Below are 72,089 nucleotides of genomic sequence, written 5' to 3' on the forward strand. Positions count from 1 at the left end.
GGATTTAAGCAAAATGGTCTAGAGCCAAATTGGCTTACTTGTTTATCATCTCAAGGGAAAAAGCTTTTAGGAATAACATAGGCTATAGCTTGTGTTGAGTTTTGACTCCATTGACAAGAAACACTTTGAAATGTGCTAAATGAGACCAATTCAGATCCCTGCACTGATGCCTGTAGGAATTCTGTACTTTAGTATCAAAACAAGGCATATAGAAACTGTCATCTATCAGGTAAGAATTTCTAGTATAGGTTCATAAGAATATAGTCTTATAGCCATTCGCATTTGTTAGTGACTTGAAACCACTTTTAGATGAACCAGATACAAGTCCTCCACTGTATAGGGGTAGGAATAGTTGAATTCTCCTCCATGCACATAACATGATTTCATTGCCATTAATAGACAACTGGCCCTATACCCCAATCAGCTATTGCAAATTCTGCCCCCATAACTTGGCTATATCCCCATACTTTTATTAACTGGGGTGACATTTTGAAGACATGTCTTTCTTGAAGGATGCAGGAAACTACTTTGCTCAAAGTTAATTGAGCATCTTATAGTGATTTCAGAAATGTGTCTCTAGGCTAAGGGGGCAACAGGTTACAACTGTTCAGAATGATTCAAGCCAGACGAAAAAGCACAGTCAACAAATGTGAATAAACACGTATTGTGTTTGGTTTGGTGGAATCAAAAATTAAAACCTAAGATTGAAATTTAACTACATGTCACAGCTTCAAAAATAGATCAAAGCTTTAGAAATATATGATTTTTAATTGCACGAATTTCCACACTAAAAACACTGGCATGGGTTCATAATCGTTATGTTTTGTTCCTAAATGGTAAGAGAGAATGGTCATGCACATTCCACATTTCCACGTATAACACGTTACGGCAAAAGAAGGCTTTTCTTCCCACCTCCCTGAAGTGCATGTTCATTTTCCTCTTGAACACCGGTTTTTGAGGTACCTCTTGATGTAAGCGTACTTCAGAATGTTCTCCAAACTAAGGATTTTGATGAGATGAAGGCAACCTAGACATCTGACAAGGGTTATCCTGCAGCACATCTGTAGAACTATTTTCATGCTTACGCTCTGCATTGACTTGTAATTCAACATCAGGTTTCCCTTTTCTTCCCAATTTAAACTAGCAAGTCCATTCTGGGTCTAAAACAAATACCAGAGGACTAAGGTAAAAGAGTTAAAACTCTTCGTTGGTCAGAAAGCAACTTGGCAGCTGGCAGTGATCAAGTGAGAGCTCAGCCCCTCAACCACTAGAGTCCTGAAGATGCTCAGAGTCTCCCTGAACTTCCTCTATATGCAGCCAACACATGCACAGAGCGTCCACACTTTGCCTTAAAGGGGAATTGTTTAAAAATACGTATAGATTTTTTTTTTAATTAGACACTTACCTCCTTTAATTCCTCCACATGCCTCTCAGAGTTCATGAACAAACATTTGGGAAACGTCTTCTAGGACACCTGATGGAAAGACACAATGACTAGGACTCTGAAAAGTTTCAAGTGATTGTTTAGGGGTGCTTTTGTCACTTGGCTCGTTTGGAGGGTGACATTGTTCCTACAGGCCTGTGTGTGCTTTCTCAACCCCATGCTCTTCCAACCCATGGACTTGTTAGGATTCTCAGCTTTCCCAGAAGATCTCAAACCCACTCCGATTGTACTGCATGTTAACCAGCATTGTGAAGTACTCACACACGTGGGATTCATCAGGGATGATATACCATCCAGTTGAGAAAAGGAGGGAGACTATCCTGAAATATAGACCAGTACATTTGGCACTCCAGAACTGCCTTGTTCAAACCCGGTCCTCATTTTAATAAACCCCCAAACCGCATGCTGTCCTTTTAAGTTATCTGAAGTTTCAAAATAAATTCAACCCTATAACTTGAAAAGTCAACCCTCAAGACAACAAGAGAGCATGCCAACTTGTTTTCAAACTCTATAATAGAAAGGAAGATCCAAAATGTTTGATATATCTGTAGACTACAGTATGATATGCACCAAGATAATAGAAGAGCATCACCTGGAAAATTCTTAGTATTAATAAGGTATTAAGGAAGTGGTAAGATACAAGATAAATATACAAAAATCTCCCAAATTGATACCTTTTCTATATTCCAACAACTGGCAGAATATATAGGGGGGAAATTGCACTCATAAGAATATTGAAAAAATGTATAAACAACACTAATGAGAAATGTCTAAGACATATTAAAAACAAACTTTTGACAGAGATTAATAAAAGAGAAAAGTTCATTGAAAGACATGAACTGGGATTCAAACACTGGCTATATTGATGCCGTTAATCCTTACCAAAGTAATTTTTAGGTGAAATACAATCCTAATTAAATCCCAGTGGGATTTTTTTTTAACTTGATGAAAGATTATAAGCTCATCTGGAAGAAAAAAAAAGAAAAAATGAGAATAGCTAAGAATTGTTTAAAGAGTATCAAGAGATCAGGGAAGTACTTTCCCTAAGAGATAGATTTAACTATATTATTATAATTAAAGTAATTAAAATAGTGTGGTGCTGGTGTAAGACTATGCAAACCAATCAATGAAGTAGAACCAGACAATCCTGAAATCTATTATATATTTTTTAAAAACTTAAATCTGAGAAAGGAATCACCAAAAAGCAATAGTTGGGGGGAGGGGGACAAATTAGGAGTTTGGAATTAACAGATACTACTGTATATAAAATAAACAACAAGGACCTACTGAATAGCGCAGGGAACTAGAGTCAATATCTTGTAATAACCTATTATCGAAAAGAATCTGAAAAGGAATGGATATCTATGTAAGTGAACTAACTTGCTGTACACCAGGAACTGACACAACGTTGTAAATTAACTATACTTCAACTTTTTAAAAAAGCAATAGTTAATGGTTGAATTATCTAAAAGCGAAATTAGAAAATGCGGCTTTTGGGGGGGAAAATCAAATTTTATCCCTCATACCACACTCCAAAATAAAATCCCAGTGTGTTAGTATAAAAAAAATAAAGAATCCAAAAACATCTAGAAGAAAATAGTGGAGTATATTTACCTAAAGCCAGGATGAGCGAAAGCTTTCTGAGCACGAAGCAAACAAAAGTGGAGATCGTAACTGAAGAATCAGTTATTTAAAAACAGTATCAACAGCCCGGTGCTTTGTGACCACCTAGAGGGGTGAGATAGGGAGGGTGGGAGGGAGACACAAGAGGGAAGAGATATGGGGTTATATGTGTATGTATAGCTGATTCACTTTGTTGTACAGCAGAAACTAACACACCATTGTAAAGCAATTATACTCCAATAAAGATGTTAAAATAAATAAATAAATAAAATAAAGTTTAAAAAAACAGTATCAAAAACATCCTACATAAAACATAAAGAGAAAAGATTAAGTGGTTAAACATTTTGGGGGGAAATGAACAATAGGCTTAATCCAGCAAATACTTGTATACATTAATAAGGAAAACAACCATGGGCAAACTGAGAAGCCAGGCATATGATTGTTAGAAGAAACACGTGTGTAGCTAAATTCATGATAAATGTTTGATCTCAAGGTTAATCAGAAAAAAGGCATACCAGCAAAATGAGACCACGTTTGCAGTTAATCATTACGTATTTTGACTATATTCACAGTTGATCGGGTGAAATGGGGCAGTCTTGGGTGGGGGAGGGGTGCTGCTCAGTCACCTCCAAGAGAACCTGCCCCAGGGAAGCAGAGCTGACTGACAGCTCCAGCTGCCCGCCCCCTCCTCACCATGGAGGCCCCTAACCAAAGCTGGAGAGTGAGGAATGTCCTTGTACCAGCCCATTCCTGCCGGACTCTCGGAAATCCACCTGCTAGAAACTTGGGTGGGGATTTTCCGTCCCTGTCCAAAACTTTCTTAAAATCATGCAGCGATCCAAGAGTCTCCTACCCAATCCTGTCCTCTATCGCCTCCACAGACATCAGACCTGAAGGCTGTCCTGCCTGTCCTGTTCCCTCCACCCTTTCCACTCCCCTGGCATCCTCCTCCCCAGATCCATCTGGGTGTGTGTCTCTCAGACACCAAACTGGCAAATGAAGTGACACAAGCACCTTCACACTGATGGGAGTGTAAATGAGCACTTTTTGGAAACTTCTGCATAATGGAATTATGATACTCCCTCATTCAGTAGACTCTTGTGTGGTCAGTAAATGTCAGGTTTGGGAAGAGCCCTGACTGGGAAAATACTCGTGTTATAATCTTAGCCAGGTAGAGTGAGAAACTACTTTGACGGCATGGTATCAATTTTACAAACCATAACGTATAATGGATACATACAGGGAAAAAAGGAAGCAAATCCACCCAGATGTACAGGGTGACTATCTCCAAGGATGCAATGATGAATTATTTTTCCCTTTATACTTTTCTGCCTTTTTCATATCTTCTGCCAAAAGTATAAATTCTTTCGTAACCAGAAGATGTTGCTTTAAAAAAAATCATATTCAAACGTTAAGCCCAAACAAGAGGGTTCAGTAGATCCAGAGCCTGGTGTAATGTCCAGAAACTGCTTTGAAAGGCAAGAGGACCTCTGCCTGGGCTGGATGGAAAGGGTGACATTGAGACAAGTGGAGTGGCCATGGCCATAGGGAAGAAATGATATGCACAGAGCATGATCTGAACCACCAGTGGGAATGAGGGCTTCAGAAAAAAGGAACAGGAAATAGTAAGAGAGAGGTCCAAGTCAGACCAGCAAAGAGTCTTCAAGTGTTACACTAACTAGCAGTGGACACACCTGAATGTTGTTGGCATGGCCAGTTGACTAACACCGCTTTCTCTTCAACCTTCCTCGAAATCCCCCAACTAAACTGTTCACCCAGAGAAAGCACTGACACCCCTCAGTAGCCGGAAGGAGTTCAAGTCTTAATGGTCATGTGTGCTCCTACCTGACTTGACAGAACCCATCTGGAAGAGAGCCTGGGCAGCCGCAGCCCCTGGGGCAAACAGAAACGGTGGTGGTACCATCCCCACCTTCCGATCCAGGGTCTCGGGGCTTCCCTTGAAGAAGCTTTTTCTTGGAACTTGTTTTTCTTCTCTTGTACTTAGTCTGTGTTTCAGATTTGAAAGCGGACATTTGGGAAGGAGTTTGTGAGTGTAGTCGTGGTCACACACTCCAAGAATGTGACTCTGAACATCCTCATGTTCTAGGATGCGGGCATGTTGTTGTACTCTGGGATGTGTAGAAACCTCAAGAAACACTGTGAAGGTGGGAGGTCATGATAAACAGAGCCAGTACAGATGCTAATCTCTGGGAGAGCTCTTCCCGGTAGAAGCACGCCTCACTGTCCCTCACATGGACAGTCTCTCTACTCCCACCCAAATTCAGTCCCTGTTTCCAAGGTTACTACATATACGACTGCCCATCTATTACCCTGTTTCCCAGTCACGCTGTTAGGTGTGGCCAGGTGGCAACGTTCTCTCCAAAGTGAGCGGAAGGGTGTGTGCCACTTCCAGGCAGCCCATGACACCTCCCAGGCGTTCTCCTCTACGTTTTCCCATGTCACATGCCTGGAATGATGCTGACAATGATAGCAACCTTGGAAGCCACTATCAGCCTGGGCGACTCAGGGAATCTTACAGCAGAACTCCCTCCTCCAGTCCCAAGAATGTGGAACTATTGCCCTGGACTATTATGTGAGAAAGAAAGAAACATCTATTGCGTTCGAGCCATTGTATTTTGGGTCTATTTGTTTTAGCAGTTTGGCCTACCCTAACGTAATCTCAAAGACCTGAGTTTTCCTTTATCAGTCCACTAAGTGACTAGATACAAAATTACTTACAAATAAATATGGGTGTTGACAACCTAGGGAAAGAGGCAACTAGGTGGTGATTTCAATGAAGGGTTACACATTCATAAACTTTCTCTAACATCTTTCAGAGGTGTCAGCCTTTGTTTGGTGTATCTGCATCTGAATTTGAAGGCAGACTTGGAAAACGGTTCTGAGGAGGCATCTAATTGGGGATTGTTTTCCAATTCCACAAACATCTCCTGAGAGCCTCCCAGGTAGACCAACTCCTGCAAAGGGAACTGTATACAGAACAGAGGAAACAGCCAGCCCTTGCCCCAGCTATTATAAGCAGCTACCGTATAATATATAAGTATCAACAGTTTATTTTTGGACTCTGCCCTTTCTTCCTGCTTGACCCAGCTGCTTCCCGGCTCGGGGCACACCTTGTCTGATTCTGCCTGAAGCAGTTGACAGGAGTTTGCTGAGCTTGGGGGTGTAGGGGCCAGAGCAGGGGTTCGGGATGCCCTTCCTCACGCCAGTCCTGACATTGTGAGTTGTATGTATGTTTCAAGTGACCTCCTAGAAACAATGGTGTCCTTTATTGGGCTCCAAGAAAGCAATCAGATAAAGAGACCCAACGGATTCCTGCCTGCCAAGCTCCTTCTGTAAGCCCTGGAGATACTGACACGGTGCTAATGTGGCACATATAAAAGAGAGACACTAAGAAGTTTTGGAAGGATGGGCTGGTGCTTTCTCTCCACCCTTAGAATGCTCCTTTGGAGGAGAATTGTGTCTTAGGAAGAAAACTACAGTTGTCAGCACAGTATCATCCATGACCAGGAGGAAAGCAAGGGGGTACCTGGACTGGGAAGAGACACTCGCCCTTGGACAGATGCTAAAACGCCCTCATGAGCCCTCTGTGATGCTCGCAGAGCTTACATTTTTAAAACACATGTAAAGTATGTGCTTGCATGGTGCACACCATAGAAACTGATGGATAGCCTCTCCCCAGGCCCCATTAAAATATCCCAAAATATGTCCATACCTGCGGTAGGGGACGGACCCTCCCTAAGTGCTTTATTTATTCATGGTGGCAGATGGAGAAGACACACCAACTGCCCTCTTATCTAGAAGAGGACATCTTGCCTCCAGGGAGGCACGAAACCACGCTGGCCTCACCTGTCTGCCCCTAACTCTGGGACTCAAGAGCTTCACCAGACCTGAGGCAGCTCCTCTGTACTCCCAGGAAGCTAGCTTCTGAGGGGGAAAGGATGGAGCACCAGCCCTGCCCTCGTCAGAGCCGTGTCTCCATGTCAATTCAGACAGAACTGACACTCTGTCTGAGCCCCAGTGCCGGTGGGGCTCACAGCCAGATTTAGCAGGTGACTAGGCACAGGTGTATTGCATCCCGGAAAAGATACTGTGCTGTGAACACACCAGCTGTCGTCTCCCTTCCCACCTCCAAAAGTTCTGTCATCACCTCCATTACCTCCTGCGGGCTTGGGCAGCTCAGTGAATGGACAGCCCTTTACCTGGCTGAGTGCAATTAAGGGGTTGGCACATGCAAGCTTAGCCCTACAGGGGAGGACTTCCCCTCCTCACAGGACAGGACTGGGGGAGGAGAAGCAGCTATTGGTGGGAGGGGCCCTGCTGGTGGCATCTCTGAGGACTGGATGTGGCTCAGCATGCCACCCCCGCCTCCCTGCCTCGTTGAAGCAGCCAAGTCTGCAGAAAGGACCAAGAAATGTCTGGTTGCCCTTCCTCACGCCAGTCTTGACATTGTGAGCTGTATGTATGTTTCAAGTGACCTCCTAGAATTGGTCTGTCTGCGGAGAATGGTGAAGGAGCTGTATTTCACATTTGCTAATTCAAGCAGAAGTCTGAGGCCAGGGGACAGTGAGAAGCCCCCTTCCAGAAAGGGGCAGGAAAAACGCAGGCGTGCTTTGGCTTTCTGTTGACCTGTCCCCTGGAGCACTGGTGATCATGGGATCCCACAGGCCGCAGATGATGCGGTGGCGCCCCCGCCCAAGACAGCCAGGAGGGGCCCATCCAGCAGACCACCCTCCAGTCTTGCACAGCAGCCCTGCTGGTCTTAAGGGAGCTCAGTCATTGACACATTTTGAGAAGTGCTAAATTGCAATCATGCAAATATGTGATCCATCCCATTTCTTAATCCGTGTAATGGAAAGAAAATGCAAATGAATGCATCCAGAAGACATTTAGGACTGGATCAAGTCTTTTTTTTCAACCGCTGCAGCCTTCTGAAGATAGACGTTTAAACCCCAGCCATGTCACGATCTCGGGTCCTAACATTGGGCTGAATGAACTTCTCCTGTAGCTCTCTTAGCTGACATCTGGGCCACCCAGGGAGTATGCCACATGCTGCATCTGACTGGACCCCAGCCCACCCCCTAGCCTCCCGAGCCCCGCATTCCTCCCTGCGATGAAAGCCTGCTGGTGCCAACACTGCGCTCTGGTTTCCCTGCAACTTGCCCCACCCCACGGGTCTTACACTTAATAAAGGGATCTGCTCAGCCCACAGAGGCTAGTGATAGAAAGTAAAGAAATTCCATGCACCCTAAGCTGCTGGCAAATACAAGCTCTGGAGGGAGCCGTCCTCGTTCAGGAACAGGTCAACCTGGGGGCGGAGGGGGGAATTGTGTAGCACAGGGAGAGGGAAGTCCTACTCCGAGGGCTTAAAAGAGTGAAAGACTCCTAACGTTATCCTCATGCAGGAAAACGTTCCTAAGAATATGAAATCTAGACGGGCAGGGCTTTTTTGACCTGCTTTGTAGGCTGGAGTGTCCCCCGAGCTCAAAATAGGGCATGACGCACAGTAGGTTCTCAGTAAATATTTGTGAAATGAATGAATGAATGAATGAATGAATCAAGTCCTGTGCAGTTACGAAGTTGAGGAGGGTCCCTGCCAGCCGAGCTGCCGAAGGCGCGGTTACCGGAAATGCCGGTTACTGATAGCTGGCTCGCTACCAAAGGGCATCCTTCTCCCTAGAGGCTATAGGAGAACCAGGGGAGTCAGGAGGACCTCCACCCTGGCTTTGCAAGCTCAGAAGCCTGGTTTTCCTTGGTATCCAAAACTGATCACCTCCAAGGCCAAGGTGATCATTAAGAAAAAGAGAAAGACTCCATCCCAGGGACCCTCCTCTCTGATCTTCTGAGGTCTGCAAACCCCTCCAACAATCCCAGCTCCTCTCTCCTCCTGGGGTGTCTCCAGGACACACGTGGAGTTGACAATGTAGGAAGTATGGAATCAGGACAAGGCACATTAACAGGGGAGCCTGGGTGAGACTCATGTTATCTGAGGCTTCTTGGCTCGCAAGCTGGTACAAACTCTGTAGAAAAAATAAAAGCAATCGTATATAATATACCAAAAACTTTTGCCCTGAGATCCCATTTTCAGGAATCTATCCTGAGAAAGGATAAGAGAAGGCAATCATAAGATGCTCATAAAAGGTTTTTCAAAGCATTAATTATAACAACGAAAACTTGGAAGCCACATAGGGGTCCCAGGATAGGAGAAGGTTCAGATAAATGACAGCACGTTCCTCAGGAAACCCATCCGTGCCCTCAGCTACGCTGTAGGACTAAGAGATGGCAGGAACCTCAAATGCAACCAAACCAACCCTGCAAAGGACTCTGTAAATTTGCGGGAAATGTGGGGTTTTGTGGAGAAGACTTACATTGCAGAGTGTGCAGCATTTGACTCAAAAGAGAAAAAATTCCTGTCTTCGGCTTTTGTCCCAGAGTCTCCCGGGCTCACCTCCAGCCTCCCGAGCGCCCGGCCACCATCTAGACCCTCTGGACTCAGCATCCTCATTGCTTCTCTCTTCCTCCTTATTTGATATTATAACAAGAAAGACCTAAATACAATGTATCCTCTGCCGAAGAAGGGAACATTGGCACAGTTGTCCTTGAGACGTGGCAGAAGAAGGCCATAGGTCAGAAGGCACAAGCTGACCACAATAACATAGATGATAGATAGATAGATAGATAGATAGGTAGATAAAATACATATATAAGTATACGGGAAAATAATTGGAGTGAATTTGAAGAAATGTAAATGTAATTTGATTTCCACTTGAGCCTCTCTTTTTATAACACTGCCTAAGTTCAGGGAAAAAAAAAAAAAACAGAATACCCTACGTAAATGCTTAGGTGGGAGTCCCCTAAAAATATGTGAGCTCTTTATCTCTGCAGGCAATGTGATCCCTCCTCTCTGACCCTTTGAGGTCTGCAGGCGCCTCCAGCACTCCTGACTCCTTTCCTTCCGGGCTGTTCCTATCCCCAAAGTTCCTGAGGGAAACATGGACTCAACAGCTGGTGAATGAAGACGCCAGTTCTAGAGGCTTCCTTGGGTGGCCCAGAGGCCCAGATGAGGCAGCCTCCACCCCTGCCCCAGGGCCCAGCTCGCCTCCCTCTGCCCTTCCCCTACACCAGCTCTGCTGGATGCTGTTTTCTCACAGTGGGCATCTCTGAAGCTGGTAAGAAGTCCCATGTCAAGGAGGTACCAAGAGAAGTAACTAAGACTTCCCTTGGTGGAAATGGCCCACTAGGCCATTGAAACCATCCCCTGAAGACAGTTTTTTTTTTTTAAAGGTAGAATATTATAAAATGAACAATCTTCTTAAAGGCATCAAAGAGATAACAAGATAGTGGGGAATTACTGGGCAGAGTTATAGAGAAGAGGACCCAGAAGAGTAAACCCAGCTCTCGAAGCTTCTTTTGCCTTGAGGATTCAGCTAAATCTGCTTAGAAACCGATCTGTGCTTCCAATGGGTTTGTATACAAAAGCCACGGCATAGTACCCACCAAAGTTGGGGACCCTACCGAGCCCTCCCCTACCTCCCTTACCCTAACCCTGAAGGGCTATGCTCTCAGAGTAAAGGTGAATGAGCCAGTCCTCCGTGGACTTGCAGCTCAGCTTCCTGTCATCGAGTTGATTCAGGGGACCTCAAGCTGTGAACTTGGATTATGGTAGTGCCGTCTGGTACTGCCAGCAGTCATGCGTCAGAAGCAGAGAAAAGTCTTGTCCGGAAAACGATAACATCATCCTAGGCTTCTAACTTTTCCTACAAAGAAAGAGCCATCCTGTAACTCCTTTCTCACCAGGAACTCCTGGCGGGTCTCCATCCCTAAAAAGACTCATGGGAGTCACCTCGCAGGGATGCTGAAATGTCTGAGCCAGGGGGCAGTCCCAAACCTCACCCCTCCCCACGCTGCAAGGAGGGGTGAGGTTTCCCTTTTCTGAGGTGAAACTAGATCCAGATGCAGGTTCTCTATGAAATCAACCGTCTTGTTGCTAGAGGCCTCTTCTTGCCAAGTGAAATTTAAGAATCCAAACTAGAACAATTAAAACCCATCACCCTCTTCTTCCACATTTTTCTTTGCAAGGAGTCACGAGGCTCTCTTAGGAATCAGGTAGCCCTGCCCTGGAGAGGGCGTCTGACTCTGGGAAACCAGCTCCAGTCTCTTCAATAGGAAAGTAGGTGGGGGTCTCAGGACACAGCCCACCTGGTAGCCATTTCTCCTGAGCCTCACTCCGGGTCCTCCCTCATCCAGCCCTGTCCCTTCAAATTCAATTCAGGGCTGACCACTGCCTGTGCTCCATCATCCCTTAGAGCTCTCAGCAGGATGGCAGGATTTTTATTTGCTCCATGTCTGTCTTTTGCTTAGTATAAATTCCACGGAAACCGAAGCTAAGTCTGTTTTGTCCACTAGGGTGTTCCCAGTTCCTAGAACAGTACCTGGCACAGAGTAGGGTGAATGAATGAAATCACAGCGTTTCCTATGAAGCCCAGAGACTCAGGACAGTCAGCTTCGGGGATTCACCCCTGCTTTTGCTGCAGTGATGGACTCCCCCTTCCTCTACAAATACTGGGAGTCCCTCCCCTTACCTCACTTCATTCTCTTCTTTTGTCTCCTCCTTTTGTACGAGACTTTTCAGGATCAACGAGGGCTTTCAGAGTACTCTTATAGTAAAGTGCTGGTTGACTCGATTTGTCACTCTAAAAACACTTCCAAAGTCGCTCACTGCCGGGTCTTCCTACTACTGTTATTGTCACTGTCAAAAGGGATTACTGTCCCTCCACCCAAGTGCCCAGACTTGGCACAAAAAAAAAAAAAAGAATTAACAGTCCATGGCCTCCTGGAAGCTGGAGCATCATGGGGAAGGCTGGACCAGTGAGTGCTCTGATGACCTTGCAGTCATGTCAACAAGTACCTGGGGTACGTCTGAATAATGGCACCTTCTGAGAGAAAGAGTGTTGTTTGCTTCGGGCAGGGCAGTGGGGGAGAGTGTGATCGGGGCTTAGGGCAGGAGGGGCGGTCCCGAAAGCCTGAAATGGACCATCCCAAGGCTCAGAGAAGAGGGTGAACTAACTGCAAGCAACAAGCAGGGGGATTTGGAATTTTTTTTGGTTATGCGGGAAGGGATGGGAAGAGTACGCAGAGGCAAGAGAGGATGGGCGGAAAGAGCAGTGTTGGCAAGAGTATGAGGCTGGACGTTGGGAACAAGGGGACATTCCAGCGGCAAGAGGATGGAAAGCACGTTTACAAGCAGGAACATGCAAAGCCCCTTTCTAAAAGTGTGTGCACTTGTGCCTGCGGTTCACACGGTTAGCCCTCCCCCGGAACACCCCCTGTTCCTCCAGAAAGTCAAAACACCGCCCCCAGACATTTTATGTGATTGAGTTTTGATTTGAGTTTTTCACCTGTAGGTTGCTGAGAAGGAAAGGAAACTCTGTAGTACTTTTTTAAGTTTTTTTCCCGCTCACCAGGAAGAGTCAAATATCCATGTGGGTTGATAACCAACCCTCCTCTCGGACTAGCTGACCCTTCCTCAGACATGAGGGCCATCTTCCCAGGTTCCCAAGATCTCGGAAACCCTGATCCTCCAAGCAGGGTGGTTCTCTTGGGCATGGGAAGGAAACTGTCACCCCACCACGTCCCTGCTCTCTTCTAGGACATAAGTGACATCCTCAGCCTTGCTTTCTGGCCTCCAGTATCTGGGACGAGTTGGCACAGGTGACCCTTCAACTAGGACTTCCAGGAGCCATAACAGTAACTAGGGCTCTTGCAGGAGAGGGGGCAGGTCCGGGACGATGCTGGGCCTGTGGCCTAAACCTCCAGGGTCAGAACTCAGAAAGCCATGAGTGGTGGCGAAGCAGGGTGCAGGAAAAAGGCAACCTACCATCTTGCTCTTCAAGTTGTGGCCTCTCCTGGGAGCTTGTTGGAAATGCAGAGTCTCAGGCCACAGGCCTGCTGACTCTGGGCTCCCGTGGTGAGCTCGCGTGCATCCTCACGTTGCCTTGGCCTCCGTGGACCTCACACTGGGCCCCACTGGGACCCGTGCCCCTCCTCCTGCCCCCAGTTGGGCGTGCCCTGGCGGGGCCTCCAGACCAGGAAACATGCAGCTGAAGCCCCAGCAGGAGCAGCCCCAGTTGGTTATGGCCAACATTCTGGGGTTGCCACTCTCGTCCCCCTTGGTGAAGTTCAAGGCTTTCAGACTCCATAGTCACTGAGCTCACTGCTTTTGGGAAACACCTGACGGTGGTCTCCCCCGGCAGCACGGCACTGTGGATCTGAGGTTTTTTTATAGGTGGGTCCAAATCCACTCTCTGCCCCGCGGGCAGTCACCACACCCTCTCCAGTCTGGACGTGGGGGAGGGGTGCCCCCAACACACCCCTCAGCAACCCACCATCCCCCCGCCAGGTGGGGCGGGAAAGCCATGAGGCACAGGTGTAGAAGGGAGAACCGGAGGAAGAGGAGGACAGCGGCCTCCGCCTGAGTACTGCTTAGGGTTCTAGCTACAGACGCTCCAGGCTCAGAGGGAATTTACCCTCCTGTGGAGGAAACAGTTGGAGTTCCCATAAACTCTGGGAGCCCGAGTTTCCTCAAGCGTAGAATGACGATGCTGGACTCCATGACCCCCCAGTGCCCTTCCAGCCGGCACACCCACCCTACACATCCCGGCGTCCTCCTGCTTGGCAGTGCTCCGTGCTGGGGTGCAGGCTTTGGGTTGGCTCTTTCCAGGCCCTAGGACCTCAACCCAAGGATGATCATTAATACCGTAGGGCTAAGATGCAAAAGCTTTGAACGTGAAAGTCTGATATAGAACTTAGTGCCTGACCAAGGCAGCAGCCCAAGTCAGTGGTGTGGGGACAATCGGATAGACACCTGAGAACAACCAAAATTGAATCCAAACCTCACACGATGGCCACTTCAAGGACAGGACTCGGGGAGACCAGTGCTTCTGAACCGTCTCTGCACATCAGGACCACTGGGGGCTCGTGCTGAGGCGACACCCACAGCGGTTCTGGGAAGGCTTGGTGGGGCTCTGATGGGTCTGCCGCGGGGTCAGGAGCCCCAGCGTACGCTGCCCTCCCTGGACAGGCTCCACACGGGCAGCAGCTGCCCTTTGTGGGCTCCACTCAGTGACACAAGGACAGTCACTGAGCTGCTCAGCAAGGGTGGGGACAGCCGAGGGTCAGAACTGCACACAGCTGGGTGGTGATGGCCAGGCCTGGCCGCGAGCAGAGATGATGCTGGACCATGGTGAGCCGAGCTCTGCGCTCAGGCAGACATCATCCTTCCCCAGGCTTCAGGCTGAAATATCGAAAGAGGAGGAAAGGGAAGGAGGAAAGGAAACCAACTGTCGTCTGAGTTCTCCTTGGGGTCCAGTTCAGACCCCAGGGACCTCACTCCTTGTCCTCGGCATGGGGCCCCTCTTGTTCTTTGCTTTTGCCAGTAGAGATCAGAGATGGGGTCCCTCGTCGTGCAATTCTACAAAACACAATGCTAAGGCTCTTTTTAAAACCGTTTTAAATATTTGTGGACACCAGGAAATACTCATAATGGTAAGTGAAAAAATCAGGTTGTAGGACCCAAATGTGGAGAGAAAAACACGAAAAGGCGCTCACACAGAAGCCCAGAGGCCACTCGTAGCGTCAAGCAGAGCGGGCCCCTCCCTTGTCAAGTCTTCTGAGGCCCTCGCATCCCTGTCACAGCCCTTTATGATCCGTCATCCCTCTAGGTCACGTGTCTGGTCTTCTCCCGAGACTCAACTTCTCGAGCCTTCCAATTAACACAGAGCCCAGAGTAAGTGGGCATTCAATAAAGGTTTGCAAATGATAAATACAGATAAATGACAGAAGGAAGGAAGGAAGGGGAGGGGGACGTCAAAATGCTGTTAAGGGTATTGTTATCTGGATAACTTGTTTTATCTTCTTTATAATTAACTATCTGTCTTCCAAAATGTCACCCATGAAAACATCGCTTTTATAATAAATCCATTTTTAATCAAAATTCTGCTCCTTAAATCAGTCTGAAATGTTTTCTTATAACTTCCAGTCCTATTTTTAAGTGAATCCAGAAGACACCGACTAGATCATGTCTCTATAATGGTCACACCTTCCAGAGCCGATACTGGACACGTGATCTGACAAGTCCCCAAATGCTCGCAAAAGAACGGGAACCGGGTCTTTGGAATCGGGGTGCCCCCAGCTAAGGAACATCTAATCTTTCACCGAGGGAGGACGGCAGGAACACTGGGGGGTGTGGGATCCATTTGGACACTGTTGTCCCTTTGGACCCCAAAGTTGGCCCCTCTGAAGCGCCCATGAAAAGAACAAAAAGAAGGCGGCATTAGAGAAAGGAAGTCATCCCACCCAGGTCCGATATTCCTTCCAGCCCAACTTTGCTTCCCCGAGACCCAACTCACTCTGCTTTTAAGAAACGGAACTTGTCTTCGCAGAGGAAGAGCTGGTTACGCAGGTAAAGGAAGGCCCCCTGCAGCCTCCTGTCCCCATCCCACCCTCCTTTCTCCCCTCTGCCTGGGACCCCACTCTCCCCAGCACTGGTCACCACAAATGCCTTGCCCACAACAGGGGACCTCTAGCCTCCCTACCACCACCAGCTGTCTCTGCACCTCTGGAATCCCACAGAACTTTGTCACTCTGGCAGGACTTAGAGGCAGAGGGGCCTGGGTGGGACCTGACCCCTGAGCTCGATCCAAGCCCCAGCACTGAGGCACCCAGGGCTTCAAACCCAGGCCTAGTACCTCCTCCTGGGCACCCCTTCTGCCCTCCTCTGAGCCTCAGGCCCACATCCCTCATCAAAAGAAGGCACCTTGCTGGCCTCCATCTCAGAAAGCCTCCAAACTGATGCATACACAGTTCACGCCAGAAGCGTTTTTTATTTAAGAGCCTCTAGTGCCAAAGCTGTGGCGTCTGGAAGGTCATTCTCGGTGGCCGCCTCTGCCAGGCCCTGTGACGAGCACCTGGCATACAGAGGCCGGCGTTCGTGCGTCAGGCAGAAGAATCCAGCTTCTCCGCAGATGGCTCAGACGCGGTCGTCGGAAAGGCAAGTGTGAGCCACGGTTCCAGTTCAAAGGTCCGGACAGCGCACAGCTGCTAGGCAGCCCATCCCGTTTAGTCACCACCCTGGCCCATGAGGACACGGTGGAGGGTAGAGATAAAGCAGCCCCCCGCCCCCCTCTGGCAAACAGGGCGGAGAAAGGGAGAAGGAAAGTCAACAAAAGAAGCCAAATCCCAGGAGGGAGCCGAGGACCAGCAGGCTGCTGTCCTCAGAGTGGCCGCCCTTCTCTTCTGCAGAGGCTAAAGTGCCACCCTGATGGGCCAGGGCTGCAGAGCACCCATGCCCAGAGGGCCTTGGGGACCAGGGGACCCCAAAGCAGGGCAGCCCCTTCCCAGGAAACTGAAAAATCTGAAAATAGGGGCGAGTAGGGAAAGGCCAGAGTTTTCATCCCAAGCAGCGGAGCAGACAATAAACAGGCAAATTTGCAAACCCTGCAGAATGCCAGAAAAGAGGAGATAAAAAAAATTACAAAACACCTTTCCAGAGAGAACTGAGTAGCCCACCCCCAAAGGCACTGCTAGGAGACTTTTGCAGAAGGATATCCGTTGCAGCAAATAACCCTGGGGAAATAGTGAAATGGGAGGCCTCTCTCATCCTGAGGAGTCAGCCCGAGGCCCTGCTTCCAGCAAGGGGCGGGCACTCGAGCTGCAAGACAAGCTACCACCCAAACCCGCCTGTGCAAGGGGCCTTCCTGCAGTAACCTCCTGGGTCCAGGTGGGTTCCTAGGCCAGTCTGGCCTGGACCAACTGCAAACGTAGTCCCTGGCAGTGGGCTTTTTTCAGCCAACCAAACCACCATTCATTTAAATTATCACAGTGATTTTTTTAAAATTCCATGCCTAATTCTGCTGAACCCTTTCGGAAACGGAAAAGAAAAGGAGCCACAGGACGTGTTTACATCTGCTACAAGCTGAGCAGCTCCGAGCCCTTGCACTCTGAACTTTCACGCGGCCACCACCAACGAAAGGCCAGAACTCGACCGAGCCCAGAAAGGCCACAGAGGGTCAGACATATAGAAGTGCGTAGATCCAGGAGAGCAGACTGTCAGAAACCCTAAACATGCCGCTGAATATCCTTTAGGCTTTTCTCAGGTTCCTGATAACTTCTGATCTCTTTTACTTTTGTCGGCAGTTGCTTTAAAATTATTTTTTAAATCAGCATGTTTCCCCTTGCCCCTTAGCAAGGCAAAAGCCCTCTTGAGGGAATAAAGGGTGACATTTTAAAGGAGCGTCCAGAGGGTGGTGTCTCCTGCAGTGACATTCGGAGCCGACGTTCTACACACAACTGTGCCAGGGTTTCATAAATAATGTTTGTTACGGTTTCAACGCCTCGGACGGGACAGCTTCCAGATCCTTCACACCCCCCAGCTTCAGCCGACCAGCCACAGGATGCCAACACGCTGGAGAACAGGTTTTACCTAAAAGAAGAAGAAGAAGTCAGTGGCCTCTGGCAGAGGCGCACACCCATTGTGACCCCCTCCGTAACCACGACCATCCTCCAGGCCACGCCGCCGTCCTAGCAGGGCAGTTGATACCCCTCCCCATGCCCCTCCAGCAGTGCCTCCATCTCTCTCGCCCCCCATCTCTATTCCTGCCACACAAGCTGCCTTTTCAGCCCTTGAAAACGCCACCCTCCTCAACCCCAGGACCTTTGAAAGTGCTGCCTGGAACGCACACCCACTCCTCCAGGTAACGCCTTCCCTTCCCTCAGCTCCCACCTCAGGATGCTTTCCTAGGTCCCCACACAGACCCCTAGAACACCACCTCTCTTATCCTTGTAATCCTCCTTCCTAGCACTTCTGTGGGAGTTTACACCGGGGCTCGGCAAACCTCCCCTGTAAAAGTCCAGAGGGTACTAAATATTTTTGACTTTGCAGGTCCTCTAGTTTTCTCAACCCTGCTGCTGGAAATGCTTGGCATGGCTGTGTTCCAATAAAACTTTATTTGTGGACACTGAGGTTTGAATTGCATTTAATTTTTACATGTTATTCTTCTTTTGCTTCTTTTTCAACCATCAAAAATGTAAAAATCATTCTTGGCTCAGGAGCCATACAAAAATAGGCAGTGGGCTGATCTGGCCCAGGGCCCTTAGCCTGCTGGCCCCTGGTTTATGGTTTATGTAATTATCTGATTTGTGTCTGTCTCTTGCCTAGACTGGGAGCTCCCTGAGGGTGAGACCCTTGTCGGAGCTTGTTCACGTTTAAACCCCAGCACCAAGCACAGTGTCAGACAATTGAAGGGGGTGCAAGAAATATTTGTACAATGGGTGAAAGTTGAAAAACTGAATCTATTCAAGACATCATCCAAAGGGACTTAGAAAAGGAGGGAAAATTTGAGAGGTCCCCAGCACCTATTAATGTTTGAACGTGGGCATTACATAATCACATGGAAAAACAGTGGAGACTTAATAGAACTTATCAAATAATAAACTGCTTTTCATAACGTTACATGATCCCAAATATAAATATCAGGTAACTAATTACTGAAAGATATGGACATCATATTTTTAGGAAATACACACTTAAGTACTGGGGGGAAAGGGACATGAGAGACGTAACGCGTTCAGAAAATGGTTCAGAAAAAAAAAATCTGAACACACACACAGAGCCATCATAAGACAAGTGAGGCAAAATTTTAAAATAGGAAAATCTAGGTAAAGGGTATCTGGGTGTTCTCTCTACTGTTTTTGTCTTGCAACTTTTAAGTTTGAAATTATTTCCAAATTTAAAAAAAACAGACATGGGTATCCTCGTATTGACCACTAGGGTCCCCTGTTCAACAGATTAGAGGAAGAAAAAGATAAATCCCCACGGCCATGTCCACGCTGTGAAGGCTGGTTTTCTTGCGTCACCCACATGCCCCCTCCTCTGGGCTAGGAAGAGGGGGGCTCACCCCCGCTTACTGACATCCACGGAGCCCAGACACCCCCACTCTACAGATGCAGCCTGAGGACCTCAAATGTTAAGACTCCCAGCGGCCTTGACCCCACAGTCAGGTCTTCCCCTGCATCCTGCTGCAAGTTCAATGTTGAGCGTGACGGGTCGGGGCCAGGGGACTGGAGACGGAGCAGCAAAGCTTTCAAAAACCAAGAATCGGACCAGAGTAAAGGGACCCGATTCCCAAGAGCTACCCAGAGCAGGTGTGCATATGAACAAAAGCAGACTACGGAGTCAGGTAGATTCAGCCTGCTGAATCTGGAAACAGCAGACCGTCAGAATTCGCAGAGATGTGAACTTTATATACCGCCAACGCATTGAAAATTCACCTTCGCAGGTGTCCCAAGATCGCTATTTCGTTGAACTGCATCTTCCGGATGCCCCAAGGGCACACCCCGGGATGCTCTGCCAGCTTCCCTGCCTGCACCCCAACCCCCTGTGGGCAGCTGTTGACTCCTTGTGCTTATAGGAAGAAACGCGCGCACGCGCGCACACACACACACACGCACACAGCGGGTAGAGACGGAGCAGTAGGGGAGCCACCACGAACCATCAAGCACATCTGATTCTGCAGGCTCCCTCCTCAGCAGAACTAAATCTCCAGGGCTGCTCCTGGAAAAAGAAAACAGATGTGCTCGCCTGCCCCACGGGGAGCAGCTTCCCTGGGCGCGTGCCAACACCTCAGAGGCCACCAGCTCTGGACCTCAAGTCCGAGCAGTGTGCTTCGCTGCCCTTCAGACTCTCTGGTGTGACTGTGACTCGGGCAGCTCTGGGGAAAACCGACAGAGGGACTGGGGTGAGGAGGAAGGTTGTAAAGTCCCGGCCCTCTTCTTTTCATCCCGCTGTTCCCCTGAGGCCATGAAGCTTTGGGGCTCTCCCCAGGGGAGGGTCCTGGGGGGACAGGCTCACAGATGCAGCTCACCCGGTTGGCCCTACACCCGCTCAAACTCGCACCTGTCGACATGCTATTACTTCTTCCTCGGATGCCCTCACTCCTCCCTGCCCGTCAATGTGCTCCAGGCTCACTCCCTTGTCCTTCCAAACCCCCTCTAAGCTTCATCTCCTCTGGGAAGAGGTGCCTGGGAGATGTGCCCCTGGTGGCTGCCCACACACCCTGTTCTTTCCTCCCTGTGGCGTTTACCAGGTCCTCTTATAACAGTCCATGTTCCTGGACCCCCCACCTCAGCACAAGCTCCCAGAGGGCAGGGCCAGGCTTACCCATCCTACACTTGCAGTGAGCCGGGTGCACGTAGAAGATGACAAGCAGAGATTTCTAAGAGGGATCTCTGGGCCCTTTCCCTCCTCCAGAAAAGCCAAACTGCTATTGACATCCCTGCTTTGTCACTAAGATTAACCAGAAAGGTGGTCCATGCAGACCCCGCTCCCACACTCCCTGGAAACTCCAGGTGAAGTAAAGGCACGTTTAGGTGCCATGACCCATGCTTATTCTCTTCCGACTTGCAACCGTCCTGTACAGCGACATTGGGTTACAGCCATCCCAGAGAAGGAGAGGGGCATGCCCCAACCTGTCCCTGTCCCATGTTTTACAAGAAGTTTGTCTGTTGGCAGAAAGAGCCCTCCACACAGGAGCGCCTGTCTCAGCACCTGTCCTGCACACTGGCAGCTGACCCCTCGGTGCAGCAGACAAGGACACCTCAGGAAGACGGCACAGCAGCCACGGAATGGAGAAGCCGAGGGAGGAAACCGGGCCACGTGTGTGAGTTCTCCTGAGACAGACAGACATGAGGACCACACCACCAGGTGCCGGGGGGCCCTCGGCAGTCTTCCCACTTTCATCCCAGGACATCGAACACAAAAAAGAACAACTGAATAACGTGGCTAGCTTTTACAAAAGCACTGCTAGTTAGGATTATTTGTGTGTTTTCCTTTTTTTCCCCCTTTTCTTTGCCTGAGCCTTACACAGCTCTATAAACTGTGTGTGCATGTAGGCGGGAAACTAAGTCAGATTCACTTAAACATGGATGGACCTAGAGCTTATCATACTAAGTGAAGTAAGTCAGAAAGAGAAAGACAAATACCATGTGATATCACTTATATGTGGAATCTAAAAAATGATACAAATGAATTTATTTACAAAACAGAAATAGACCCACAGACATAGAAAACAAACTTATGGTTACCAAAGGGGAAAGGGGGGAGGGGGAGGGATAAATTAGGAGTTTGGGATTAACAATATACACACTTCTATATATCAATATAAAATAGTTAGCCAACAAGGACCTACTGTATAGCACAGGGAACTATACTCAATATTTCGTAATAACCTATAAGGGAAAAGAATCTTTAAAAGAACAGATATATGTATCTGTGTAACTGAATCACTTTGCTGTACACCTGAAACTAACACAACATTGTAAATCAACTATACTTCAATGAAAAACAGAATCACCTAGCAGTAAATTTTCATCGCCACACAAATTCCCGTTTGCATAGTCTCCCTCCTCATAGATATAAAACTCAAATAGTTTTAAGGTGCACGATACCTCAGCTGAGAACTGCCCCCAGAATGCCAATATTGCTTTTCAGAGAAACAAAAATGCCTCAGGAGATGCCCATTTATATATAACACATAAGCTCGGAATTCTACAAGCAAGAGGGCTGGCAGAGAGTTATTCAACCTGCTTTGGGGATGGCCTCTGATGCCGTTTCAGGTCCAGGGAGGATGCTCCAGCCACCCTGGGGAGCCCACAGGTCACCAGGTCCCGTCTGATTCCTTCCAGGCCCCAGAAGCTCAGGGTACCGGTTGCCTCTGCAGCGGTCCCCACGCTGACGCTTCTAGCAGCCTCACTCCGCATCCTCAGGTGATGAGGGAGCGTGGGGCGGGCCGAAGGGCCCTCCGAGCTCAAGGATTCTAGAAGTCACTGCCCTGAGTGTGCTTAGCAGGGCCTTAGCTTTGTCTCTGCCATAGGGTGGCCATGGGGACCCTGACCCCTGACCCCTCAGTCTAGGATAAGCAAGTCAAGTCCATTTTCTCCCCCTCCCACCACAGCCTCCAGGGGCCTCTGGCTGCAAACAGCCACCAAACGCCTTTTGTTCCAAAGCCAAGATGCCAGGCACAGCCCCCAGAGGTGCAGGGGACATCTCATCCGTTTCTAATTATATTCCCTCCGGAAGCCCTGCAAGAGGGTGGGAGTCAGGCATTTCTGGGGCGCATATCTGCACCCCACGGGCCACGTCTTTTCCACACCTAAGAAGCAGAGGCACCAAGCCCGCCCTCCCTCCCGGCCCCTGGAGACCAGGACTGGCCAGAGCTGCGTGTCCTCCCAGCACACCTTCGGGCTGCGCTTGTCATGGCTCCTGGTGCCACCTACCAGACAAACAGCAGGAAGAGCGGCATCTGCCTCGCCTCAGGGGACACCTGGAGGGTGTCACAGAAGGCTCCGGAGATAAACCACGGAGGCCCAGAGGTCCACGACATCAGCCACACCTGCACGCTAGGCCAACCAAGCTCAAAACACACGCAGCCAGGATGCAAATGCCTTTTGAAATACGGAACCATTTCAAAACCCCAGGGGTCTCTGTACTCCATTTAGCCATCATTTCTCTCTTCCAATTAGCCTTTTTAAGTACAGAGTTGGAAACTCACTTCCACAGACTCTTTTCCCTCCCCGCATCTGGCCCTAAACATCGGAGGCCTTACCTCACGCGCTGTGACATCCCAGTGGCGTGGGAGCCTGGGAGGAGGGCTGCCCACGGAAGCCTTGCCCTGCCTGCCTTCTCTCCACCCCACTTCCTGCCTGGCGGATGCTCACGGGCTCTAAGTCAGGAGATGTTATCAGCGAGCTGCACGTGTAATACAAGGTAGGTTACGGCCTTACTGCCCAGGTGCCAAAAACGTGAGTTTCCTCTTTGCACTCACTCATAAAACCACCCAAGGCCATGATTCAGCCACATCCGATTTAAATGTCGTCTGTCTCCCAGGGGGAACCAAAAAATTTACTTGAGCCATCTCTAAACAGGAAAGACGAGGACCTGTGAACAGATTGTCACGTGCAGACAGAGCAGTTCTCAAAAACGCTAAAGCCAACATAGGATTGGCCTTAAAATTCTTGTTCTGTCAAACGTATTGACCTGAAAAGTCATTTGTGATACGCTGTTCGGGTGGAAAAATGGTCCAAAGCAGCACGTGTAACATGGTCCTATTTCCGTAAAAAAGAAAATTCCACGGGTACGTACTCACACACACTCCAGTGGTTATCGTTAAGTAGTGAGATTAAAGGTGATTTTATTTTCCCTTTTTCTTATCCATAATTTCTATACCACACATTACATCTGTAATAAAAGCTATGACCTGGTCTTTTTAAATGGTCAATCATCTTTGGGCCTGAGGACTAGAGTGGTTTTGTGTCCAGTGACTCACCCCCAAGTTCACTCACATCCTTCAAACAGCACCAACTTCTCACATGAACCACTTGAGGTCCGTCCTTCACAACAAACAGGGAAGCAGGATGGTGCCTGGACATCAATAGTTTTCTCCAATCTTCAAACAAAGCAAGCATCAAGGTCCAGCCAGTTTTAGCATATTCTACTAAACATTTAGGAAACAAATAATTCTAATCTGATACTAACTATTCCAGAGAAAAGGAAAATAAGGAACCGACCTAACTTGTTTTATGAAGCTAGTAAAACTTCTACCAAAGCCTGAAAAGGATATTACAAAATAGGAAAATGACAAACCAATCTCAGTCACTAAGAGAAACAAAAAAGTCCTGAGCAAAATATCATCAAACTGAATGTAGCAACGTGAATAAAAAGATAACATGACCATGACCAAGCTCCTTTATCTCAGGAATGCAAAGTTGGTTTAATATTAGAAAAAAAATCAATGAATATAAGTTCACCACCTTAACAGATTAAAGGAGAAAGTATAATATTCTCTACAGAGCTAGAAAAAGAATTTAATAAAATCTGACATTAGCAAACTAGGACTAGAGGGAAGCTTGCTGGGGAAAAAAATCTACAAAACCCTACAGCAAACACTGCTCTTAGTGTCAATATTGAAAGCACACCCTTTAAGATCAAAAACAAGACAGGATGCCTATTATCATCACTTCTATTTAACAATGACTTAGAGGCCAAGAGTGAGTATAAAAAGGCTTAAAAAAAGAGAGAGATAAAATGTTGAAGGACCTGGGGGGAAGGGAGGCAGTCTTATTAGTCTCAAGTGATATATCTACATAGAAAACTCAAAAGATCTGCATTTACACTACTAGAATTCATAAGAGTTTAATGAGGCTGCTGGATTTTTTTAAAAAATCAACTGCATTTCTAGACCCCATGAACAGAAAGTAAGAAAGTGATATTTTTTAAAAAAGAGATCAGACTGAGGTCATGAATCGTGTGGCAGCGGCTTGCAGGGGAGCCTGTCTTTGAAGCTGTCCCCAAAGTGACAGCAGAGAGAAGCCAGCAGCCCCAGAAGCAGAAACCCGGGCGTGGAGACTGATCCTGTGGGATACAGGGGTCATTACCGTGGATGATCTGGGATGAAAGACTAGCATGAATGGACTTGCTGAGTCCTGAGTTCCTGCCCAGAATCGGGGTGGAGGAGAGGCATGGAGGGGCCTGGGGGACCTTAAGTGATTCCTGTAATTAAAAATTACCATGTGTGAAAGGGCCCCATGCTATCGCTGTGTCTCATAGAGATAGAGGGCCCATTATTTTTTTTTTTTGCGGTACGCGGGCCTCTCACTGTTGTGGCCTCTCCCATTGCGGAGCACAGGCTCCAGATGCGCAGGCTCAGCGGCCATGGCTCACGGGAAGAGGGCCCATTATTACAGTGGCCAACAAAAATCCTCCAGAGCATTGCAACAGACCAGGGAGCAAGCTCGGACTCCCAAACAGCAAAAGTATTACCTGCTACCTTAACACCTACCAGGTAGTTCCATGTAATCATTTGCCTTTGGAAACAAAATCACTATGTTGAAGAGATATCTGCACCACAACGTTCACAGCAGCATGAGTTACAATAGCGAAGACATGGAAACAGCCTACGTGTCCAACAACAGATGAATAAAGAAAATGTGATATACACACACACACACGTACACACACAGACACACACACGATGGAATACTAGTCAGCATAAAACAGAAGGGAATCCTGCCATTTACAAATACCATGGATGGACCATGAGGGCATCACGTTAAATGAAATAAGTCAGGCTGAGAAACACAAATACTGTATGATCTCACTTATACGTGGAATCTAGAAAAACCGAACTCATAGAAAAAGAGATCAGATTTGCAGTTATCAGAGGCAGGGGGTCGCGGAGGGGGAAATTGGGTGAAGGCAGTCAAAAGGTACAAACTTCCAGTTACGAGATGAATACCTCCCGCGGACGTAATGTACAACATGATGACTACAAGTTAACACTGCTGTATGATAGACCTGAAAGCCGCTAAGAGGGTAGATCCTATAAGTTCTCATCACAAGGTAAAAAAAAATGTTTTTGTAACTATGTGAGGTGCTAGATGCCAACTAAACTTATGGTGGTGATCATTTCGTAATATATGTATGTCATTATGCTGTATACCTTCAACGTATACAGTGCTGTATGTCAATTACATCTCAATAAAACTGAAAAAAAAAGTTTTAATTTTGAAATCATTTGCCTTTGATGGTGAGTTTCACAGCCAGGAGCAATGCCAATACAGCGCTAACTGTTCCTAGGAAAGGAACTTGCTCCATTATTTGAAGAACTGAGACTCGTTGTGGAAGGTTCTTAATCTGACAGTGGTTTCAATACTTTCCTCCTCTTTGTGACAACAGACACGACCTCCACCCAGCAGTCTTTAGACCACAATAATATTTGTATCCAGATTCTCTAGAGGGGCCCCTTTTCCAGCTTATACTCAAGAAAGAGTCAACAGTAGACTTTCTGGACAGACAGTGATATTTCTTTGCTTAGGGTCTTTTCTTATGTAGTCGGGTCTGAGGCTACCACAAAAATGGCTCCATCTATCCTAGCCCCCGTGGAGTCGGCTCACACACCAAACATGGATGAGATCCCATCCCACGGCTCAAAATCAAAACAGTCTGCTGATCCACTTAAGCCATCAAGGGCTCCCTATCGTACAATAACCCCAGGCCTGCAGGATGCAGCTGAGCCTTTCCATTGTGACTCACAATGAGGACATCGTGATCTTCCCATTTTGTTTCATTTCTGTGCCTTGAATGTGAGACCGATAAAACGGCTTAGCAATAAAATCAGTATAATCACTTTCTTAAGTATTTAGTATTTTGCAGTATGGGTGCAGGTTAGTAATTGTTTTGATTCTTCTCAAAGGGGGTTTCTTCTTCTCTATACCTAAACTGCAAATTATAGCTAATGGTTTGTTCCTCCACGCTATCAATAACCAATCCATGTCAATGTTGTGCATTCTTCATAAAATTTAGGTGTGATTTGTTAACAAACTCTGTTTCCAATATTGGTATGTACGTGAACATGATAATACAGACATTTTTTTTCAGACCTGAGTATAAATAAAATAGTATTTTAAAGTAAACAGTATTTTAAAGTAAAAAAAAATTGGGAGATTGGGATTGACATATATATGTATAAAATAGATAACTAGTAAGAACCTGCTGTATAAACAATTTAAAAAAAAATTTTAAAGATACATCCTACCCCCAAAAAAATTTTTTTTAAATAAAGAAAAAAAAAAAAAAATATATATATATATATATATATATATATATATATATATATATCTCAAAAGGTAAAACACCTGGGAATATATCTAGAAAAAATTTATAATACATTTATGGAGAAGTTTTTGAAAGACATCTTTTTTCCAATACCTAAATCAATGGAAAGTTATTCCATGTTCATGAATGGGAAGAGTCAACATAAAGGGCCTGATTCTCTTTTTTTTCTTTATTGAAGTACAGTTGATGTACAATGTTATGTAAGTTACAGGTGTACAATATAGTGACTCAAAATTTTTAAAGATTATAGTCCATTTATAGTTATTATAAAATACTGGTTATATTCCCCATGTTGTACACTATATCTCTGTAGCTTATTTATTTTATTTTATTTTATTGTTTTGCGGTACGCGGGCCTCTCACTGCCGTGGCCTCTCCCATTGTGGAGCACAGGCTCCGGACGCGCAGGCTCAGCGGCCATGGCTCACGGGCCCAGCCGCTCTGTGGCATGTGGGATCTTCCCGGACTGGGGCACGAACCCCAGTCCCCTGCATCGGCAGGTGGACTCTCAACCACTGTGCCACCAGGGAAGACCCTGTAGCTTACTTTATACCTAATAGTTTGTAGTTCTTAATCCCCTACCCCTATCTTGCCCCTTCCCCGCTTCCCTCTCCTCACTGGTAACCACTAGTTTGTTCTATCTGTGAGTCTGCTTCTTTTTATTCTGTTATATTCACTAGTTTGCTGTATTTTTTTAATTCCACACATAAGTGATATCATACAGTATTTGTCTTTCTCTGTCTGACTTATTTCACTTAGCATAAAGGGCTGATTCTCTTTAAATCAATCTACAGAGTCAATGCTGCTCTAATCGAAATCCCAAACACTGTTTTCTTGAATCTAACTCCTTTATAGCCAAGAATACCCAAGGCTGTCCTGGAAAAGGACAAGTCAGGAGGTAAAGAAAAGCTGTGTGGGATGCGACTCTTACGGGTCAACCTGACTGGGTGACACGCTGCCCAGATGTTTGGTAAAACGTTAGTCTGGGTGTGTCTGGGAGGGTGTTCTGGCTGAGATTAACAACTGTCTGGGTAAACTGAGTAAAGCAGATCGCCCTCCCCGGCATGGGTGGGCCTCATCCAACCCACTGGAGGCCTGAATAGCACAAAAGGCAGAATAAGGGGGGATTCGCTCTCTCTGCCTGACCGTGTTGGAGCTGAGACATTGGTCTTCTCCTGCACTCTCACCGGAACTTACACCATCGGCTCTCCTGGTTCTCAGGCTTTCAGACTTGGACCTTTATAATAAATCTCTTTCTGTGTGTGTATATCCTATTGATTCTGTTTCTCTGGAGGACCCTGGTGGGGAGGGAGGAATCTCCAGATAGGGTCCAGCCTGGATTTGTGTCTCAACTTTGCCACTAATAACTGTGAACTTGGGCAACCCATGGCCCCTCTCTGGGCCTCCAAGCCCTCATCCCTAAACTACACTTGCCCCCAGCTCTAACATTGAGAATCTCACATACCCAGAGTAGTACTTCCCAAAAGAAGCCAAAGCCCAAACTACAATCCTGAAGTTAAAAAGTCATTCTGACTTTCCTACGGGCCACGTTAAAGAAACACACCTGCCTTTGGAATTCAGCGGTAAATTCCATCCGAGGAGTAACCCCCACCCCACGCTCTCCATTACCAACTAAGCAAGGCTGACAAACAAGTTTCCATTTGTGTGCATGGCGCGTGGTACATGGCGGTTGCTTGGACCAGATTCCCCACAGTCTGTACATGACAAGCTCATTGTCCGAAATTCAGCTCTCCTTTCGCTCCCACAAAGCTGACTTCTCAAGGGTTCTCGTCAGGAAAGAGTTGAGAATAAGCATTTCCCTGCAAGCACTTCCCTGCTGGCTTTCTGGGTGCTGCGCGTTCCTGGGAGAGATCAAAGCAGTTCCCCCCTAGAAGCAGAATACCCCAAGGTCAAAGACTTAGCCAAAGAACAAGAATACACGCCTGGCCACTCACTGTCTTCAGAGGTGAACTGCCCCACCTCCCCAAGCCAGCGAGCCCAGGAGAAAGCCACTGTTCCCACCCGGTACCTGTATTTGATGTCAAATACTGTGGAGTCCTCGTCTTCGTCATCCTCTTCGTTCAACGGGGCCATTTCCACTCGCTCGGCTGGAGTGGTGATGATGTCATACTTGCGGGTCTTCTTCAACCTCTTCCCCGACCTGGAAGAGGGGAAGCACATTCCTGAGAACTCAGCAATGCCCACTGGGGTAAGCCACGCTGCTGCCCCTAGCCTGGCTCCCAGGAGATCTGGCAAATACCCCAGCTCCTCCACTTCCGGCCATGGGACCTTGGGCGGGTTCCTGACCTCAGCAACCCTCGTGGTCCTCACTCACACCTGCCCAAAGCACCATAAAACCCAGCGATCAAGATCTATAATGCCCAAATGCAAGATTTTAAAAGGCAAAATTAATGCAAAGAGAATACACGATGAGCAAAAGACCAAAATGTCCAACATGGATGGAACTCAGCTCTGCCCCTGGGCTGGCATGATTCCCCTCATCCCTTCATCCCCTAACCCCTCACCCTCATCCCAGCCCTGCCGTATTGGCAGGTCACTGCTCCAAGCACAGGCGTCACAGCCTGGCACTGTGTGCCCTGCCCCATGGGCCAGCCAGGTGGATTAGAACGCAGGCTTGCCCACTTTCTACCTGTGTGATCATGGGCAAGTCAGTCCCTCTCTCTAGGCCTCAGTTTCCTCATAAATAAAATGGGATGAGAACAGTATCTGTCCCTCGGAGGCGAGGGAGGATTAAGTGAGATGAGGCATTTAACAAGCCTACCCACAGCAAGCTCTTGGCAAAATGACTGTCTGTGAAAATAATCAACAAATGGGAGTTAAACGTGCTACAGCCTCTCTCACGTGACAAGGACTTGTACAAATGAGTATTGTTTCCATCACAAGGATTTGTGAGCATTGGGAGTTATAACCCTATGCTTTTACCTCTGGGACGGTCGACGGTCACTGGGGACCACGGGGAAAGTGCCGAGCAAGCCTTTCCATCGCCAGTGTCAGACCCTCTGCACAAAGCACGAGACATTGATCAGGACACAGCTGAAAGTTTATGATGCCACAGGGAACGATATTGTTATTATGACTACTGATGCTCTAAGCATTTCTTTCTGCACTATTTTGAACTTTTTCCCAAATGCCTTGTATTCTCTGATGTCCCTCTTTTTTAAAAAATATTTGAAACTGTCTATGAGAAACCAGCCAAACCCCCTAGAATCATAAATGGGGCATTGAAGAATCATATTCTCTAAACATGCTTCCTGCAGACTGTAAGCCGTACCCAGCTGGAGACCACATCAAAGACACATGCCCCGTCTCTCTGACCCCAGCACACAGAAACTCCTCAAGAAGTTTGCAAAACAATGAAAACAGAAGTTCACCGTCAAGTAAGAGTTTCTTAGCAACAGCAACTTGCTCTTTTCTTACCTAGTGTTATTTATCAAAGACATGATTTGTGAAAGGATTGTTTGCATAGAAAATATAAATATTTATCTATACCTTTGGCTTAAAGCAACCTGTACAACCTATAGCACTGCTCCTTGTGGTTCTTTGTGTAGAGACTTTGGGAAATCAGCTATAAAGCCTAACAATCCCCTAGCCTCATTACAAAGCAATTTGTCCTTCCTGCTTTCATCACAGGCACGCACGCAGAGGTGTGGGTGTGAAACTGCGTGGATTTCAAACACGTTGCAGCACGGTGCAAACACCAAGCCAGATGGTTAAGAGGTAAGAGGGGCACAGCCGGTCACCTCCCCAGTGGCCACGGGACAACAGTATTTTGGAAGCAGGCTTTGTAAAACGGAGCGTAAATGCTTACGTTATAAATACCGCTGGTCCAGATTCTCACAATCAACAGATTCTTGTTTTCTCTCCACCTCCCCACAAAGGAATAAAATAGATCTTAGTGTTCTGCCCCAGATGACATAATCCCTGACCAATTCAATCTCCAATACCGGATGGGGAAATTTAAGCCCAGAAACGGCTCCATATGCCACAAGCAACCCAAGACAAAGCCACAAGGAAAACCACCCACCCCCCAAGCCCTCTAGACTAGGCTCAAGGTCCGGATCTACACGGACGCACACATCACACTTTTCTCAGAAGTCTCCTATCTCTGCCCTGACGGGTCACAGCTATTCAGAGGAAGCACCTGGCTTTGCAAAGGAGCCAGACTTGCCCTTCTGTTAACTGTGCCCAGTGCCAGGGCTGCCCATTCCCAACACACATCTGGACAAGCATCTGGAACGCTGGAATAGGATGCGTCCTGTGGACCCGAGGGTTTGAGAAAGCTCCTGTAGATGCCCGAAGAGACTGGCGCCCAGATGGTTTCTGGATGAAGAGTCGATATTGTTTGTAACTGTTTTTCAAATATCATGAGGCTTATTAGAAAAATGCAAAATCTGATTCCTAAACCTCGTCCTGCACTTGGAACTTGAAACCTCACTTAGTCTTTGGCTCTGGGGCAGGACTGACTGCTGCCCCTGGGAGAAGGTTCTGAAGGCTCTGACTTCAGCCCTGCTTCATGGAAATGGGTCCCCATCAACCATAAAATCACCTTCCTTCTTCCTGATTGTTCATAGAGTCTCGTGATGAGAAAATTTACCTGCTGAGCTTAAAATAAGACCCTTGAACACTTACCATGGGAGAAGCTGGAACACAGCCCAACCTCTAGAACACCATGGCCTACTTGCTTTAATGACAGCCATTCCAAGCAGGTCACCTGAGAAGGTAATTTTAAACCTGAAGATCACACCAAAGGTTCAGTGATGGTTAATTTTATGTGTAGACTTGACTGAGCCACAGGCTACCCAGACATTGGCTCAAGCATTATTTCTGGATGTGTCTGTGAGAGTGTTTCTGGTTGAGATTAACACTGGAATGGGTAGACTGATTAAAGCAGATTGCCCTCCCCAACTCAGGTGGGTCTCACCCGATCACTTGAAGGCCTGAATAGACAAGAAAGGCTGACATCCCACAAGTGAGAGAATTTCTCCTGCCGGACTGCCTTTGAGCTGGGACCTCATTCTTTTTTTTTTTTTTTTTTTCCTGCATTCAGACTAAAATGGAAATCTTAGCTCTTCTTGGATTTCAAGCCTGTATGTGTGCATACACACACACACACACACACACACACACACACACTTGGTTCTATTTCTCTACAGAGCCTTGCCTAAACCAAAAGGCCATTAGCAAGAGCCCTCAGACATGCATCAAACACCAGTTTGGACACAATGAGCTGAAGACATTACATTTCAAGTAATCAACTCTCTGAGCCACAAAACCTTTCACAAAAAAGTACTTTCTGCTGTTTCACTACTGGACATGTTAATAAGGGAAAACCAGGACTTGTGAGGAGTTGAAAGAGACTCAGCCTCACCCACGGCAGAAGGTGACTGGCTGCGCCAGAGAGAAACCACATGTATGATTGGAGTCGCGTGGGGAGGGCTGGGTGGAGGGGGCCTCACCTCATGTATTTTTCAAATTAAAAGGTGAGCCCTTCCTTTACTAGCTGTGTGTGAGTCAGAAGCTGGGAAATGCATGAATAGTCGACCAGCATTTCCCGCAGACCCTTAGATCCCCAAGCCTCACTGTCCCGGGTCAGAGAACGGAGACACCCTGCCTCGGAGAGGAAGACGTGAGATAAGGGGAAAACAGATTCGTTCAAAGCCTACGTGACCTCACCGAGTCCTGCTGTCTCTTCTGAGTGTGGATGCTCTAACACATCTTTTCTGATCAACAGCGGTCCCTAAGAGCTGAGCTCCTCCCGGGTGCCAGCTAAGCAATTTACGTGTAACGTCACACGCAAAACATATAAATCACCCTATACGGCAGCGCTGTTATCTCTGTGTTCCAGACGAGGAAACTGAGCCTCAGAGAGGTCGATCTCCCCAGGACCAAGGACCAAGGGCTGCTCCAGCACGAACCTCCCTGGAGGCTCACCTTGAACCACCTTGTGCCGGGCAAGAGGCAAGGTGCCAGGTCCCCCACTTACTCCCTCTGCAAGCCCACTTCACACCGCCACTAGACTCCGCCTCCACTTCTCTTTAACACCAAGAAACTCTTTGCCCTTGGTACACACTTTCTGGAACTTGTCGCTTACCACAGCTCACACATTCCTATTTCAAATTGATCTGGGCAGACTTCTCGTCCACTCTTTCTAACGGTGACTCCCTCAGGACACATGTTGGTTTGGGGCAGCCCAGCCTCCGTCTCCTCCCTCCTTTGGGCATCTGTATCCTTGGTGAATGCCCCTCTCCATGGTCCCCGTGGGTGAGGAGGCCTGACCACTGGCCACACCCCCAGCTCCAGGAGTGGACCATGGGACTTAAACCTGAATCAGAATCAGTGTATTGTAACCCCCGGGGCCATGGCTGGGAGGCTGGGGGGAGTATGGGACTAATCAGAGCCAGTGACCTTTGCTAGGCAGGCAGGAAAGGGGTCAGTAACTCACCCAGGTGAGAGCTGCATCGCCATCTTCTAGAAATGGAACATAAAGCCAACATGGTAGAGGACAGATTGGAGGGAGAGACCAGCTCCAAGTCTACTATGATGCCAGCCCTCCTTGACACCAACAATGCTACTCTGTTTGTCACCGAAGCCAGTCTGGTCAGGGCTTTCTGTCACCCACAAACAAAGGAACCCTAAATGTTGTCACAGGGTCTCGAAGGAAAAAAGGCATGGCTGTAATGATAAACACCATCTCGGGATTCTCCCACATTTTAACAGCAAACCTTCCACGTGTAAGTATAATTTTCCCATTTTGTCTGATCCTTTAAAACCCTGGGACTCTTCCCTGTTTCTGGTTCTAGAAACAAGGAACCATACATATAATGCACGTCAGTGACAACATCGTGAAGGTTTTCACTCAGGGAGACCTGTGAACAGGTTCTCCGAGACGACAAGCATCCTGGTGATCTTCCCACAGGGCTGTTCACCAGCATCCCGGTCTGAGGGAAAGGCTAAGGCTACCCAGCTTCAGAGAATCTGCAGTCACCCACGTGTCCCCGGGGGGGAGGGCAGTGGGTCAGCCTCGAGGACACAGCTTGAGAAAGAAGCAACGGGTTCTAGACAGAGCCCCAGGTTAGAGTCAGACTTGGGTTCCTATCCCGGTGTTTCTTCTTACAGCCCTGCTTCCTCGCCTACCCGGGGGTGGGTGGGAGGCACAAGCAGGAAGGCAGCTTTGCCACAACTGTCACAGCGCTCCCCGCCCAAGAAGGGGGAGATTCAGGGAAGAAGGAAGGGAAAAGATATTGCTGGCCCACCTGCAACAGCATGGCCCCTTCGCCGTAATTTTTCTTTTCTGGTACGAGGTCCCGTTACACCAAGTGGCCTCCACGGAGAGACGGTGGCATTTACTTAAAGGGTGGTTTTAAGTAAATGCCCACGTTGTGCTTCACAGGACCCAGCAAGACCAGAGAAGCTCGAGAAGAGACAAAGGATCGTTCCACTGGGGCCAAAACAAACATGTCTAACTAGACAGAAGAGAAGTTCAAATTCTCTTACTCTGAAATGTAATCCTAAAGCCAGAGGGTTGGTTTACTCAAAGGCCCGCTCAACAGCTGGTCGGAAACTGGTTTCCCAATGCTCCCCGGCGCACGGCTCAGGCAGACACGGAGGCTGGGGAGCAGAGTGGGAGCCCAGAGGACCCACGTGGAGAGGGGCCTGCCCTCCCCACCCTCCCCTGCAAAGAGACACAAAACAATGCAAAGCCGGACGGGTTAGTTTGCTGTCAGAAGTTCAGTCTGGGGGTGCGGCGGTCAGATCCACAGGCTGCACGTCCAGGGGTGCGATTCCGTCTCAGCCCAGCAACTCCTTTGTCTGTGAGCCTCCTGGCAAGTCCCTCACCCTGAACCCGAATTTCGTATCCACGTCACGCACTTCCGCAGTGCAGCTAGGGTGCTGGTGGCAGAGCTCACCGCGGTGGGGCCTGGGAGAGAGATGAGGAGTGACCGATAACGAGCTCACGTTTCTTTCTGGAATGACAACAGTCTTCTATCGTTGACTGGGGTGATGGTGCGCAACTCTGTGAATGTACTAAAAACCATGATTTGGACACTTTAAACGGGACACCTGTATGGCATGCGAATTACATCTTATAGAGCTGTCATTAAAAGCAGGAAAGATAGATAGATATGTACGTATGTGTATCTATCACATTCATTCATTTCTATACTTATAAAATCTCTCTGGAAAGAGTCACAAGAAATTGACAGCACCCGGAGAAGGAAGCTGGGGGGCCGAAGGGCAGGCGGGGCTAAGAAGGAGATTGTTCACTATACCCTCTGGCTCCTCGTGAATTTCAAACCATGTGACTATATGAGCTATTTTTCAAACAAACAAGTAAATAAATAAATAAAATTCAAAGAAGGTAGTTAAGATAAAAATTTAAACAGACCACGTGTGTGTCAGGCCTGCCTCTCGGACAGGAGACCCTTCTCCTGGAGAGGCCCGGGGGCCCCCCTGTCCCACCCAGAGGCTGCCTGCCGTCTCCTGCTCACCTGGTGACTTTAGGAGCCAAACCCAGCATCTCTGGCCTTTCCTCCCCCTGAGCTGTTTTCAGTGTGAAGCCCACTGAAGTAGCTCTGTGGCTCGAGGGCCAGCCTTCTGCTGAAACCACACTACTCGTTCCAAAGAGCACATTACCTTTGACATTTGGAAGATTAATACAGAAGATGAAAACGGCATGTGTAGGGGAGAGATCGGATCAAGCGGCTGCCGTGAGTCAGCTGCCCGCCTTCGCACCCGGCCGAAGCTTCCAGTGCTCTGAGGACAGAGGCCTTTCCTGTTTTTAACCTCTGACCTCTACCCTGCATCTTCCCCCCTCAGAACATGACAAAACTGAGCCTTCCCTAGAAAACCAAGCAAACTTGGAGAAAGGACACGACCCCAAAACCCACTGTGCAGCCCCACCATGTAGGGAAGCAGATGCCGGAGAGCCAGTGACAACAGCGCCATGTCTCCCAAGAAGGGGCGATGACCTGGGATGGGCCCCAGGCTCGGGGGCAAACCCAAGGCTGGCGACCAGGGTACAATTCCCAAGCCCCAGCCTCCTCCCTTTCCAGCCTCGGGCACAGCCCCTGCGCTCTACCCATCACCATCCTTTTAAAGCAGTTTAAACGAGCCCAACACCAGCGTGATCTGAATCTCATCTGGCTCCGCTCCAGATGGGCCACTTGAGACTCTCGGTTACAGGAGACAAAAGCATTTTCCTCTAGTGCAGTGAGAGCTTCAGGACCTCAGGCAGCCCAGCTCTAACAGGGCTCCGGCCAAGCCCTCCCAGACACAGGTGTTCCAGAGACTTCCAGGTACACGAGCAGCGCTGCCACACCTGACGCCTGTCCTCCCCACCACGCCAGACACTCTGCTCCAGTACCAGCACCCAGTCAAGCGGGATGACTCAAACGCCCCAGAGCCCACAGGCGCAGGAAAGCAGTGAAGCGAGCCTGGTGTGATGTAAACATTAGAACAAACGCGGTGACAAATGACAGCCAACGCTCGGTCTTGGAGTCAAGGAGACACGAGGATTGGCACTCACAAACACAGACGAGATGGGACGGTGGCTACCCAGCTCTCCGCCCCCCCTACCCGCCCCTCGTTACAGAGGCACTGCGTTTCCAGTATTCCCATCTGTTGAGAAAAGCAGATCTGGATTTTGATGTGAAGACTCCCAATTTTAAGTGTTCTCAGTTATCTCAGTTGTTAGAAACACTGCGTATATGTGAAATCTAAAAAAATGATACAAATGAACTTATTTACAAAACAGAAATAGACTCACAGACATAGAAAACAAACTTATGCTTGCCAAAGGGGAAAAGGGGGGGAGGGATAAATTGGGAATTGGGGATTAACAGATACACACTACTGTATATAAAATAGATAAACAACGAGGACCTACTGTATAGCACAGGAAACTATATTCAATACCTTGTAATAACCTACAATGGAAAAGAATCTGAAAAAGAATATATATATATGTATGTATGCATAACTGAATCCCTTTGCTATACACGTGAAACACTGTAAATCAACGGCACTTTAATAAAAAATGAAAACAGAACCACTGTGCAGATCAAAACAAAACAAAAAAACGTATCTGTGGGCCGTCAGTCTGCAACCTCTGACTTAGCTTCCTGGCCATGGTTTATTTGGTCCTGGGTGCCACGCATGAGTGACACTGAATAATTGAGCTAAAATCATGGGCCCAGAGAGATGGCCTGATTCTCACTGTCAACTGAGGTCCTAGATCTGTTCACCAGCAGTTCAGTCACGATGAAGAGGTACTAGTCATTACCTATACAGCCTAGCTGTTCCCCTCCTCTCCTGGGCACTGTCCCCTCAGGATTAACAAAGTGACACCACCGTTGACTGATCACAACGCCGGCCTCCAGCACCCAATGCACAGTGTGTCCCGGGCTTCCATTTCACACAGGACCACATACCGTTGACAAGTCTTAGGGTTCCTCTTCATAACTCCTCAGGGTTACGCCTCTACCTGCCCCCCACCCTTGTTTCCCTTTCCTTCCCTCAATCCCTGAGGGACAGATCCAACTCTCATTCTTCCAAGAAAAAATAAGTACGCCCCGGCTTTGACCTGTCTAAGGAGCCACGTGAAACGTGGCCGCAGCAAATGCCCCAAGACCTGTTCCTCCAGCTCCCAAGTGTGTTTGCAAAGGGTTGGGTCCACTTCACCCGTCTGTGAGGTGCCAGGAGAGGCAAGCGAGGCCAAAAGTGAGGAAGGAAGCCTCTAGGGGCGGCTCTGTTGGTTCAAGGGCAGTGGCAAGATGACCGAGAGGGACTCTTTGGTGGACCCAGGGACACAACCACAGCCTTGAAATTCTGGGGTCACTGTGCTTCGGGACACATGTCATAAATGACCCTTTCAGTATCCACTTGTCCCTGCCACGTGGTAGAGGAGGCGCGGGGGTGTCAGTCCTTGCCGCCACTGCCCCCCACTTCAGGGACAGTCCACACTTCAGGCACAGTCACTTCTTGACAGAACTCCCAACCCCGCCACTGCAAGCCGAGATGTCCAGCTGCGTGGCTGGCGTTTCCATGGTGTTTCTGTCACCCTCTTTCTCACCAAGGCTTCTCCCCTGCCTGACCATCCCCTTCACCACGCCCACCTCTCCAGGCCCTTCCGGTCCTCCTGACACTTTCCTCTTCATCCTCCTCTTCACCCACTCGAATCTGCAGCCCTCCCTCCTGGTCCTTCCAGCACCTTCCACTGGTCTCCCCCGCCATCCTGCATCCCCGAGGCAGCCACATCACTATTCATCCAGTCACTCAGCAAATACATGTTAAGCACCTAAAAGGGGTCAGCATTACTAAAGCAGCCCTTTCATCATTACACTCCTGTATTCAAATCCTCCATCTGCTCCTCTGACCCACTACTAATCTCCAAATCCTCTGGCTGGGATTCCTGTCTTCCAAAATCCGGCTGCAACAGGAAAAGGAGTGGGGGAGGAATGCTGGATTGGAAATCAGACTCCTGCCCTTCCCCAGCCATATGGCCTTCAGCAAGACACTTCATCACTCTGCAACTTGATTTACTCATCTGTAAAATGGGATTCCGACAGGACACTCCTCACAGGCATGAGGAAACATATAAAATGTTTAGCACAGAGGCTGGTATACAGTAAGGGCTTAATAAATATTAGTTGCTATTATTATTATTGTCACCATGATTTCCAGATGATCATTTTCACAAACCCTGCCCACCACAAAACCCACTCGGCCAGCCGGTCCTGGAAGAACCTCTTCTCCCACCCCATCAGGTCCTAATCCTTCTACTCATCCCCATATGCCCTCCCTGACCACTATGTCCCCCGCCAAAGTCCCTGGGGCTTTGATAAGTCCTCTGGCAACTTATCGAGTGTTGCTTCTGACACATGACTCCCCTACAGAATTAGATTGCCTTTCACCTGCCAAGCAGAATCATACAAAGGCATTATCCTATCTTCCAGATTGAATCGGAAACTCCTTCACCTCAGCTATATTCTCTCAGCACCTTCTAGGCTTCCAATGGGTCATTAAATACACTGGTAAGATTGCTCCATCCATTCAGCCATGCTCTCTCCTGGGTCCCTGGTTGAGCATTGGGGAGACTCAACTGACCAGGCTAAAACCCAGCCCGCCACATCTTGGAGGCCCAGGAGAGGCCAGGCTGAGCATCAGAACACCTGGCCTTGAGTCCTACTTTTCCTACAAACTCACTGGGTGACCTTAACAAACCCTTCCCATTTCCTGGCCTCAGTTTCCTCATCTGTACAATGGGTAGAAGGAGGGAGCTCAGTGGCACTCTGAGTGCAAAGAAAGCCCACACCCAAGAGGTTACAAGGGCCTGAAGCCCTCCCAGGCCTGAGAGCCCTGCCCAGGCTCTTTGCCATGGCCCCTCTTCTGCTCCACACCTGCCAATGAGAGGGGGTTGCCTCCTCCCTGCACCCTCAGGAAAATAAATAGCAAGTCTGGATTCCTGGCAGATTGCCAGGAAGATTAAATACAGATTTTTAAAGTGAAACCATGACAACATGATTCTAAATTCGTGGTCCCAGAATTTCCCTTTGTAAATAGTTAGAACCAAAACATCAGCCATAAAACTAAAATCCCAGGCACAACCTATGAAGCCTTCTCTGCTTAAATCTGGGAGGGTTTCCCTTCTGTGACACTCTCCGTACAGGATGCATGCAGACACTGACACTGGAGACCCCCACCCCACCCCTAGACGTGCCCCGTGTCTCCAGAAGGGCCTGTGTTGGCAAAGCCCCCACACTCGATGAGTACATGGGCATAAGAGTTTACAGGCAAAGCCAAATAAGCCGGGGGGCTCAGGGTTAAATTAAAGAGAGATTTTCCTCCCTTTCCAACTTGATGGAAGGGATCAGTGGCAGCTCCTGAGTCCTCACAGGCCTGTCAGTAAGGGCAGTCATGAGGCACCTCCTTCCCCAGGGGAATTCAGCTGTGTGCGGGACCCTACATGGGGTCCTAGGTGTCCGGGGAGGCTCACGCAGGCTAAAGAGTCACCAGTGTCATATCTGCAAGGCTCAGAAACAGATGCACTTGCCTGATGATCTTGGCCATATGGCTGAATCCTCATTTACAGGCAAAAGCAAGACCAAAAGGTTGGGTATAAATTACATCTGTTTTCAGAATCGTTTTTTTAAATACAATAGGACACTTGGCTGCTTAAAGGGGAGCCAGGGGTTTGATTGAGCCAATCTCATTCCAAACATCCCAACAGCCCTGGGAAGCAGGTACTTTAATTAGTGCTGGGAAGCAGATGCCCAGAAAGGTTCAGTAAACTGCTCACGTGGACAACCAGGAGACCCGCACCTGTGCTACTGTCATCTTGGGCTGGATCATTCTTTGTTAAGGGGGTCTGTCCTGGGTACTGCAGGATGTCCAGCAGCATCTCTGGCCTTTACCCACAAGATGCCAGTAGCATCCCCCTCCCCAAGTCATGACAATCAAAAACGTCCCCAGAAATTGCTAAATGACCCCAAAGCAGGCAGAATCCGCCCAGGAAAGAACCACTTGAGGGACCCTATTCCTCCCACACGCTATGACTTCTTTTTCATCTTGGTGGAAAGCTGAATCAAGGGCATACTCTCTACCCTGTTGTTTTTTTTTTAATCTGGATTTTTGCTGGGTTAGATTTATTTAACACTTTCTTTACTGTGGTGTGTAAGATTAAACATCCATGGGAATTGGATGAAAGTACAACCTTCCAATAAGACCAATAAGTCCTGGGGATGGAGTGGGCATTATGACTATAGCTAACACTGCTGTGTGATAGATGGGAAAGTTGCTAAGAGAGTAGACCCCAAAAGTTCTCATTACCAGGAAAAAAATGATTTTTTCCTTTTTTTGGCATCTATGAGATGATGGATGTTCACTATACTTATCGTGGTCATCATTTCACAATATATGTAAGTCAAGTCGTTATGTTGTCCACGTTAAACTTATACAGTTCTGTGTATCAATTTTATCCCAATAAAACTGGAAAACAAAGAAAAAAGAAAACCCACTTGAAAAGTAAAAATTAAATTAAGATAAATATGTTTCACAACTATAGCTTCTCCCCCAATTCAAAACCTTGGTCAAGCAATCAAAAATGACCTCCTGATAAACAACAAGGTCCTGTATTCAGGGAATATACACAGGGAACTATATTCAATATCCTATGTACAGCACAGGGAACTATATTCAATATCCTATGATAAGCCATAATGGAAAAGAATATGATAAAAAGTATATATATGTATAACTGAGTCACTTTGCTGTACAGTAGAAATTAAACACAACATTGTAAATCAACCCTACTTCAATAAAATTTTTTAAAAATGACCTCCTGGTGCTACACAAGCACCACAATCTCAAAGTCATAAAAAGGGGCTTAACTTTCTAACCAGGGCTCTGCCCCAAGCTCCAATTTATTAAAATAATATTGATATACTAATGAGCAATAACTAAAAACTTTTCAGAACACTTTCCCCAAATCCTGAAAGCATTAAACTTCTAGATGTTCTCTTAAATAACTTTTATTCTTAGGACAAATATAAATACGCAGACAATGGGAGATCCGGGGAATCCGGGAGAAGCAGGAACGTTTTTATTCCTTTTCAAAGACCTGGCTTAGTAACTCACTAAGCTCCCGTGGTTCCGGCGTCTTCAGGACACGACAGCGTGCAACTCTGCCACTGATCCAAGTGCAACAGCTGGGCAATGTCAGATCACTTAGAATTTGTCTTCCTCTTCGTCCCCCAGGAAGCACCAAAACAACCCTCCTTTCAGATAAGACGATTTTACACAGCTTTTGAAATAAGTAGCTGGGCATGCAGCCAACAGAGATCTGGGAGAAGTGTGGCCTGGGCAGGAGAGCTGGGAGACTCGACAGGACGGGGAAAGGATCCCCAGGAGGAGATGAAAGTCGTGGTTTCAGGTGGCAGTTTCTAACTTGTCTCCACCTCGTTCATAAGACACCACAGAGTAAAGTCAGATTCCCCCTCAGATCTCAAAGGGTAAAGTCAGACCTCAGAGAGCATGGGGGGCAAAAGGTACTGAACAGCGGCCACTGGCTTACGCTTGTTAACCCTGAATCCATGAGACCCCATGAGACGCTTTCCAACATCCAAAAATTGGAGGAGTTTTCTACTTCCTAAACACAGCTTCTTTCTTGATTTCCTTCCAGCTCTCATAAACATGTCAAGCAACAGACCTAGGGAGGCTGGCCCTACTGCAAGCCAGGCAGAACTGCACACACACACACACACACGTGCACACACACACACACACATGCACACGTGCACGCACACACACACATATACCTGAAGGTACTCTGGCTCGAGGGCGCTCTGCCTCCAAACTGCCTTTCCCTCCCTCCAAGTTTGTCTCCAGTCTTTAAACAGTTTTCCTTAATGATTCCAATACATGAAAAAACTGTAAATGATTCTGCAGATGGGACATCAGATTGATTAATAAGTATGGGAAGAGACAGCTACTCAACCTCAATAAGAACTGGAGATCTGCAAAAGCAAGCAATGAGATACCCAATCATACCCATCTGATTGAAAAACATTAGAAAGTCAGATAATACTAAGTGTCAGATATGATGGGAGGATCTGAGAACCCCCAGATACTGCAGGTGGGAGGGTAAACTGGTACATACTCAAGGAAACCGTGTAAGAGTACCCCTGGGACCCAGGAATCCCACTCCTAGGGGTCCACCCCAGACTCTCTCATACAGGTCCTCAGGAAGACACACCTAAGGATGTAGCAAGGAGCTGAGTGCACAGACAGGGAGAAAGAAAATGAATAAATGTCCATTGAGAGGAAATTCAGACAATGTAGAAATATATCGTAAACAATAAATAAATACATAATGAAGAATCTCCCACAGTCACACATGTACACACGCATACAAAAAATTCTTTGCACATCCATATATATACATATTATTTATTTATTTAATGAGCTCATACTACACATGCTGTTTTGTAACCTGTTTCACTCAACCAGCATATAGTGAGTATTATATTAGCATCATCATTTTTCACAGCTGCACAGTATTTCACTGTAAGCACTACCATAATTTAGTTAACCAATGCTCAATTGTTAGATACCTAGGTTACTTAAATCTCTTCACTGTTAAACAGAACTGCTCTGGACTTCATTGGCCATGCATCTTTGCTTCCTCTCCTAAGTAATAAAATTAGAAGCAAAGAATAGGTATTGCAGTAAAAACTGTGCGTACCTTAGAAATGGGACTGCTTGGTTAAAGGTATATATCTTTCTTACCACGATACACATTCTTTGCTTCTAATTGTAACAGTTTCCTTGGATCCACATTCTTTCTGTTGTCTGGCAAAGCGACTCCTTCAGGGAAAACAGACACACGGGTTATGTATAAGCAATAATACTTACTACACTCTTCCTCCTTTACCTCCCTCCCTTCTCTGTATCCATCGTTAAGGAAATGGCGGCCACTGTCCAAATAAGTCCCGATCTCACAGGTTCCCAGCATCAGCCATGCAGCTCATCACAGAGGACATTTTGAGACGCATCAGCAAAGCATCAGCAAAGCAAAATACTTAGGGGTTCATTCATTTGCTAAAAATACCTTTATCAGATGCCAGCTTGTGCTTGTAGCCACAGCAGGCATTAGAGAGGCACAAACGATTAAGGGCCAGTCCTGCTCTTAGGAGCCCTCCGCCCAGTAAGTTCAGCGACACTCTTGACTCCAAGTAGAAAATCCCAAACTCACATGTGCTCTGGAAGGGGGCCTTGCTGGGAGGCTTCTCAGAGGAGGTGACACACAGGCAGGCAAACAGCAATGAGCTGGCCACGTAGTCTTGGTGGTGGAGGGGACCCCAAGCAGAGGGTCAGAGGCACATGCCGGGCTAAGGCCACCAGATGCCGCTGGAGAACACCTGAAGGTCCAGCAGGGCGGGAACAGTGGGCACAGCTGAGATGGGGGCTTGAGAGGGAGGCGGGGCCCTGGTTAGACACAGCCAGCTTGCCAGCACACTGGAAGCCTGCGCACGGGGGGATGAGTGGGCAGAAGAAGGGTGAAACCAGACGAGGGAGGATGGATGGGAGTGGGGACAAGGCTGGCTGCAGGAACGCCAGCCTGAAGGGCACTGCTGTGACTCCGGACACGAGGGAGGGAGGTGAGTCAGGCAGAAGGGCTGGCAGGTGGGGAAGCTCCCGTGGAGGAAGGGGTATGGCCCAGATGAGACAGTCTCAGGGAGACTTGAGAGGCAGAATAGCCAGGATGTGGTGACTGCATGCTAAGGGGCTAGGAGGGGAAGCAGGTAAGGAAGACGCCCAGTCAGGGCAGCAGGCCTTCAGGAAGCCCGATGAAGCGAGCGTGCAGCGGCCTGTGGAAAGGTCACAGTACAGACCACAGACTTGTAGTGTTCTAGAGTCTACCGGATGACTTACTCCCCGCCCTGGGATGCAACTTTCTCCTCTGCAAAGGAGCACATGGGACCTGTGTACCATCAAGGCCCTTCCCAGCTGTAAAATGCTGTAAGTTCCTATCCACATCAGAACTGGGGTGTCAGCTGAACCCCTGGAAACTCTCCCCAACAAGAAGGCCTTCCTGGAAAGAGAAGGCACATCCATAAGGAGCCTCTCCTGTGAAGTCGGAACCTTCCTCCAACGCCCAGCTCACAGGCCAGCAAGGACCCATCCCTTCCAGCCCTGAGTACCGGCTCTCCTGCTCAAACACGTGCCCTCACATCTGGCCACATGCTGCTTGCTTTTCGGCCCCGCTCCTGGGTAATACGGAGCAGACTGGCAAAATGCTTCAAATACCGTCTTAAGAAGTGCACCGCCTTGTGGGCTGAGCGGCCTATTTTGAGCAAAATGTTTCAAACCTCCAGGCTCAGAGCTGCTCTAGGCACCAACGTTCAACGCAACTGAACAATCAGGAAGGCAGTAAAGGACTACGGCGCACCTGCTGAAGGCCAGGCCGTCCCTGGGCACGGGGACTGGACATGCCCACCGTCCAGGACTGTCTGCTGTGTGGGGGAGCCACCAGCCTGGCGTGAGAAGGGCCGTACGGAGGATGCACAAGGCTAGGGCTGGGGGAGGCCAGAAAAGGAAGCAACAGCCTGGCTCGGATGTCCAGGAACACTACCCAGAGGACGGAGCGTGGGAGCTGGGCCCCGGTGGCTGCGTGCAGTCATGGCAAGTGTGCAGTGGGAACTGGCCCAGGAGTGGACGAGCACAAGCCAGCCGCAGGGAGTGTCAGGAGAGAAGTGACAGGAGGTTCAGAAGGGCTGGCTGATGGCCGGCCACAAGGTGCACTGGAGCTAGTCTGTAAGGGTCTGAATGCCACATCCAGGTAGTGGCTACAGGGAGCCACTGAAGTTTGCAAGCAGAGGATAAAGGGCAGCGGGAAGGATGGGGTACAGAGAGGGGCAATTCAACGTCTGCTGCACATCAGGGGATCAGCACAGTGGAAAACAATGTAGCCGGAGCCAGGGCAGGGGATGGGGCGAGGGCATGTGGGCCCACAGTTCCCCCTTCTCCATTTTCTCAGGACCACTACCATTTAATCCTATGGCCCCACAAAGAAACACCTTGACTCAAAGTCACACAGCAACCAATAGCAAACCTCAAGGGAGAGCTCCCAACCCGGCCTTTCCAGATCTGGTTTCTGCTCCTGCTCTGAAAAAGCTCACAAGCCCCTGGCCCCAAACCTCCAACAGCTGATCAAACACCCAAGCACACTGTATACACTTGGAAGGGGAAGGCACAGGCTGTGAATAACTGACACACACATGCCCAGATTTCCCAGAGGCCCGCCTGAGTAACAGGACACATTTGGTTCATTTCCCGCAAAACCAGAATTTCCCAGGCATTAGGGGGAAATGCAACCCTCCCTGCATCCCCTGTAGCCCTCTCCATCCCCCTGCTCCAGAGACCCCGGCCATCCTTTCTAATTTCCCACTTTCTCCCTGAACTTGAGCAACCTACAAAAAGCCTCTCCAAGATCCCTCATGCCCCTGCACATCTTCATTGCGGCAGTTCATTCAGGCAGGGTGGTAGGCAGAAAGTCACTGAGGCCACCAAGGATGGCCAAACACCCTAAAGCCCAGCTCCAATCCCTGGCGCAATGCGCGCCTCCCACAGGTATCCCCACAGGCTAGACACTGCTTCTTTTGGTAGCAGAACGGATGAAAAGAAAAAACAGCAGGTGGTGCCTGAGAAGCCCTCAGAGGGAACAGAGGGAGGCTCAGCAAGGTGGGTAAGGTTCAAATCCTACTTCCACCACTGAGCCTACTTGAATAAGCCACCTTGCCTCTCCCGAAAATTTTTCCTCATCTATGAAATAGGTATAAAAATAAATTCCGTGTAAGGGTGTCATAATTCGGAGCGCGATGGAGAGTGTTAAGCATTAGTGGAGAGTGAAAAGGAATTCAATATTTTTTATATATTTATTGATCTATATAGATACATATCATAGCTATAGCTACAGCTATAGCTATAGATAGAGATATCGTTCGAAGGGGAGAAAATTCCTAAAGCGTGTAGCAGGGAAAACCAGCCGAGTGCAACCCTGTGGAGCAGGGCCGGGAGTCCCGGGCTAGCGGGAGCGCACCCAGGCGCCGGGGCCGGAGCATTGGTGCGCGCAGGTGCGGCGGGCGCGCAGTGACAGCAGGTTGGCGGTGCAAGTTGGCCCGCGGGGGCTGCAAAGGGGCGGCGGACCCACCTGAAGACGCGCAGCAGCAGGCAGGCTATGAGGAAGGCGGAGAAGGCGCACGCCACGATCACGGCCGCCTTCAGGGTGGGCAGGTCGCGGAGCAGGCTGGAGATGCGGGTCACCAGGGCGTCACCGCTGCTGTTGGAGCTGCCGCCGCCGCCGCCCGCCGCCTCCCCGGAGCCCATCCCGGTGGCGTTCCCGGGCCCAGGGCCGGGCGGTGGCCGCGGCTGGCGCTCGGATCCGGACTGCGGCGGGGCGGCGGACTCGGCTCTGCTGGCGCGGGCGGCGGGCGCGGCCAGGAGCGCGAGCAGCACCAGCAGCGGCAGAAGCCGCGCGGCCGGCGGCGCGGCGCGCATGGTGCGGTCCGGCGGCCCGGGGTCGGGCTGGGCGAGCGCGACGGAGCCCTGGGTCCCGCACCGGCGACGAGGCCTTCACCGGCTACTCCCGCGGCGGAGCCAGGCGACTGCGCGGTGCTTGGCAGGAAGCTGCGGCGCCCGGAAGAGTCCGAGCCGCTCGCCGCCGCCGCGGCAGCCGCCACCAACACGTTGCACGGAGTCATTCGACGGGCCGCAGCCCCACGTGGGCGGGGCAGGCCACCAGGCCCGGTGCGGGCTGCGCTGCTCTCCGGGCGGCCCCAGTTCCCTCGGGACCTGGCACCCCCTTGGAGAAGTAACAATAGCCAGGCGCTGTGCTGCACATTTCACATTTTCTCTATTTCATTTAATCCTGCAACCCCCTTAGGAGACAGGTATTTCTGTTACCCTCCTTTAATAGTTGATTCAAGACCCAGAGAGCCTGCTCATAGTAACCCAGGTTGTGTCAGACTGAGAATCGAAAGACCATGGCACCCGGGGCAAGCCTCCATTCTACAGATGCGGAAACTGAAGCCTCCAGAGTGAAATGGGCTGTCCGATGCCCTATGCAGTGCATATAGTTCAACATCTCCCCAGTTAACTTCTTTTTCTCTGAAAGAGTTTCTTATCTCATGGCTTCGATCTTTCAGACATTGTGCACCTCTGCTTACGAACTGGATTAGGATGTGCATTTCTGCATTCACACCCTTGCTGTGGAACAGTCCTCCTCCCAGGTTGAAGTTTCAGACCCCAGGGAGTAATTGGCTTGCTGCCTCTGGTTTGTAAGCTAAATGATACTTAAGTGGAGAAAGACAGTTATGGATGTTCTAGTGTGAGACCCAAAGTCGGGAACTGATGCAGGGCACAGAGGGCTTTCCTGGATCACTAGGAACTATACTGCAGGCCTCAGGTTCCACCTTTCAGCATGAGGATGGATCCTGGCAGGAAGCTCTCCAGTAACAGGTAAACACACATGACAAGTACTCAGTGACCTTAAACAGCTCACTCCTGGTCCTACTAAAAAGAGCAACAGATAAATAAAATATAGTACAGTGTAGTAGTTAGCTATTGCTTCCTAACAAATTATCCCCGAACTTCACAGCTTAAAACACACACATATATTATAGCAGAGTTTCTGTGTTTAGGAATCTGAGCATAGCTTAGCAGGGTCCTCTGCTTCAGGGTCTCTCACAAAGGTGTCAGCTGGGGCTGGGGTCTCATCTGATGGCTCAACTGGGGAAGGATCTGCTTCCAACTTCAATCACTGGTTGTTGGCCAGATTCAGCTGTTCATGGGCTATAGAACTGAAAGCCTCAGTTCCCCACTGGCTGTTGGCCAGAGGCTGCCCACCGTTCCTTACCATGTGGGCCTTTCCAACATGGCAGCTTGCCTCACCGAAATGTGCAAGTCTAGAAGACAATAGAAAGACCCTGTTAGCAAGACAGAAGTCACTGTCTTAGGAAACCTGACCACAGAAGTGACATCCCAACACCTTTGCTATATTCTGTTGGTTAGAAGCAAGTTACAGATCTTATCACAAGGGAAGGGAAGTGTACAAGGGTGTGAATATCAGGAAGCAGGGATTATTGGGGCATCTAAAGAGCTGCCTGCCACTTATAATGTGACACATGTTGATTTAGTGGGATGAACAATAATCAGGTTATCAGCAGTCATCGCCCAGGAGGTACTATTTGAAATGCACGTTGAATCGTCCAGCATGCCCCAGTGGTGAGAAATTTGGACAGATCACATGCTTTAGGTCTCTTCCAACTCTAAAATACCACTTTATGGTATGTCAAAAATGTGTTGGTAGAGAGCCAGCATTTTATCATATCATCATGATAGAATTTAGAAAAGAAATTTCTTAAAGAACCACTGGCGACGTCCATGATTTTGCAGCACTGCGCTCTAAGGCATAAACCTCAGACATCACAGGCTTATATTTTTGTCCTTATCAAAAATTCCTGCGTGGTAGAGTAAAGAAGGCCTGGGCCTTGGAGCCTCTAGCCAGGATGAGAGGTCTGACCGCTGAGTGGCCTTGGCCAAAGACTTAACCACAGAATTCAAGTCTTTAATGTCTAAAGTGAGGATAATAATACTTAGCTCAGGAAGGTCGCTGGAAGCATGCCTAAGAAGGGAGAAAACATTAGTGCCCTTATCCTTCTTTTGCCACAATTCATGGACTGGAGTAGACTTGCTTGGTTGTTTAAAATTGACTTAACACCAAGAATGTACATAAATGTTAGATTATTTTAGTAAAGTGAAACTGTAGAATCTTTCCTTCTTCCTGATTATTTGCTGTGCAAACCATCACAACAAAGAACTTACTTATAAATTGCCCTAAATTAGAGTTCCTTAAACGTTTTGAATCAACCAACCATAAACAATGACATTTTAACATGGAACACTGCTGACAGGCAACAGAAACCAACTGGGGCTGATTTCAGGAAAAGGGAGTTTATCGAAGCATGTTGGGTTGCTTCTAGAATCAACCATAAGCTAAAGCAGAAGTTCTAAAAGTGTGGTCTGGGGACTCCTGGGGTCCCTGAGACCCTTCCAGGGAACCTGCAAAGCCAAAACTAATTCCATAATAACATTAAGATGTTATTTGTCTTTTTCACTGATGGTGCAAAAGAAATCGTGATGAAAACTGATGGTGTCTTAGCATGAATCAAGACAAACTATACTCATAGTAATTGTATTCTTCATGACCATGCACAACAGAAAAAAAAAATAAAAAGAGCCAGTTTCACTTTATAGTGTCTTCGACAGAGCCATGAAATGATTAAATCTTGACCCTTGAGAACAGAACATTTTACTGTCAGATGTGGTAAAATAAGAAGTATGCATAAATCTCATCTGCTGCACTCTGAGCCATGATGAGTGTCTCAAGAAAAAAACACGTGCGATTCTTAAAGTTGCAAACTGGACTAGCCACTTTTTTCATGGAACACCATAGTTAATCAAAAGAGTGCCTGACGAACTTCAGACCTGGTCTTTGGCAGGCATTTTCTCAAAAATGAACAAGAATGAGCCTGTCACTTTAAGGATGGCAACTGACAGTATGGTAGCCAATGATAAAATTCAAACCTTCAGGCTAAAATCTGAATTTTTAGAAAACTTATCCATTAGGAGGCTTTCTGCTGTGAGCTGGACTGCTTCCCAATACTTCAAGACTTTTTGATGAGCTTAGTGGTGATACTAAAAAGTGTGGCGTTTTTGATATTATATAATGAAATATGTCAAATTTTGAAAGATCTGCTTAAATCAGCAAGCCAATTTTTCTACATGGCCAATGTTACAAAATCATGCTTGGGTAAAAGGTCCATTCAAAGTGCAAGGTAGACCAATGGATTTTGATGAAGTGGAGTATAAAAGTTCATTGGGGCTTCCCTGGTGGCACAGTGGTTGGGAGTCCTCCTGCTGATGCAGGGGACGCGGGTTCGTGCCTCGGTCCGGGAAGATCCCACATGCCGCGGAGCGGCTGGGCCCGTGAGCCATGGCCGCTGAGCCTGTGCTTCCGGAGCCTGTGCTCCGCAACGGGAGGGGCCACAACAGTGAGAGGCCCGCGTACCGCAAAAAAAAAAAAAAAAAAAAGTTAACTGATATGGTTCCAGATTTCACAGTGTAATCTTTAAGAAACTACTGCTCGCAAATTTTGGTGTGAAATTAAAGAAGTATATCCACACTATCTGAAAAGGCTATTAAAATTCTTCTTTTTCCAACTACATATCTAGGTGAGGCTGGATTTTCTTCATATTTTTCAGCCCAAACAACAAATCGCAACAGAGTGAATGCAAAAGTGTATATGAGAATCCAGCTATTTTCTTTTTTTTTGATAGAAATTTATTTTATTATTAAAATATAGTTGATTTACAATGTTGTGTTCGTTTCAGGTGTACTGCACAGTGATTCCGTTTTTTTGCAGATTATATTCCATTATAGTTTATTACAAGATATTGGGTATAATTACCGGTGCTATACAGTAAATCCTTGTTGCTTATCTATTTTATGTATAGTAAATAGTTTGTATCTGTTAATCCCATATTCGTAATTTGTCCTTGCCCCCTTCCCTTTCCCCTGTGGTAACCATAAGCTTGTTTTCAATATCTGTGAATCCATCTATGTTTTGAATATGGATTCATTTGTATTAGTTTTTCCAGCTATTTTCCATTAAATCAGACCATAAAGAGGTTTACCAAAAAATGTTGAAACAATGCCACTCTTCTATTTTTTTAGAAAATATAGTTATTTTCATAACAGTGTATCGATGTTAAAATATTAATGTATTTATTACCCTGTTTCTAATTGAATTAATATTTTAAGGTGTTTTCATTTTAAATCTCTAATGCAGTAAAGATCAGTAGGTATAACCCACGTAACAAAACCTCTTTGAGGTCCTTCATTTTTCTTAAGACTGGAAATCAAAAAGAGACCAAAAGTTCCTGAGACCAAAAGATTGTTTGAGAGCTGATGAGCTTAGATAATCAGGCTTGGGTGGAAAAAAGAAGCAAATCAATTAGAATATTTTCTGCTATGAGAAACAGAAAAACCCAACTTGAACTGAATTAAACAAAAAGGAAATCTCTTCTCATATAAAGGAAGACCCAGGTGGTTGATTCAGCAGTTACATGATGTCTAGGACCCTGGATTTTTCCATCTTTCTGCTCTGTTGCCCACAGCACTGGCTTCAACCTTAGGAGGGTTGCAGTGATTGCTGGTCACAAGAACACTGCAGTGACAACTGGGGTAACCTGCCTTCTAGTTCATACACATCAAGTGAGAAGGAAAAACCCTTCTTCCAATCGTGGAATAGAAACCCTCCTCTTGGACGTCCCTGGTGGCGCAATAGTTAAGAATCCTCCTACCAATGCAGGGGACCCGGATTCGATCCCTGGTCTGGGAAGATCCCCCATGCTGCAGAGCAACTAAGCCCGTGCGCCACAACTACTGACTGAGCCTGTGCTCTAGAGCTCATGAGCCACAACTACTGAAGCCCACACGCCTAGAGCCCATGCTCCACAAGAGAAGGCACTGCAATGAGAGGCCCGCACACAGCAACGAAGAGTAGCCCACTCGCCGCAAGGAGAGGGAAGGTTCTGTTAGAGAGGAGGAAGAGAAGATACGGATGCTACATAGTCTTCCCCAACAGGCAAGAAACAGGGAACTGGGCTTCCTTGGTGGCGCAGTGGTTGAGAGTCCGCCTGCCGATGCAGGGGACACGGGTTCGTGCCCCGGTCCGGGAAGATCCCACATGCCGCGGAGCGGTTGCGTCTGTGAGCCATGGCCGCTGAGCCTTCGCGTCCGGAGCCTGTGCTCCGCAACGGGAGAGGCCACAACAGTGAGAGGCCCGCGTACCGCAAAAAAAGGAAGGGAAGGAGGGAGGGAGGGAGGGAGGGAAGAGAGAAAGAGAGAAAGAGAGAGAGAGAAAGAAAGAAAGAAAGAAAGAAAGAAAGAAAGAAAGAAAGAAAGAACGAACTGAATCTGGCTGGATTTCTAGAACCAAAGCCAAAATCAGACCCCAGGAAGGATCCTGTTAGGGAAGCTACTGCCCAGCGGCACTGCCCAGCAGACGTTCTGCAGGTTCCACCATCACCACTGCCGCCTCTGTAACTGGACATAGACGCCACTGCCATCACCACTGACGAAAGAGTGAACCTCTAAGCTGCTCTTGAATCTCATCACTCCCTTGAAATTCAAAGTCCTGTGCTGGAGCATCTGATTGGCTGCCCTAAGTCACATGTCATTGTCCCAGCTGATAAAGGAGGGGAAGAGGGAATAATTCACCCCCTTCAGCTCCGTATGAGAGGTGGAGTCCTGCTTCACCAAGGCTCACACACCACTGAGGGAGGCCACTTCAAACTTAGATGAAAATTCTTCAGAAATAATACAGATCAAATGAGAAGAGGGGGAGAGAGAGAGAGAGAGAAGGATGGATAAATGGAAAGATAAGAGAGGTACTTATATATACATGCCCATATATAATATTATATATATATATATATATATATACACACACACACAAACACAGCAAACACAAGAGAAGTAATTTAGTCCCAGTACACCATTTACTAGTTGTGTGACCTTGCTTAAACCTTTTATGCCTCCGTTTCCTCATCAATAAAATACGGATAATAAGAGAATCTATCTCATGAGAGTATTTCCAGGACTAAATGAGTTAATACTTGTAACATGCTTAACATGACATTGAAGAAATGGTACATGCTCAGCAAATGCTAATTATTAAGATATCAGAGCAATGAAGAAGGAACATTGAAATAACTGAAAATACTTAACTATAAATTGTGTTTCCAACCTTCAAGGCTCACCGGTACCCAAGGGAGAGAGTTTCCAGTAACCTGCTTGGGACGCCTCCAGGGGCAGCAGCTGAGGAACAAAACTAGCTACCTTAGTAAATAGTCTAAATTCCTTTGAATTCAGAGGAGGAACAACCATGGGGCAGCTCTCACCTATTCCTGGTTTCATATCTGTCAGCCCTGAGGAGATTGGTCTCAGGCAAGTAACCTAACCCTAATCTTCAGAAGAAGATTCTCTGTTCCCTGGGACTAACAGCTGACTTAAAATGAAAAGACACCCAAGAATAAAGATTGGAAGGAAATATATCAACACATTAACAGCAACTATCCCTAAGCGTGCAGTCAGTCATGGGGCATTTGTATCTTCTTCTTTTCCTTACAGAATTTTCTAGTCTCTACAATAAGCATGTATTCATTTTATAATTTTTTAACCTGTAGTATATATTTTAATCTGAACTATTTTGTTGCCTAAAATGGATAATGACACGAATCCCCTTCTTCTTAATATAGCTTTGGGAGAAAGGTTTACCAAAGGTGACCAGAGATCAGACTTCAGATCGTGGGTAAGGAAAATGGGAAAGGCGGGCTCGAGAACCTCAGAGCAGGCTCCCTCCCTTTCTGATCCACACCCCCACACACACCCAACACTCTCTAGTGGAAATAATTTCTAAGGACAGATTTAATGGGGTTAAAGAAGTTCCAGATAATAGTGACCGGTATTCACTGAGCGTTACATGCGTAATCGCACTTGACCTTCCAACCCTATTTCACAGATGAAGAAACGGAGGCTCACAGCAGTGTCTCAGTTTAGGGACATCAGAAGGACACACGTGCTTCGGCAGCGGGAGAAAGGGCTGGCCTGGAGAGGGGTGGCTTTCTGCTCCCATTTGGAGGAGGAGGTGAAGGGCACCCGTGGCAAAGAAGTGGATGCAACTCAGCAAGAAACCCGGAGGAGGTGGGGGGCGACCCCACAGTGACTCGGCCAGTCTTTCATCTTTTCCTCATTATGTCAGCAGAGCACATGTCCTCTGGAGAGCTTCTTACCACAGCAGCAGATATTTTATAGGCTGGGCACCATAGCGGGGGAGGAAGCATGTGACATGTGGCCTCTGGCCTTAATGAAAGCCATTCGATTTGCAGACAAGACCTACTGGCTGGTAATCTAATCACTAGTAAATAAAGTTTCCAGACCCAAGAGAAAAGGGTCAGGGAGAGTAGGTAATAGGTTTTGAGTGTACTATACAATCATTCCTGGAGAAGTTCAAACAGAGAGCTAATATTTATCGAGTGCCCACTGTGTACCAGCCTCAACCTCATACACGGCATCTCTTTAGCCGTCACAGCAGCCCGCTGTGGTCTGCTTCCCTCCCCACACGCCTGGGGAAATGCCCTGTTCTTGGCTGCTGAAGCCGCCACAGTGCTGTGAATCTCAGAATGCATTTAGAGGAGCAGCGCTGGCTTAGAGGGAGGAACTTCTGGAACCTCGTTCAAAACCTCTTTTGAAAAAAAAAAAAAAAACCTCTTTTGCACAGGCCTCAGTCACTGGTATAAAACATACTCCTGGAATAGCAGTGAAATGCCATGTTCAAATCGAATTCTAAAATGGGCCACTTTATACACATTTTTTTGCCCTCCACATAATAAAAGGAATTGTATCTCTCTAATTTTTACGTGCTTGCACAGTTCCTCCCATCTCTCTGGGGTCAGCTGGGAGGCTTGGAGTAACCCAACTGAGGGGGTCAGGTGGCAGGGAGGAACGGGAAGGCCCGGCCTCATGGTCATTCTGTCACAATACTCTATGACCCAGTGGCCAGGCGGGGCAGATGGAGTCACGCAGAACTTGTTCCGGGCAGGTAGGTGGCCCTCTCCTCCCCCTTCTGCGTGCCTCTCCTCCCCCTTCTACTCTCCCCCTCGTAATCCAGAGAACAGGTAACTGCACGCAGGCTGGAGCTCTGGCCCCGTGACAGTCTCGGGATGAGAAGGGAGGAAACCTAAAAGCGGACAAATTCAACCCAACCTGACTCAGGAGGGTGACCAGGCTCCAGTGTGTTTGGTCTGAGGGTTCCCAGGATGCAGGACTTTCCATTTTAAAAACAAGCAACTATATAGCGATGGATGGAAACTAAATTTTTGGTGGTGAGCACACTGTAGGGTATGATGCAGAAATATAATGTTGTACACGTGACAGTTATATTATAAACTAATGTTACCTCAATAAAAAAGAATTCTAAACTAAAACGAAAAATTTTTTTTTAATTTTTAAATTTTTAAAATTTAAAAAAAACAAAAATTTTAAAAAAAATTTTTGTCCAGGCTGGTCCTGGACAAACCAGGAAGAGTTGGTCACCTTACTCAGCCTCTCCATGTCCAAGTACTGTGACTTCCGCCCACGTGCACACCCCACCCTGTGTGTTCCCTAGTGGGCAGGCTCTAATAACAGCTAATGTTTATTATTTACTCAGCGTTGGGCACTTTCCATATTTGTCTCATTTGCTCCTCAACACAGGCCTAGGGAGAAGATACAATTATCACCTCCTTTCACAGATGAAGAAACTGAGGCTTAAGGAGGGTAAATAACTTGAATACAAATAGTTCCATAAAACCAGCGTCTGCCCACACTTGAGTTTAGAAAGGATCTCTGTACTGTGGTTTCTGAAGTTCGCCAGAGAGAGATGGAGGGAGGGAGAGAGGAAATAGGAAGGAAGGAAGGAAGGGAGGGAGGAAGGAAGGAAGGAAGGGAGGGAGCAAGAGAGGAAATAGGAAGGAAGGAAGGGAGGAAGGAAGAAAGGAAGGAAGGGAGGAAGGAAGGAAGGAAGGGAGGGAGCAAGAGAGGAAATAGGAAGGAAGGAAGGGAGGAAGGAAGAAAGGAAGGAAGGGAGGAAGGAAGGAAGGAAGGGAGGGAGCAAGAGAGGAAATAGGAAGGAAGGAAGGGAGGAAGGAAGGAAGGAAGGAAGGGAGGAAGGAAGGAAGGAAGGGAGGGAGCAAGAGAGGAAATAGGAAGGAAGGAGGAAGGAAGGAGGAAGGAAGGAGGAAGGAAGGAAGGGAGGAAGGGAAGGAGGAAGGAAGGAAGGGAGGAAGGAAGGAGGAAGGAAGGGAGGGAGGGAGGGAGAGATGGGGAGGGGAGGGGAGGGGGGAGGAAGAAAGAGGGAGGAAGGGAAGGAGGATAAGGGAGAGAGCGTGAGTGAGAGTGGGGAGACTTGACCATCCTCCCAAGAGAAAGAGCTGCATCTCAGCAATCAGCCCCTTCTGAAGGCTGCAGCCCCGCCCTCAACTTGCTCCCGCTCAGCTCTCCTGGGGAGCTGACAGCACCAGCTGCAGCTCATTTTACTCCCTGCTAGAACTCAGGGTATTATCATATGATATTCATGCCTATTTTTATAAATAATTCATCTTTTTTTGCACGAAAGTAAAATAGCCTGAAGCCAGAACATTTAAAATGAACGTTGATGCCTTATTCATAAAATAATAATGTGCTGGTTTGCCAGACGGTTTGTAAAAAGTCCTGAAGCTAAAATACACGGAGTTCTAGGTCTATTTTTAGCCTGGAAAAGGCCTCCCGATGTCTTTCTCAGTTCACACTTGATAAGGACAGTTGTTATGCTTTCTCTGAAACTGGGCTTTCCCAAATCAGCTGCATTCACACAGGGAAATCTAGAAGATAACTTGGCAAATAAGCATATTTATGAAATCCAAACCCCCAGTACACAAATGCTTTTTTTAACCGCACAAAAATGGATTATAAACAAAAGGCTAATGGAGTCTCTGGTCAACCACAGTTATGGGAAATGGGGTCACAGACTGTTACCGTTTACGGGACTCTTTTTCCCAAGCCTGACAGGGAGATTTCTTTTGCAGAGGAATAGCAATTCCAGAGCTGGAAATACTTGAAACAACTGTTAGATGATAAGATTTGTTCCCCCGTGTTATCATGGTTTCCTCCTTCCCCAATACTATGCGCCAGTCATTTATGACATCTTTATTTTGTCACCCGTGATGATTTTGTAAATAGTAAGGTCGCTCTTGTCAAATTACCTCCAGAAGGACACGCAACAGACCCATAATGTCAGTTGTCTATGACATTGGGTGACCAACCAGTTTGCTAAGGACTTTCAGTGCTAAGCCAGAAAGTCCCAGACAAACCAGGACCAGTTGGTCACCATACCTTTGCAGAGGGAGCTTGAATTGCTGGGATGGGGCAGGGGAGAAAATGGTGACTCTATACCCTTTCACACGTTTGGAATATTAAACACTGTGAGTTCATTACCTGTTCAAAAAATTAGGTTAAAAATATTCTGTCAGATGAATGGATAAATAACATGTGATAAATACACACACATACACACACACACAATGGAATATTACTCAGCCATAAAAAAGAATGAAATAATGCCATTTGCAGCAACGTGGATGGACCTAAAGATTATCACACTGAGTGATGTTAAGTCAGACAGAGAAAGACAAATATCACCTATCACTTATATGTGGAATCTAAGAAAATGATACAAATGAACTTACAGAACAGAAACAGACTCACAGACGTAGAAAACAATCTTATTAAAAAAAAAAAAAAGAAACTATCTTATGGTTACCAAAGGGGAAGGGAGGAGGGATAAATTAGGAGTTTGGGATTAACAGATACACACTACTCTATATAAAATAAACAACAAGCGCCTACTGATTGCACAGGGAACTATATTTAATGTCTTGTAATAACCTATAATGGAAAAGAATCTGAAAAGAATATGTACGTACATATGTATATCACTTTGCAGTATACCTGAAACTAACACACTGTAAATCAGCCATACTTCAATAAAAAAAAAATTCTGTCAGTATCAGGTGAGAGGACTATTTACTTAAATTAGTAGATCTCTAAGAATGACAACAGTCTATTACACCCAAGTGAAATTAACATCATTACATTTAAGTTCTGCTTTGTTTCTTATTTCATTTGTTTCTAAAATATACCCTCCAATTACTCTTTATAAAAGAACTCAAGGGCTTCCCTGGTGGCGCAGTGGTTAAGAATCCGCCTGCCAATGCAGGGAACACGGGTTCGAGCCCTGGTCGGGGAAGATCTCACATGCCGCGGAGCAACTAAGCCAGTGCAGCACATCTACTGAGCCTGTGCTCTAGAGCCCGCGAGCCACAGCTATTGAAGCCGACGAGCCACAACTATTGAAGCCCACAAGCCACAACTACTGAAGCCCACGCACCTAGAGCCTGTGCTCCGCAGCAAGAGAAGCCACTGCAATGAGAAGCTCGCGCACCACAACGAAGAGTAGCCCCGGCTCGCCGCAACTAGAGAAAGCCCGTAGGCAGCAACGAAGACCCAACACAGCCAAAAATAATAAATAAATAAAATAAATAAATTTATTTAAAAAAAAAAACCTCAAAATTTTGCAAAGTCCTTTAACGCTCATTCTCACAACAGTAAGTAATTAGAGCTTGTATTATTGTTCCATTTCAAAGATGAGGAAACGGAGGCCAAAGGAGGTTATCTAACTTGCCCAGGGCTGGACGTGAGTGTGTGAGGGCCTTCTTTCCCCCCCGGGCAGGCCTTTCCTTTGCTGGCCGACTTTACATCTGGTTAGTATTGTCAAACCATGGAAACAGCGGGCTGTTGCCAAAGAGAAATATTTCTATCAAAGTTTCTCAAGTGTCCCCTAGGAGAGCCCGCCAACAACCAATAATGACATAGCACTGGCTGATGGAGCCCTCCCAGCCGGTCACGCTGTGGAAAAAGTGCCACCCACAGAGAAACTTTTTCTGGGATTTTGAGAGGACACAAAGTCCTGAGGTGCAAATGTGGGGAGAGCCCCAGTCTCTGAGCTGAGGGCGGACTACCCACAGCTCCTTCTGCAGTTCAGTTATTTGTCTCCTACACATCAAAGTCACGTTCACTCGTTTTCTGCTCAGAATGAAGACTTTTGAGAGGCAAAGACCACCTGGGCAGAATTAAACAGGCTACAGACTTCTTTCCCCAGAAAAGCTGAGGGGGAGGCAGGGGCGGTGGGAGGGGCAGTTCACCCTTCCGATGGCTGTTTGTAAAACGAATAGCGAATGTGAGGCAGACTCCAGGCTGCTTGTTGAAAATTCACCAGCTGTTGTCTCTGCACGTCTCAGGGTCACCCCCATGTCCGGAGACATCCCCTGCATTCCTATCCCGCTGGGATCCCACAACTGGCATTGTCAGCCTCTCACTGAAGGCCAGAATTAAGTTTCACATTTGTACAAATGCATCTTTGAATTCCCAGGCAGAGCTCTTGAAGAGATGGAGACGCAGGAGAGATCGATTTTGAGGTGGTCCCGAGCGGCACTGTGTGAATTTCAAACCTCTACCTCTCTGTGCATACCTCCTAGCCCCACTCTGGACCCTTCCATCTCACAAACAACCTAGCCATCTGCTTCCCAAGAAGTACGGCTCTGCATCCCTACTCCTCTTTCCTTGCTCCCCTCTGGTCCCTGGAATACGCCTGCCCATTCAAGACCGCTCCCTCTGCCTTTCCTCTGGATCCTGTCTCCTCCATCTCCTCTAAGGCGTTGCTCCACGAATTGCCTCCACTTTCTCCTGTGCCTTCAGTCCTGTACTAGATACTTCCCATTCTGGGCTCCCATCGCTTTCGAAAACATCCCCTCAACTTTGTGTGTGTCCGTCCTGGCCCCCAACATCTCTAGCTGCTCCTTCCCTGGGCCTCTAAGTGGCATTTGATGATGCTAGGGCTGCCTGCCTTGGAGCTCTCTGCTCCCTGGAGGGCCAGGGCCTCTTTCTCTCTGGGTTTTCCACTCTCCCTCTGACCTTTGTCTCCCTCTCCTCTGCCCTTGGTTCCCCTCTCCTCTGCCCTTGGTTCCTCTGCCCTTAGCTCAGTCTACAGGGTTTCCACCTGAGACCTCTTCTCACTCTGCACCCTCCCCCGGGGTCCTCAACCATGGCCCCAGCTTTAAATGACTTTCTCAACTTTCCCCATGACCATCTTTCAGAGCTTTCGACTCCAGGAGACTCCAACTCGACATGTCCAAAACTGGGCTCTTGTCCTCCCCCCAGGTCTGTCCCGAGCTCCGTGTCTCTGCTGCCAGCGCACAGCAGATGGCAGAGCCAGAAACCTAGATGTCCCTACACTCCTCCCCACACCCCTCACTCCCACATCCCCAAATCCTTTCTCTTCTCCCTTGAAATGGAGTCTAAAGCCATCCACAAGTAAGTTATACTGACTGGTTCGCTTGCTCATCCATCTTCCCAACACACACACACACACACACACACACACACACACACACACACAAATGTAACAGCCATCAAGTCAGGAACTGTGTAGGTTTTGTCCACTGCTGTATCCTCATCAGCCAGAAATGTGCCCGGCACATAGTCAGTGCTCCATAAATGTTGCTCCAGTGAACGAACCAATACGCACCGCCTTAGTTTCCATCAGGTAATGTGTGGTTAAGCGTATGGAAAGTCAGAAAGCAAGAGTTTGCATCTTGGCTCTGCCATTTACCCTGTGTGACTTTTTTAACTAAGTTTCAGCTAAGTCTGAATTGCCTCGTCTGTTACAGAGGCATAAAAATAGCAGCTGACTAAAGAGTTCGATGTTAGGATTAAACGAGATAATGCACGAGAAGGGCTCAGCACGGTGCCTGGGACATATCGAGTCATCAATAGGCATTAGATATTGTCGTTGCTGTTGTCATCATCCTTTCCTGTCCTCCAGTCTCACCCATGTTATAATAGTCTTGCAACTGTAACTCCCACCCTACTCTCATAACCGGCCTCATCTTCTCAAATGCAAAATCGAGCGTAATTCTCCCTTGCTGAAAACCCTTAAGGTGAGCTCCTTGCCCACTAGAGTCCCACTGCCTTAGTGTGGCCCCAGCTTCCCCATCCCCAGCTTCATCAAACACCCCCCGACCCCCGTGCACCCCAAACTCTTTAACTCTAGGAAACTGCTTGCTCTCCTCCCCTGCAAGCCTTAGCCGGAGCTATTTCCTGGTTCTTCCACCAGGAACGCTCTTGCCTATCCCCCTCCCCTCCATTGTTGACCTAAAAGAACTCCAAGTCATTCTATAGAAAGACATAAGCTCCTTTGGGAAGCTTTTCCTGATCTCTTCTCCGCGATACCCCCTACCATCCCATGCAAGCCCCAGCCCACATACAGTGCTCCGAGACAGCCAGGGTGGCCAACTGCCCCAGTTTGCCCAGGACTGAAGAGTTGCCCAGAATTCAAGATTTTAGCGCTAAAACCAAAGAATCCTGGGCAAACAGGGGCATTCGGTCACCCTGATAGCATTGATCACATTGTTTTGGAATTAGCTGTCTTTCTGATAAGATTGGAGAGCAGAAATTTTGCCTTGCCCATCTTCACATCCCCAATATCTATCCTAGGGTCAGGCACATATATGGTCCACAGTCAATAAATACTTGTTAAATGCGTTCATTTAGATAGCAATTAATTGTGACAGCGGTAGAGCTAAAGGCCGTGGTTCAGATCCTGTCCCCCTTCCTGCATGACCTTGGGCACGTGATTACTTTCACTTATGTGTTTATGTACTTGTCCTTGAGTGATTTAAGGCAAATTCCTTGGTCTCTCTGAGCCTACATTTGTAAAATGGAGATAATAACATCCATTTCACAGAGATGTTGTGAAGGTTAAATGGATATCAAGTGGTTAACATAACACCTGGCATATAACAAGCTTTCAATAAATAGTAGCTGCTATCACTATTTATTATTATTATTATTTAAATAGTGAGCACAGTGCACTCCATAAGGGTTGGTTCCCTTGCGCCTATTAAAGAAATGAATACACGTGGCCTTAAATGTAATTATACCATAGAGAAAGCTTCCCTTCAAACACTGGTCGGCCACCTTGGCTATACATTAGAATCCCCCAGGGATCTTTTGCAAAGACTGATGCCCAGCCCGACCAGCTAATTCAAATCTCCAGTGACGGATCCATGCATCAACTCCTTTAAAGGGTGATGCTACTAGGAAACCACGTTGAGAACCTTTGCCTTAGGGCACTGGATTAGCTGCTCTTTAACTCTTTTTTTTTTTGCGGTACGCGGGCCTCTCACTGCTGTGGCCTCTCCCGTTGCGGAGCACAGGCTCCGGACGCGCAGGTTCAGCGGCCATGGCTCACGGGCCCAGCCGCTCTGCGGCATGTGAGATCCTCCCGGAGTGGGGCATGAACCCGCGTCCCCTGCATCGGCAGGCGGACTCTTAACCACTGCGCCACCAGGGAAGCCCCTGCTCTTTAACTCTTAATTGCTGCCCTGGGTCTTTCCACATAGTTACCCCTAATCTAGCTGTTGTCAACAGCAAGTGCTGAATTCCCTTTGTCCCCCCTCCCTTTGTCTTCAGGGTAAGAACTGGAGAATTCTCAGCCCACCTGAGGGGAACAATATTGCCTCTCCTCTTAACCATTCCAGGCTGGTACTCTCATTCCTATACCCCTTACCTAGGCCTCTGCCTCTCCATTCCTTTCAGAATCTTCACAGTTTGATATTCTCTCTGGAATCTGGAGAAATGAATAAGAGGTCACTTTATCTGTGTCTTCTCTAAGGGTATATACAGATGGTTTCATTTTCTAGCCAGTGTTTCTCAAACTGGAATCCACAGACATCTCAGGGATCCACCAGTTCTGCATGACAATTTTCTGTTTGCATTTGCAGTTTGCTATTATATGACTATTGTACATTATCTAGTCGCCCCTTTATAAGTTACCTGCAAGATTTGAGTGCTCCTGCTTGTATTTTGTAGCATAAAGGCAGTGTACATATGCAGATTTTGAAAGTAGTCCGAGCAGAAGGACCAAGGCACAAAGCAGTAGAAGCAGACAGATTTGAAGCGATCAGCAAGTAGCCATTAGTGTCAAATTAGCTGCAGAAACGGGTGCAGTTTGTGTGTCCTGTCTACACATAACAATTTGTAATAAGTAGTAAATATACATTTAAGATATGTTCTGGGCTTCCCTGGTGGCGCAGTGGTTGAGAGTCCGCCTGCCGATGCAGGGGACGCGGGTTCGTGCCCCGGTCCGGGAAGATCCCAGATGCCGCGGAGCGGCTGGGCCCGTGAGCCATGGCCGCTGAGCCTGCGCGTCCGGAGCCTGTGCTCCGCAACGGGAGAGGCCGCAACAGTGAGAGGCCCGCGTACTACAAAAAAAAACAAGAAAGAAAAGATATTTTCTTTTCCCATTCCAAAAACAGTAAGAGAAACCCCATTTAAAGTAGATTTTAATAAGGCTAACCATATCTTTTCACGAACATTAGCCATCTACAGATTACCAAGTGATACTTCATTAAAGTCAACACTTCGGAATTACTCACTGGCCAAATTTTGGTCGAATAGTGCCTGATGGTCCAGCATTAGCAAATATAGTCATGATTTTATCAATACCATTTGTGCCTCATTCCTATGAGAAGAAACAGTCTTTGCGTTAGTATTGTTAAAGTGAAAGTACAGAAACAGATTCTAGAACAAGATCCAAGTCTATATCGTTCCATTATTAAGCCAGCAATAGTGATTTATTTTTAGTAGAACCTCATCATAAATCCCATCAAAATAATGTTGTTTATTTAGGTGTTGTGCCCACTTACTCTTTGCCTTTTTTTCTAAATTTGTTTTCGGTTTGATAGGTGTATAAGGTGTATATGAACCAATAAGCATGAACAATGTATACCTAGTTTTATTGAATCCCTAATTAAGAGATGATAAAATAATTCTAGTTACTATTGTCCCTTGTCAATTATCTTTTCCCTCCTGGTCTGGAACACTTGTCCTGGCTGTAGACCAGAACCAGCTGGGGCGCTGTCAGAAATTCAAGCTCACACGTCCTGCTCTGGGTAACAAGAGATTAGAGACAGGTGTTTGGAGGAAATGACACTTCCTGGGCTCCAGGGAAATCAGTTCCATTTCCTATAGCCAGTCCCCCCGGCTCTTTTAAATTCTAAATGCTCTTCAACTGATTGATTGATTGCTTTTATAGGACCTTCCTTGCCTCAAATTAATTGGTAAGTTTCTCCTTTCCAGAGTAGTTGGTTTCCTACTTCTCTGATTCAAGGCCCTTCTCACCTCCATCTGGCCTCAAAGATATGAACCTGTAACTAGAGAGATGGCAACTGGATTCTTACACTACTTTTTTTTTAAACTGGACCTCAGATGTAGGGGTTGAATTAATCACACTCCTCAAATATGACATACGATCATCCTGGGTTAGTGCAAAGCCCTTTCTTGTTTTGTCTTTCCCATTTTTATCCCCTTCCCTACTTACACACACTTACACACACACACCCGCCAGATTTAACAACCATTCTAATGCCTTTTATGTGAATTTTTAAAAAAATTTACCATCTTAACCATTTTTTAAAATTTTATTTATTTATTTATTTTTGGCTGTGTTGGGTCTTCATTCCTGTGCAAGGGCTTTCTCTAGTTGTGGTGAGCAGGGGGCACTCTTCATCGCGGTGCACGGGCCTCTCACTGTCGCAGCCTCTCTTGTTGCGGAGCACAAGCTCCAGACACGCAGGCTCAGTAGTTGTGGTTCACAGGCCTAGTTGCTCCGCGGCATGCGGGATCTTCCCAGATGCACAGGGCTCGAACCCGTGTCCCCTGCATTGGCAGGCAGATTCTCAACCACCGTGCCACCAGGGAAGCCCCATGAATTTTTTATAAGTATTTTTCTTGTAAACTTAGTACTGCCAGATAAAATACAGAACATCCAATTCAGTTTGAGGTTCAGATCAACAATACATAACTTTTAGTGTAAGTAATAATTTTTAGTATAATTTTTCGTTGTTTATCTGAAAGTCAGATTTAGCTGGACATTCATTTTGAGTTTGTTGTTGTTTTGTTTTGGGCTCAATCTGGGAACCCTAGGTAAAATGTAAGCTCTCACATACATAGATATTAGGCTACAGGGTTCAATTCCTTTTTTATTTCATTCAGATCTAAGTTGACTCATCCATGTGGCTGTTTTTACATAATCCTACACGATGTATGTACCACTTTGTATTATTCATGTCCCCATGGGAACACAGCAGTCTCCTCCAACTCCCCACTACCTCGAGCAATGCCACAATGAGCACCTTTGTCCGTGTCTCCTAGTGGACTTGTGTGATCATGTTTTTGACGTATAAATATGGTGTGCACATCCTTAATTTGGTTAAGACTGTCAGGTCGATCAGAGCTGCTATGTGGGTCGACACTCTCACCAGCAGTGCATGAGTCCCTGTGTCCCCACATTCCTGCTAACAGGTGTCATAATCCACCTGTCTAAGAGTGACTCTAATAAATATCACCTGCCAGCTCTTTCTTATTCTGGTTTGCATTTCTCTTATTACTAATGACTGAAGCATCTTTTCATAGTAAAATTTGGTTTCCACTTCTATAAATTGCTCCTTTGAATCCTTTGCCCATTTTTCTATGGAAATGCCTATCTTTTTCTTCTTTTTTAGGAATTCCTTGAATTTTTTAGATATTAGTCCCTTGTCATATCTTAAGCATTGCAAATATCTCCCTCTGTCTTATTTTCTATTAAGTTGAAAATGATGTCCTTTATTTTGATATGATCAACTATGTCTTGTGCTGGGAAGTTTTGTCTAGATGGTCTTTTTCTATCCATAAATCACAGAGATACTCTCCAACATCAACTTCTGTTAACTTTGTTGTTTACCTTTAAATGTTATGTATTTAATTCATCTGGGGTCTACTTTTGTATGTGATGTTATGTGGGGTCCAGTTTTATTTTTCTCTATTTAAGTTTTCCCAACACCTTCTATTAAACAGCCCATCCTTTTCCCATTATCCTTTTTTTTTTTTTTTTTGGATTAAGTTCCCACATATGCTTAGATACCTCTAAGAGCTGTCCTCTCTGTTCTATTGGTCTATCCATTTTTCCGTTAAGTCCATTCCATATTGCCTTTATTATTAAGGCTTTGATATTGTCCTAATACCTAGTGGGCATAACCCTCCCATTCTTTGCCCTTTTCTAGAGTTTGCTTACTTTTTTGTGGACCGGTGTTCTTCTTTACATTTTGATTGTTTATATCAGTTTAAATCGTTCATATTTACAGTTATTGAATTCATCAAAATATACAACTGGGGGCTTCCCTGTTGGCGCAGTGGTTGAGAGTCCGCCTGCCGATGCAGGGGACACGGGTTCGTGCCCCGGTCTGGGAAGATCCCACATGCCGCAGAGCAGCTGGGCCCGTGAGCCATGGCCTCTGAGCCTGCGCGTCCGGAGCCTGTGCTCTGCAACGGGAGAGGCCACAACAGTGAGAGGGCCGCGTACTGCAAAAATATATATATATACAACTGGAATCTTTATTGGTGTTACATTGAGTTTACAAATTAATTAAGAGAAATTTAACAATATTAAATTATCCCAACAAGAGCATGGACTACATCTCCATAGATGATCCTCTGATTCTCAGAGGTTTTTTTCCAGAAAGATTGTGTATATTTTTAGATATGCCAATATCTAGATATTTGTTGACGCTGTCAGTGGTATCGTATTTGTACTGAATTTTTTTTTTTTTTTTTTGGCCGTGCCATGCAACATATGGGATCTTAGTTCCTCAACCAGGGATCAAACCTGTGCCCCCTGCACTGGGAGCACGGAGTCTTAACCCCTGGACCACCAGGGAAGTCCTGTACTGAAATTTCTAATAGAATATGACTGATGTAAGAAATACTATTGGTTTTTTGGGGTTTTGTTAGTGATCTCATATCCAGCAAGATCTTGGCAAGTCCTCTTATTAGTTCTAATGGCTGATCCTGTTGGATTATCTATGTAGATATTCATATCATGTGTAAACAGTTTTATTTTTTCCTTTCAATTCTTTATCCTCTTATTTATTTCCTATCACCTTAACCAGTAGCTCCTTTCTGTGTTAAACAGGGTTATCTTAAACTAATATCTCTGGACCCTCTTAGGAGTGAGATATTTGGCAAGTTTCTTCACCATCTTGACTCTCAGTTTCCCCAGCTGATAAGCCTTCCTCATAGAGTTGTGATAATCATAAGAAATTCAAAGTTCCTGGCACACAGTGGGTGCTCAAAGCATACAGTGTAGTTTTACTAATTCCCCTAATAAAACACAAGTCACCCATTTCCTTGGTATCCCATTCCCACTCTTACAGAAAGTTGTACCATTTAAAATATGTAGGATATCTATGTCAAAGAGTGTCCTGCCTATGTTTTCCTCTAAGAGTTTTATAGTGTCTGGTCTTACATTTAGGTCTTTTCATCAATTTTGAGTTTATTTTTATGTATGGTGTTAGGGAGTGTTCTAATTTCATTCTTTTACATGTAGCTGTCCAGTTTTCCCAGCACCACTTATTGAAGAGACTGTCTTTTCTCCATTGTATATTCCTGCCTCCATTGTCATAGATTAGGTGACCATGGGTGCATGGGTTTATCTCTGGGCTTTCTATCCTGTTCTATTGATCTGTATTTCTGTTTTTGTGCTGGTATCATACTGTTTTGATTAGTGTAGTTTTGTAGTATAGTTTGAAGTCAGGGAGCCTGATTCCTCCACTCTGTTTTCCTTTCTCGATGTTGCTTGGTTATTCATGGTTTTTTGTGTTTCCATACAAATTGTAAAATTTTTTGTTCTACTTATGTGAAAAAATGCCAGTGATAACTTGATAAGGATTACATTGAATCTGTAGATTGCTTTGAGTAGTATAGTCATTTTCACAATATTGATTCTTCCAATCCAAGAGCATGGTATATCTCTCCATCTGTTTGTGTCGTCTTTGTAGTATATTTCATCAGTATCTTATAGTTTTCTGAGTACAGGTCTTTTGCCTCCTTAGGTAGGTTTATTCCTAGGTATTTTATTCTTTTTGTTGCAATGGTAAATGGGATTGTTTCCTTAATTTCTCTTTCTGATCTTTCATTGTTAGTGTATAGGAATGCAAGAGATTTCTGTGTATTGCTTTTGTATCCTGCAACTTTACCAAATTCATTGATTAGCAGCAAGAACTTTTTTGATCCACCTCCTAGAGTAATGAAAAAAAAAAAAACAAAATATGGGGTCCAATTAAACTTAAAAGCTTTTGCACAGAAAAGAAAACCATAAACAAAACAAAAAGACAGTCCTAGGATAGGAGAAAATATTTGCAAATGAAGCAACCAACAAGGGATTAATCTCCAAAATATACAAACAGCTCATGCAGCTCAATATCAAAAAAACAAACAATCCAATCCAAAAATGGGCAGAAGACCTAAATAGACATTTCTCCAAAGAAGATATACAGATTACCAACAAACACATGAAAGAATGCTCAACATCACTAATCATTAGAGAAATGGAAATCAAAACTACAATGAGGTGTCACCTCACACCGGTCAGAATGGCCATCATCAAAAATCTACAGACAATAAATCCGGGACAGGGTGTAGAGGAAAGGGAACCCTCCTACACTGTTGGTGGGAATGTAAATTGGTACAGCCACTATGGAGAACAGTATGGAGGTTCCTTAAAAAACTAAAAATAGAACTATCATATGACCCAGCAATCCCACTCCTGGGCATATACCCGGCAAAAACCATATTTCAAAGAGATAACATGCACCCAATATTCATTGCAGCACTATTTACAATAACCAGAACATAGAAGCAACCTAAATGTCCATCAACAGAGGAATGGATAAAGAAGACATGGTACATATATGCAATGAAATATTACTCAACCATTAAAAAAAGAACAATATAATGCCATTTGCAGCAACAGAGATGGACCTAGAGATTGTTATACTGAGTGAAATAAGTCAGACACAGAAAGACAAATATCATATGATATCACTTATATGTGGAATCTAAAAATAAGGGTACAGATGAACTTATTTACAAAACAGAAGTAGAGTCATGGATGTAGAAAAAAAAAAACTTACGGTTACCCGGGGATAAGTGGGGGGGGTGGGGGGGAGGGATAAATTGGGAGATTGGGACTGACATATATGCATTACTATATATAAAATAGACAATTAATAAGAACCTGCTGTATAGCACAGGAAACTCTACTCAATACTCTGTAATGCCCTATATGGGAAAAAAGTTTTTTAAAAAAAGAGTGGATATATGTATATGTATAACTGATTCACTTTGCTGTACCCCTGAAACTAACACAACATTGAAAATCAGCTATACTCCAATAAAATGTAAATAAATTAATTAATTTAACTTAATATGTAGGATATCTAAAGTAGAGAGATGGTCATTATTATCTGAACCCAAAATGAATGATATACATGACTGGTGGAAAGGATTTCCGCCCCCTACCAACTCTAAATCATTGTTCATGGAAATTATTAGCCAGAGGGAATTAGCAATAGCAGCAGCAGATGCATAGATACCCCAACTTTTCACTCTAACTTCATAATGTATGTGTCAGCAAACTCATTATGGACACATTTTTAAAATAAGCTCTCATGATCAAGATGATGGTCGTGGAGAATCTGAAATAAATTGAATTTCAATTATATGTAGAATGGATAAACAACAAGGTCCTACTGTATAGCATAAAGAACTATAATCGCTATCCTGTGAAAAACCTTAATGGAAAAAATATACATATACATATACTATATAGAACTGAGCCACTTTGCTGTACAGTAGAAATTAACACAACATTGTCAACCAACTATCCTTCAATAAAATAAACTTTAAAAATTTTTTTTAAATATTTATTTATTTATTTATTTTTGGCTGTGTTTGATCTTTGTTGCTGCGCGTGGGCTTTCTCCAGTTGCGGTGAGCAGGGGCTACTCTTCATTGCGGTGCACAGGCTTCTCATTGTGGTGGCTTCTCTTGTTGCCGAGCACGGGCTCTAGGCGAGCGGGCTTCAGTAGTTGTGGCACACGGGCTTAGTTGCTCCACAGCTTGTGGGATCTTCCCGGACCAGGGATCGAACCTGTGTCCCCTGTATTGGTAGGTGGATTCTTAACCATTGCACCACCAGGGAAGTCCCAATTTTTTTAATTTTTAAAATTTAAAAAATGAATTTCATATGTTTGACACTAAAGGACAATGATTGAAAGCAAAAAAAAGCAATGTAAATATTAGTTTTTTATTTAACCTAAATATTTTGGTGAGGAAAACACAATTACCTGTTATTTATCTATGCAAAGTTTTAATTTGTATATAGTAGACCAATGCTTAAAGTATTATAAGTGATGTAAATGCATTAATAAATTCTAAATGTTATTCAATCCTTTTTTTAAAAAGGTACAAGCCATCAGGCAATTTTCTTTATTAAATTAGATTTTTAATTACATTAAGCAAAGGTAATAGCTCCTCTAATTGTTGACACACGCTCACGCTGGCAAGCTGGTCCTCCCTTCTCAAGATGCATACTGAAATGCTGATAAGTGGATCACCAACAGTTATTATAAGTATTCTGGGGATGTGATTTCACAGCGCTGATTTTCAGGAAATTGTTGTTGTTGTTGTTTTCTCTATTTGTGCGGAAGAATGTTTGCAGTAACAACTTAGTAATAAGCACCATCTTTGAAAACTATTCTATTCTTTGATGTGGCTGCAGGGACTTTTCTCATGGCTGATGGCTAGGATTTTAAATAACATTTGCACAACTTGGACAGATTTTCTATTCTGCTTGGAACTGGGTGATTTAGCGATTCCCCTTAGTGACATCATGCTGAACAGAACAACAATAAATATCATTCCCTCCCAGGGTGCACATTCCTCACTGAGCCTGATGGATGGTTACAGCTGTGGAAATGGTGCTTGATCCCCTCCACAGACTGTTCTGATTCTCTAATCTCAGCACTTTTCCCCCTGTGATCCTAAGCTGGAAGATTGTTTCATATGTGAACTACACCACAATGTGTTTAGAGTGGAACTGTAGAATTATAGTTTTAGAAATTACCTTCCACATCAACTCTCTGTATTCCTACCACCTACACCATCTCCACAAACATGGAACAGAGGAGGCACGCAAAGAATTGTTAGGTATTTCAAAGCTTATATGAAGTACGAGCTATAAGCCTACCTCCCTGAAAGGGGATTTAGCCTTATTCTACCATCTCCCTTGTGAGATAATAAAATATATATGTACTGGCCTCTGCCCCCAGTTCCTGGCACAGGTCTCCTAAAACCCTTGTGATTTCCTGGTGATAGAAGTGTCTTTTGTTCAAATGAGGCGACTCTGGGTGAGCTCCTGGATGACCCCTGGAGGGGGCTGGTCACTGGAAAGACGAAGCCTTAATTAGAAGCTTGGAATTTTCAGCCCCACCCCCAAGTCTCTTGAGAAGGAAGGAGAGTTGGAAATGGAGTTCATAGTCAATCATGCCCGCATAAAAATCCCAAACGTGTGAGATTTGAAGAGATTCCAGGTGGGTGTACACATCCATGCCAGGAGGGCGATGCATGCCATCCCCATGGGAATAGAAGCGCCTATGCTCAGGACCCTCCCAGACCTCACCCTGTGTATCTCTTTATCTGGCTGTTCATCTGTATCTTTTATCATATCCTTTAATAAACTAGTAATGTTAAGTGTTTCCCTGAGTTGTGTGAGCCATTCTAGCAAGTTAATTGAACACAAGGAGGGGGTCATGGGAACCTCCGATTTACAGGCAAGTCAGGCAGAAATTGTGGCTAATCTGGGGACCTATGACTCACGATTGGCATCTGAAGTAGGGAGCAGTCTTGTGGGACTGAGCCCTTAACCTGTGGGATCTGACACTACCTCTTGGAAGATAGCGTAAGAATTGAGTTACATGGTAGAACACCCAGCTGGTGTCACAGATCTGCTTGGTGGGGGAAAACCCCCCACATCTGGTGTCAGCAGTGCTGTGAGTGTGGTATTAGTGTGAGAGCAAAGGAGACACACACAGATGGATGGGGTCATCCCGAGTACATCTCCCAATG

The 72,089-nt window shown here is 46.6% G+C and overlaps 1 protein-coding gene across 1 annotated transcript; it reads right to left on the bottom strand.

Moving 5' to 3' along the window:
* Positions 1–16,009: 16,009 nt before the first annotated feature.
* Positions 16,010–47,037, bottom strand: FAM174B (family with sequence similarity 174 member B). The gene is made up of 3 exons (XM_079913859.1): positions 46,540–47,037; positions 28,840–28,971; positions 16,010–17,564 (listed from the first exon to the last, which is right to left on the bottom strand). Exons 1-3 carry the CDS (start codon positions 46,884–46,886, stop codon positions 17,561–17,563), a joined length of 483 nt encoding a protein of 160 aa, XP_079769985.1. The 5' UTR covers positions 46,887–47,037; the 3' UTR covers positions 16,010–17,560.
* Positions 47,038–72,089: the final 25,052 nt, after the last annotated feature.

This window comes from Stenella coeruleoalba, assembly GCF_951394435.1.
Source record: "Stenella coeruleoalba genome assembly, chromosome: 2".
Lineage (NCBI taxonomy): Eukaryota > Metazoa > Chordata > Mammalia > Artiodactyla > Delphinidae > Stenella > Stenella coeruleoalba.

Bases quoted from the DNA above. Each gene is read 5' to 3' on its own strand.
- FAM174B (XM_079913859.1), bottom strand. From the start codon at position 46,886: ATGCGCGCCGCGCCGCCGGCCGCGCGGCTTCTGCCGCTGCTGGTGCTG. The intron at 28,972-46,539 runs GTGGGTCCGCCG...CCCCTCTTCCAG, and splicing joins CTGCTGCTGCGCGTCTTCAG to GTCGGGGAAGAGGTTGAAGA.